Here is a 72,089-nt window from a genome sequence, read left to right as displayed (position 1 = left end):
AGGAAAAAGAAGAAGAAAGATAAAAATTATGAACAACAAATACATATCTATCAACAAGTGAATCTAAAAGTCAAGTGAATTAAAAATCTGAGGAACAGAATAAACTGGTGAACTTAATAGAATCAGGCATAGAATGGGAGTGGATTGATAATTCTCAGGGGGAAAGGGGTGTCTGTGTGGGGAGTATGGGAAGAGACTGGACAAAAATCATACACCTATGGATAAGGACAGCGGGGGGGGGAGGTAAGGGAAAAGGGGGGGTAGGAACTGGGTGGTGGGGAGATATGTGGGGAAAAAGGAGAAACAATTGTAATCTGAACAATAAAGATTCATTAAAAAAAAAAAAAAAAAAGAAATATTCTAAGTGATGAAAATCAAGGACCTACAACCATGATTATTCTACTCAGAAAAGCTATCACCTAGAATTGAAAGTCAGATAAAGAGTTTCATAGACAAGAAAAAGCTAAAGGAGTTCACCACCATATCAGTATTACATTAAATGTTGAAGGGTTTTCTTTAAGAAGAAGAAAGAAAAAGAAAAAAATATGAATAATAAAATGCCAATAAATACATATCTATCAATAATTGAATTTAAAAATCAAAATAAATGGACAAGGAATCTAATGAACAAAACAAACATGAATAAAACAGAGCCAGAGGCTCTGAACCAGGACAGGCCATTCATGTAGAAACATGTAACAAACTGATGAATCTCAGTGGGAAGATGGGCGGGGTTGGTGGAAAGAGATTAACCAAAGAACTTTTATGCATATATGCATTACCCGTGGACACAGAAAATAGGTTGGTGAATACCTGGGGCAGAGCAGGATCCAGGTGTAGGAGGACAGTGGGGTGGGGGGAGAATGGAGGAAGACATCTGTAATACTCTCAACAAAATTTTTTAAAAAAATTTAGCCAAGTCTATGGTTTTCAAATTGTTCAAGTCATAGACCCCTTTCAGGAAAATTACATGTTAGAATCCCAATAAGTCTAGGAGATAAATTCAGAGTTGTTCTGATTAATGTGAGTTTGGAGAGTTGAAACTAGTAGTATGTGGGTGAATATTTAAAAATAGAATAGTGTCGGGTAAGGAAAAAATGGCAGCCAAATAGGCAGATGTGTCATGCACCTTATCCCTGGGGCCAGACTGGAAATACAACTAAATCAGAGAACATCCACCCAGAATTAACATATTAGACACAGCTCATGAGACAATTTATAACAAGGAAGGGCAAAGGACAGCTGGAGATCCATAGGATCAGGAACATAGGCTTGAGAGGGGTGGCTGGCCAGCAGGCCAAGAGGGTGAGGAAGAAGCTGAGTTGCATCAAAGCCGCATCCCTTGGTAACAGGAGTAACACCCAATTGTGAATAGGAAAAGCCACAGGGATACTGGCTGTCAGGGAATCTGGACCCAAGACCACAGCCCAAAAGGCTGCACTGCAAAAGACGGCCAGAGCAGCATAGTGATGTGGGGAGAGAAACCAGCAGTTTCCTTGTTGCTTTGGTTTTGATTTTTCTTTGCTTTTGTTCACTAAACCCAGAGCACAGGACTTTTCAATTGCAAACACTCACCTGAGGCTTTGTTGCAGGGAGAAAATCAGAGACTTGAGGTGCCTGAGGAGAGGCTGGGGAGGGAAGCAGGGCAGGGAGACGTGGCCAGGAGTCCTGCATTGGGACATTCTTAAGCTTCCAAACCTAAGTGGCCATTTCTCCCTAGAAGAGCTAGCCCTTTCTAGTAGGCTCAAGGCAGGTGATACAGCCTGCCACACCCTGAATTTTGAGCTTTACAGAGGAAACAAAGGCAGAGGCCAAGATTACAGTTCTGAATAGTCCCAAGGAGCCCTTAGGGACTGAATTGGAAGAGGGGCCAGTCCATGCCACTATTCTGGGAACCAGACTGATAAAAACTCCAGATTGCCAGTCAACCCCATTGGTCCCCATACAAGGATCTCTAACCAACCAAGGCCAGAGTAATATATTGGTCCACTCACAGAGGAGTAGCTCTGGGTAAGGAAAAAAAATACCCATCTTATTCCCTGAAGAAACAGCACCAACCTCTGTCAGAAACAGACGTTTGAGTAATTAAGACTGCCAGCTGGCAGACAGGCAAAGAGGGCAGATTGGCCCCACCTGCATGCAGCCAAGGCCTGTGGAGACAGACAAAAGCAGAGGACCTGTGGATTGCTTGGAGCTTCAAGCAGGGTGCTAAAAGCCAAAAGACAGTGCCTGACAGTGGCCAGCACCAAAGTACCTAACAGGAAGCCTAGAATTAGCAGAGAACAGAAGAGTGGGGTACTAAACCAGTTCCCATGGGCTGAAGTGAACGACGCTTCACTTTTTTTTATTTTTTATTGTTTATTATTTTAAATTTTTAATTATTTTTTATTTTTATTTTCTTATTTTTACTTTCTTGCACCCTTTTCTTCCTCACTTCTCTTTTATTCCTCCCATTTTTATCCTTTCCCAGTTTTAGTTTTTCTCTTTCCTTTCTTTTCTCCCCTTTTCAAAAATGGTTCTTATTTATCTGCTTCTTTAATATGTTATTATTCTAGTCTCTGTTGGTTTATTCATATATCTAATTTCCTCTTCCCTGCTCCTACTTCATTTCCCCTTCTTTTTCTTCACTATTTGATAGTTTTCTCTCTTCTTTTTCTCTTTTCTTCTCCTAATTTTTAATTTGTTCCACTTCCTAAATTTAGGCCTATCTGCTCTCTCTTCTATTCTCCTTTTTTAAAATATTTTTTTTTATTTTTAAATTTTTTCTTCTTGTCTTCCCATTTCTTTTCTCCCTCCTCTATTCTAAAGCATGGTCCTTCCCTATTCATCCAAGTCCTTAACAAAAATTTCTCTATTTCAGCTCTGCATCTACAGATTCTGCCCTGCCTTTTTTTTCTGGGTGTTTGTTTTGTTTTGTTTTGGTTTGGTTTGGTTTTTTGTTTTTTGGGTTTTGTTTTTTTTGGTGTATTTTGGTTTATTTGTTTGTTTTGTTGTGTTTTCTCCCCATATTCTTTCTTTCTTTTTCTTGCTATAATTCTTGCTGTTTTCTCTTTCCTAATTCTCTTTTCTCTGTTGGGCATTTTTATTGGGGTTATAGGTATCTTGTGTACATTTGTGTTTTATTCCTTCTGTGTCGTGTCTTGCCATGTTTTATTTTGTGCTGTTCAGTCAGCGCCTCCACAACAGTTGGCACAACCTGGTAGGGAGTGAGCCACATAATCAATCACCCTGAGAAGAGACTCCATCCACAAATGAGACAATAATATTCAAGATCCAACAACATCAGAACCCAAATATCTCAAGTAGCGTGCCTCCTTAGAACACCCAGGCCTGGATATGTAAGAGACTGCACCACAGGGTCCTATAAAACATATACTACATAAGACCAATTAAAAAAAATGAGTCACATAAAAGTTCAATCTAATACATAGAAACAATTACAAAATAACAGCAAAAATAGGGAGACAAAGAAGAAAAAAAACAAATGAAAGAAAAGGAGGAATCACCAGAAGAGGAACTAAATTAAATGGAGGAAAGCAATTTGTCATGGAAAGAATTCAGAGTAATGGATATAAGGATGCACAAATGTTTGGATGAGAATTTCACCAACATGTGAAAGAATCAAGAGGAAATGAGGAATGACATAGCTATAATAAGGAACACAGTTGTAATAAAGAATATTGTTGAAGGTTTCAACAGTATATTAGAAGGAACTGAAGATTGAATCAGTGAGTTAGAAGACAAGGTAGAAAAAACATCCAAGTCGAGCAGCAACTGGAAAAAAAATTAAAAAGCAGAAGGAGAGTTTAAGGGATATTTAGGACATGAAATGAAACAGCATTCGCATAATAAGGGTGCCAGAAGTAGAGGAAGCTGAGCAAGGAATAACATATCTTTTTGAAGGAATAATGACAGAAAACTTCCCTGACTTTGGGGAGAAAAAGTCACACAAGTCCAAGAAGCACAGAGAATCCCAAACAAGATGAACCACAAAAGACCCACACCAAGACCATTCATAAATTGGAAAGTGTCAACGACAAAGTAAGAATCTTAAGGGCTGCCACAGAGAGAGAGAAAGTTACCTTCAAAAGATCTCCCATTAGACTATCAACTGATTTCTTAACAGAAACACATAAGGCCAGATGGGAATGGAATGAAGTATAAAAAGTGATACAAAGCAAGGGACTGAATTAAATAATACCCTATCCACAAGGCTATCATTAAAAATAGAAGGTGAGCTGAAACCAGTTTGGCTCAGTGGATAGAGCGTTGGTCTGCGGGCTGAAAGGTCCCAGGTTCGATTCCGGTCAAGGGCATGTACATAGTTTACGGGCACATCCCCAGTGGGGGGTGTGCAGGAGGCAGCTGGTCGATGTATCTCTCTCATCGATGTTTCTAGCTCTCTATCCCTCTCACTTTCTCTCTGTGAAAAATCAATAAAATATATTTTTAAAAAAATAGAAGGTGAAATCAGGAGCTTTGCACACACACAAAAAAAAGGCTAAGGGAGTTTATTACCACCAGGATAGCAATGCAAGAAATGCTAAATGGACTGTTGTAAAAAGAAGAAATAGAAAGAGAAGAAGGAACACAAGCATAAAGATTAAAAATGGCATCAAACAAGTACCTATCAATAATAACCTTAAACATAAATGGATTAAGTGCTCCAATCAAAAGACATAAGGTAGCTGAATGTATTAAAAAACATGACCTATATATATGCTGTCTACAAGAGACACGTCTTAGAACAAAGGACTCACACAGACTGAAAGTGAAGGGATGGAACCAATTTTCAGGCAAATGGAAAATGGAAAAAAAAAGCTAGGGGTAACAATACTTACATCTGACAAAATAGACCTCTAAGTGAAGGCCATAACAAGAGATAAAGAAAGCCACTTTACAATACTACAGGGATTGATACAACAAGGGGCTATAACTCTGATAAACATATATGGCCACAATCCAGGTATGTGCCCTTGACCAGGAATCGAAATGGTAACCTCCTGGTAATAAGGGATGATGCCCAACCAACTTAGCCACACTAGCCAGGGAAAATACTATAATTTTTTATTATAAAATTTTATTTTACTAAAAAAAGAGAATAAGAAACCGAGTAACAGCAACTTGAACAATGAGAGCACATCAGAAACACATATCCACAAAAATATATAAAACCCTATTTCAAGATGAGCTTAAATTCATTAAGAAAATATGACTCCCGAGAAAAAAATATGGCGACCGGCAGGAAGGTAGGGAGAGAGTGTGAGTGAGGAACCCATAGAGAAGAGTGTAGACGTGTGTGGTGTGTGTGTGTATGAGCTAGGGTCAGTTAGATTATGCACGTCTTCCAAGGGGCTGCCTAACCGGGCAGTCCTAGACGGCAGAGCCCCAAGCACAAAGCGGACACATCTCCGAGGCTTGTGCGGACGCGGAGACCACGCCATCTTGAGAAACAGAGCTGCCTGAGACTCGGATCCTGGCTTCTGACACAAACCAGGACCCTGCAGCCACTGGGGACAGAGAACTGCTATCACAGCTTCAGACCAACAAACAACAAGAATCCAGACTTCCCGGCAGAATTCCGTGAGTCAAAGAGCCTATCCCCCTTCCCGCAGGCGAGTAGACAGCCCCATTGTAACTGATAGATCCGCCCCTCGCCCAAGCCACAGAGTTTTGTGCAGGGGCTTGCTCCCCCTCAGGGAATTTGGCGCGCGCAGGACAGAATCAGCTCCCTGTTGGGGAAATCTGTCAGTGTGTACGGAGGGCTCCCCTTCGGAGAATTTGGGGGAATTTGGCTTGCTGGTCACAGTTCCCCCTTCGGGGAATCTTAGAGCGCGCACAGAGGGGCTTTCCCTTTGGGGAATTTGGCGCGCAGGACAGACTCCGTCCCACTTCCGGGACTCCGGTAGAGTGCACAGAGCCAGCTCACATTCAGGAAATTAAGAGTGTGCGCCCTAGCCAGTTTGGCTCACTAGAGAGAGCACACACAGGACGCAGCTCCACTTCAGGGAATTTGGCACGCCGGACACAGCTGCCTGGGATCCCTGACTCACAGCGCATTCACACTAAGAGCCAGCGACCCCAATTGTTGGTGCATGCACACACAGGGACCCTGATTCTCAACGAGAAACCGCACAAGGCAACAGAGACTCTGACACTCTAGTCTTGGTGCAGACACAGGGAAACTCTGACTCCTGGCACATGCTAAGGATCTCATTTTCGGCACATACCAACAGTGTGGTGCAGACAGGGCCCCTGATTCTAAGTGTCCACACAAGACCACACGGAACACTGGGGACACTGACCCTGGGCAAGTCTGGTTCCCACCAACCAAAGGCAGCCACACGTCCTAGTGTCAGAGCACTTCAGTGAAACTTGGGTGGAGCGAAGTCCCCACAGCACACGGCGCAGGTCCACGCAAACGGAAGCTTGAGATTTCTGGTGATAGCCAGAATGGGGAAATGAAATAACTCACAGAGGAAAGAAAATGTGGAGTCGCCAAGAAAGGAAATCAGTGAAACTGAAGCTTGCAACATGACCGAAAAGGAGTTTAGAGTAATGGTCGTGGAATTTATACATCGGATGGATGAGAAAATCAACAACTTATGCAAAAATCAGGAAAAAATGAAAAGTGATATAGCTACAATCAAAAACACCATGGAAAGTTTCAACAGTAGACTACAAGAAGCAGAGGACCGAATTAGTGAGTTACAAGATCAGGTACAGAAACAAGCTCAATCTGAACAGCAATTGGAGAAAAAAATTAAAAAGCAGGAGGAAAGCCTAAGGGAGCTTCGGGACAACATGAAACGAAGTAACATGCGTATAATAGGGCTGCCAGAAGGAAAGAAGAGCAGCAGGGATTAGAAAATCTATTTGAAGAAATAATGACAGAAAACTTCCCGGATATGGGAAAGATAAAAGTTACGCAAGTACAGAGAGTCCCAAGCAGGATCAACCCCAAAAGACCCACACCAAGACATGTCATAATTTCAATGGCAAATATAAATAATAAAGAGAGAATCTTAAAGGCGGCAAGAGAGAGACAGAGAGTTACCTACAAAGGAACACCCATCAGATTGTCAAATGATTACTCAACAGAAACACAACAAGCTAGAAGTGAATGGAAGGAGGTATACAAAGTGTTGCAAAGCAAAGGACTGAATTCAAGAATACTATATCCAGCAAGACTATCAATCAAAATTGAAGGGGGAATCAGGAGCTTTGCAGATAAAAAAAAGGCTCAGGAGTTTATCACCACCAAATCAGCAATGCAAGAATTGCTAAAGGGAATACTGTAAAAAGAAGAAATAAACAGGTAAGAAGGAATATAGACACAAAAATAGATATGACTACAAACAAATACCTTTCAGTAATATCTTTAAAGGTAAATGGACTAAATGCTCCAATCAAAAGATATCGAGTAGCTGAATGGATAAAAAAACACGACCCATATATATGCTGTCTACAAGAGACCCACCTCAGAACAAGAAACTCACACAGATTGAAAGTGAAGGGATGGAAAAATATCTTTCAGGCAAATGGAAATGAAAAAAAAAGCTGGGGTAGCAATACTTATATCTGACAAAATAGACCTCAAAGTAAATGCCATAACAAGAGATAAAGAAGGCCACTTCGTAATACTAAAGGGAGAAATCCAACAACAAGAAATAATTCTGGTAAACATATACGCTCCCAATATAGGAGCACCCAAATACATAAAAAAGAACTCCTGGAAGATTTCAAGGGAGAGATTAATAGCAATACAATCATAGTAGGAGACTTTAATACCCCACTATCACCACTGGACAAATCCTCTAAACAAAAAATCAGCAAAGAAACAGCAATCCTAAATGAATCACTAGACCAGATGGAATTAATTGACATCTTTAGAACATTTCACCCCAAAGCCACAGAATATACATTCTTCTCAAGTGCACATGGGTCATTTTCAAAGATAGACCATACGATGGGTCACAGGCAAAGTCTCTTCAAATTCAAGAAGATAGAAATTATATCAAGCGTCTTCTCAGATCACAGTGGCATAAAACTGGAAATCAACTACAATAAATACAATCCAAAGAAATCAAACACCTGGAGACTAAACAGCATGCTATTAAACCATGACTGGGTCACCACAGAGATCAAGAAGAAATAAAAAACATCATGGCAACAAATGATAATGAAAACACAACAATCCAAAATCTATGGGACACAGCGAAAGCAGTCTTGAGAGGGAAGTTTATAGCTCTACAAGCCTATTGCAAAAAACAAGAAGCAATGGTAATAAATTACTTAACCCTACAACTCAAAGAGCTAGAAAAAGAGCAGCAAGAAAATCCCAGTGTAACCAGAAGGAAGGAAATAACAAAGATCAGAGCGGAGATAAATGACATAGAGACCAAAGAAACAATACAAAAGATCAACAAAACCAAGAGCTGGGTCTTTGAAAGGATAAACAAGATTGATGGACCTCTAGCCAGGCTCACCAAGAAGCAAAGAGAGAGGACCCAAATAAACAAAATCAAAAATGAAAGAGGTGAAGTAACAACAGACCCCGCTGAGATACAAAGGATTGTTACAAAATACTACGAACAACTCTATTCCAACAAACTGGACAACCTGGAGGAAATGGACATATTCCTAGAAAAATATAACCTTCCAAAAATCAATCAAGAAGAATCTAAAGAGCTCAATAGGCCAATAACTATGGACAAAATTGAAGCAGTCATCAAAAAGCTTCCAGCAAACAAAAGCCCGGGGCCTGATGGCTTCACAAGAGAGTTTTATCAAACATTCAAGGAAGAACTAAAACCTATCCTCCTCAGACTATTCCAAAAAATTCAAGAAGAAGGAACACTTCCAAGCTCCTTCTGTGAAGCCAGCATCACCCTAATACCAAAACCAGATAAAGACAACACAATGAAAGAGAATTACAGACCAATATCCCTCATGAACATAGATGCCAAAATCCTCAACAAAATTCTAGCAAATCGGCTCCAGCAGTACATCAGAAAGATCATACACCATGACCAAGTAGGATTTATCCCAGGAATGCAAGGATGGTACAATATCCGCAAATCAATAAACGTGATACATCACATAAACAAATTGAGAGATAAAAATCACATAGTCATATCAATTGATGCAGAAAAAGCATTTGACAAAATCCAACACCCTTTCTTGATAAAAACTCTCAACAAGGTGGGAATAGAAGGCTCATACCTCAACATAATAAAAGCTATATATGATAAACCCACAGAAAACATCATACTCAATGGACAGAAACTAAAAACATTTCCCCTAAGAACAGGAACAAGACAGGGATGCCCACTCTCACCACTCCTGTTTGACATAGTACTGGAAGTATTAGCCGTTGCAATTAGACAAGAAGAAATAAAAGGCATCCAAATTGGAAAAGAACAAGTAAAGCTGTCTTTATTTGCAGACGACATGATATTGTACATAAAAAATCCGAAAGACTCTGTCAAAAAACTAATAGACTTAATAAATGAATTTGGCAATGTAGCAGGATACAAAATTAACGCCAAGAAATCTATGGCCTTTCTATACACCAATAGTGAACTTACAGACTGAGAGACTAAAAAGGCAATCCCATTTACCATCGCACCAAAAAAATTAAGATACCTAGGAATAAACTAAGGAGGTAAAAGACCTATACACGGAAAACTACAGGACACTGAATAAAGAGATAGAGGAAGACGTAAACAGATGGAAGAACATACCATGTTCATGGATTGGTAGAATCAACATCATTAAAATGTCCATACTACCCAAAGCAATCTATAGATTCAATGCACTCCCCATTAAAATACCAATTGCATATTTCACAGACCTTGAAAGAACTCTCCAAAAATTCATCTGGAATAAAAAAAGACCCCAAAAAGCCACAGCAGTCCTGAGATAGAAGAATAAAGTAGGAGGGATCTCAATACCAGATTTCAAGCTGTATTACAAAGCCACTGTTTTCAAAACAGCCTGGTACTGGCACAAGAACAGACATATAGATCAGTGGAACAGAATAGAGAATCCAGATATTGACCCAAACCACTATGCTCAATTAATATTTGACAAGGGAGGCATGAACATACAATGGAGTCAAGACAGTCTCTTCAATAAATGGTGTTGGGAAAATTGGACAGATACATGCAAAAAAATGAAGCTTGTTCACCAACTTACGCCATACACAAAAATAAACTCAAAATGGATACAGGACTTAAACATAAGACGGGAAACCATAAAAATACTAGAGCAATCCACAGGCAGCAAAATCTCAGACATATGCCAAAAGAAATTCTTCACTGACACTGCCCCTAGGGCAATGGAAGCTAAAGAGAAAATTAACAAATGGGACTACATCAAAATAAAAAGCTTTTTCACAGCAAAAGAAACCATCAACAAAACAACAAGAAGGCCTACTGCATGGGAGAACATATTTGCAAATGGCATCACTGATAAAGGTTTGATCTCCAACATCTACATGCAGCTTATACAACTTAATAAAAGGAAGATAAATGATCCAATAAAAAAATGGGCAACAGACCTAAATAGAAGCTTTTCAAAAGAAGACAGAAGGAAGGCCAAGAGACACATGAAAACATGCTCAACGTCACTAATTATCCGAGAGATGCAAATCAAAACAACAATGCGGTACCATCTCACACCTGTCAGAATGGCTATCATCAACAAATCAACAAACGACAAGTGTTGGCGAGGATGCGGAGAAAAAGGAACCCTCGTGCACTGCTGGTGGGAATGCAGACTGGTGCAGCCACTGTGGAGAACATTATGGAGCTTCCTCAAAAAACTGAAAATGGAACTCCCATTTGACCCAGTAATCCCACTCCTGGGAATATATCCGAAGAAACTAGAAACACCAATCAGAAAGGATATATGCACCCCTATGTTCATAGCAGCACAATTCACCATAGCTAAGATTTGGAAATAGCCTAGGTGCCCGTCAGCAGATGACTGGATCAGAAAACTGTGGTACATCTACACAATGGAATACTATGCTGCCATAAAAAAGAAGGAATTCTCATCATTTGCAGCAACCTGGATGGAATTGGAGAACATTATGTTAAGTGAAATAAGTCAGTCAATGAAAGAAAAATATCAGATGACCTCACTCATTTATGGGTAATAAAGAACATTATAAACTTGAACAAAAAGATAGATACAGAGACAGTAAAGCATCAAACAGACTGTCAAATTACAGGGGGAAAGTTAGGGAGAGGTGGGGGAGATAAGAGATCAATCAAAGGACTTGTATGCATGCATATAAGCATAACCAATGGATGCAAAACTCTGGGGGGTGAGGGCATATATGGGAGTGGGGTGGGGGGTGGCAATGGTAAAATATGTACACATATAATACCTTAATAAAAAAAAAATTGGAAAAAAAAAAAAAACAAAACAGACCTAAATAGAATCTTTTCAAAAGAAGACAGAAGGAAGGCCAAGAGACACATGAAAACATGCTCAACGTCACTAATTATCCGAGAGATGCAAATCAAAACAACAATGCCGTACCATCTCACACCTGTCAGAATGGCTATCATCAACAAATCAACAAACGACAAGTGTTGGCGAGGATGCGGAGAAAAAGGAGCCCTCGTGCACTGCTGGTGGGAATGCAGACTGGTGCAGCCACTGTGGAGAACAGTATGGAGTTTCCTCAAAAAACTGAAAATGGAACTCCCATTTGACCCAGTGATCCCACTCCTGGGAATATATCCGAAGAAACTAGAAACACCAATCAGAAAGGATATATGCACCCCTATGTTCATAGCAGCACAATTCACCATAGCTAAGATTTGGAAACAGCCTAGGTGCCCGTCAGCAGATGACTGGATCAGAAAACTGTGGTACATCTACACAATGGAATACTATGCTGCCATAAAAAAGAAGGAATTCTCATCATTTGCAGCAACCTGGATGGAATTGGAGAACATTATGTTAAGTGAAATAAGCCAGTCAATGAAAGAGAAATACCACATGATCTCACTAATTTATGGGTAATAAAGAACATTATAAACTTGAACAAAAAGAGAGATACAGAGACAGTAAAGCATCAAACAGACTGTCAAAGTACAGGGGGAAAGTTAGGGAGAGGTGAGGGAGATAAGAGATCAATCAAAGGACTTGTATGCATGCATATAAGCATAACCAACGGATCCAAAACTCTGGGGGGTGAGGGCATATATGGGAGTGGGGTGGGGGGTGGCAATGGTAAGATATGTACACATATAATACCTTAATAAAAAAAATAAAAAGAAAAAATAAAAAAAAGAAAAAGAAAATATGACTCCCGAAAGAACACGGAATTGTAAATATTGAGAAATGAGGTACCAATAAAGGAAAGAATTAGAAATATTTTAAAAACTAGGAGGAACACAAAAGTAAACAAACAACAAATCATGCTTTAAAGGAACTACAAGATAAAAAGTGGAAAAGTTTAAAAATAAATGAAGAGATAAAAAGGAATTTGAGGAAATTAACATTAAACTAGGCAGAGTCTATTTCAATACAGGAGCATCTAAATATAGAAAAAACCTTCTGCAGAATATCAAGGGAGAGTTCTATAGCAATACAATCATAACAGGAGACTTTAATACCCAACTAAAATCACTGGATAAATGTTCTAGACAAAAACTCAATACGGAAACAGCAATCCTAAATGAGACTCTAGAACAGATGGAACTAATTGACATCTTCAGAACAGTACACCACAAAGCTGCAGAATATACATTCTTCTCAAGTACACATGGATCATTTTCAAAGATAGACCACATGTTAGGATACAAGCTTAAGTCTCTACAAATTCAAGAAGATTGAAATCATATCAAGCATCTTCTCAGATCACAATCACATGAAATTAGAAATCAGCTATACTACAAAAGCTAAAAAATAATTAAATATATGGAGGCTAAATAGCATGCTATTAAGCAGTTAATGGGTTACCAAAGACATCAAAGAAGATATAAAAAAACATCCTGGAAACAAATGAAAATGAACACACAACAATCCAAAATGTTTGTTTTTGTGTGTCTATGTGCATGTCTATGTGTATTTGTTTGTCTCTGTACTCTTTTGTATGTCTCTATGTTGTGTTCTCTATCTCTGCATGCATATTTTGGGTTTTGTGTGTCAATATGTTAATACTAGTATTTTATGCCTATGGCCATTTTATGCACATATATATATATATATCTATATATATATTTATATGGGCCTATATGTACCTGTGCATCTTTATATGTGGTGTTTCTGGGTTTGTTTGTATGAATGTTCTAGAATAGGAACTGTGTGGATTTTCTCTGTACTATTGCTTTTCTCTAGCTTAGTCAAGCACAAGGTACACATGCAAAAAAAGGAGGGTCTCAGCTAATATTTGCACACTAATGCATTGCTCCAATATGCCCTTTTTCTAGGAAGGTGGGTTATGGGGGTGGAAGTAGGTACAGAGTCCGTAACCTCTGAATACTACCAGACCTCAAAACATGGTTCGTTTTCTCTGCTGTTCACCCACAATTAGTAAGCTTTTATTACATGCATACCATCATCCCAGGAAGCATTGAGTTTGAAGATAAACAAAAGGTGAACTCTCTGGATTAGAGCAGCTATTCATCTTCCTTTCCTCTACTCTTCAGCCACCTCATCTTTCTTGGTGTAGCTTATGTGTAGCCCTAAGGAGTGGAGGAGAAAGGTTCAGGCTTTGGAAACAAACCAACTTGAATCGGAAATCTCCCTTCTGATACTTATCAGCTGTATGACTGTGAACAGGTCCCTTGGTGTCTCTAGACCTCAATTTTCCTCAACCAAAATAAAGAGAAGAAGGATTCATGATGTCTTCTGTGCAAAGTAAAGACTAAGGGACTAAGGATAATGTGTCCAGCCCAAAGCAGGAGTTCTATAAATGTTAGTTTTCATTTACTTCCTCTAGGACAAGCATGTCAAACTGGTGACCTGTAACGAATATTCTTGTGGCCCAACCAATATGACGGTATGTAAGAAACATTTTAATACAAATTCGTATCTTAATTTTTATAATATTCTGTTGTATATAATTATGAATAACAAACTACAACATTCACTGATGACTGATTACCATATCATGTTGCATTCATTTCCCTTACCCACCTTACACACATGCGCACCATTTCTATCCACTAATACTAGCAGCGAATATTTTAGCAGCTGATTGCCACGCCATTACTCTTGTGCTGACTTGTTTTGTGTGTGCAACAGGAAATATTTCGCTTTCGAACAAGAAAAATAGGTTTATTTGCATTATGTTTATTAATTTGTGCAGTTATTCAGTGTCTGGTAAGTTAGTGTTCAAGAAAATATTAATTGTTATTAAAATGTTCTATTATTTTATGTTAACGATTACTCATTTATTTCAGCCCTTTGTATTCAGCATGTATCTATCAAAATAAACCTACATTTCTATGAAAATTGAAGCTTTTGTTTTTTTTTCAGCCCACATAAACTTAAACCTTGTTTATTTGGCCCATGTTAGCCTTTGAGTTTGACATGCTTGTTCTAGGAAGTCTTTTCACATCACAATGTTTAAAGTTCAATAATCCTCCTTGTATAAGTGTGTATATGTGTGTGTGTGTGTCCATTGGTGTGCCTATATATGTACATCTTAACTCCATATATATTAAAATATCACTAAGCCAGGGATCATATTTAACATTTCTTCTCTCTCCCTTACAACATCCAGAGAAGGTTTGGAAATGCTTTGTAAGTGGTCATTAAAGATGTACAGGAAGCAAAATAGTGTGGTGCTTAACAGTATCATTTGTAGAAAACACATGAATATGGGTTTAGATCTTGTCTAAACATCTTCTATATAGGTAAGTGATTTCACCATTCTGATATTTACCAGCCTCATTGGGCCTCATTCTCACTTGCAAAATGGTTATTTATTCAATTAATTCATTTTACAAGTTATTGAGTGCCTGTTATATGTCAGACACTGTTTTAGGCATGGAGGATATAGCGATTAACATGAAATACAAAGTTTTCTGCTTGCATGGGCTTACATTCTATAGTGGAAGACAAACAACAAACAAGTAAACAAGTAAATATACTCTATATCAAGTAGTGGTGAATTCTACAAAGAAAAAGTAAATCAGTGTAAGGGAGTAAAGAGTGACAGAAAAGACACAACAGTAAATAAATAATAGCCACCTGACGGGTCATAAATATCAAATGAAATAATCTACACAAAGTGCTCTGTAAGGTGCCTGGAAGACTAAAGGATTAAGAAATATTAAAGCACTGCACATGCAGGAAGATCATGGGAATGGTGTCTCCTGGAGGCTGTGTTATAACTCTCTGGGCTATGGTGCAATGGTGTGTTGGACCATTGCCCTGCCCAGCCAGGTGTACCTCTGAGCAAGCATTAGAGCCTAGTTATAGTTCATGTTTGGCTCCGGGAACCTGCGTGTTGGGGGTAGCATCTGACTCAACCAAGAGAAGGTGGGAGAGATCATGGGTGTGAGGCCCAGGGGCTGCCAGTTGGGTAGCATGAGTCAGCAGCAGCCGGCTAGAAAACTGACCAGCCTGCTGATGGACCAGCAGAGGAGATGGTACACCACCAGTGCTGAGACTCCATTAATGTGGAGTACCTACTGCCATAAAAAATAAGAATTAATTTTTATGTGTTTTTTTAAAGGATTAATGTAGAAGATACTGTGCAATATGTCACCATGAATAAAGCTCTAAAAGTGAAGAGACCTTGTTTTGATTTGTCACTGGTTTATTTAACTCAAAAATTTATGGATCTTGTCAGAAATGTTCCTGGGGGTATTTTTGATGTAAATAAGTTTGCAACAAAACTGGGAGTATGAAAATGAAGAGTGTATGAAATCACCAATGTCTTAAGTGGAATTGACCTGGGTGTTTTTTTTTAAATCTAAGAATCATATTTGATGGGATGGATAGGGTCTGATCTCAGCAATTCTGGAGCAATGCTCCAACAGAAAAAAACTGCTGGAGGAACTTTCCAACTTATCAGCAATGGAAGATGCTCTGGATAAGTTAATTAAATATTGTGCTCCACAGTTTTGTGTTAACAGATGACAAATAAAATAAAATACTAACATATATGACATATCAAGATATTCATAGCATTAAAGCCTTTCATGAACAGATTGTTATTGCAGTTAAAGTTCCAGCAGAAATCAGACTGGACATTCCCATTGCCAGAGAACACTCTATCACAGTATGAATAGGGAGCACCAAGGGGTCCATCGCTGCCTATCTGTGTGAAGTAGATCCAGATTGCTCAAGTAATAAGTGTATGAAGGTGTAGGAACTCTTCATCTAAAAAAAACACACCCAGAATACCCTGATAAAAAAGAAAATACTGGCTTTGGCTGGTTTTCATCAGTGCTTAGAGCCTCTGCACATACTGTAGGGTTGCAGGTTCTATTTCTGGTCAAGGGCACAAAAAAACTGGTTTGCAGGTTTAAACCCGTTCCCAATCAGAGTGCAAGTGGAAAGCAATCAATTAATGTGTCTCTCTCACATCAATGTCTTTCTCTCTCTCTCTCTCTCTCTCTCTCTCTCTCTCTCTCTCTCTCTCTCAAAAAAATCAATGGAAAAAATATCCTTGGGTGAGGATTAGCATAAAGAAAAAAGAAAATCTTCCACAGCAAAGCGAAGAATTGCTTGAAGTGAGCAACTGATAGGATTTGAGAATTTGTTTAGTCAGTATTTTTGGATCTTGTCAGAAATCCTTATCAATGACCTATACACCAAATTTGATTCTCAGAGCAATAAATGACCCATGAATTTCCCTGATTCTCAATAGCAGCATTAAGGTCAGTAGTTTTTTTAGCAATTCACTACTTACATTACTGGAGAGTTATGGTTTTCACATTAGAAAACAACTCTTTTTATAATTATTCACTGCTTTTTGTCAGTGAAATAGACATCATGCCTACTTAAATAACCTCATCACAAAGGGTATCATTAAAACAGATGGTCAATCAGTAGATGAATGGATAAAAAAGATGTGGGACATTTGCACAATGGAATACTAGAAGCTGAAAAAAAGAGGGATATCTTACCCTTTGGGACAGCATGCATGGACCTGGAGAATATCATGCTAAGTGAAATAAGCCAATCTGAGAAAGACAAATATCACATGATCTCCCTTATTTGTGGAATCTAATGAACATAATGAATTGACTAACAAAATAAGACCCGAAGCATGGAAGCATGGAACAGACTGACATACCTTGATGTGGAGATGGGGGAATTAGAATAGATAAACCAAAGAACTTGTGTACTTATATACATAGTCCATGGTATGTCCATGGGCAATAGGGTGGTGAAGACCTGGGGGTGGGGGCTGGGAATAGTGGGTTAAAGGAGGGGGAATGGGAGATATCTGTAATACCGTCATATCCTATATAATAAAAGCCTAGGTGGCGTCGCATGATGTTGTCGCAAGATGACCACCACAAGATGGCCGCTACAAGATGGCCACCACAAGATGGTCACCACAAGATAGCCGGCAGGGGAGAGCAGTTGGGGGTGAACAGGCCAGCAGGGGAGGGCAGTTGGGTGCCATCAGGCTGGCAGGGGAGGGCCTGAACCGGCAGTTGGATATCCCCCAAGGGGTCCCAGATTGGAGAGGGTGCAGGTCAGGCTGAGGGACAATCCCCACTCCCATACAGTCTGGGAGGCCTCAGGGGATGTCTGACTGTTGGTTTAGGCATGCTCCCTGTGGGCCTAAGATGTCAGTTGGACATTCTTAGCACTGCCATGGGGGTGGGAGAGGCTCTCACCACCGCTGCTGCTGCGCTCACCAGCCGTGAGATTGGCTCAGGACTTCTGGCGTTGAGCGCCTGCTCCCTGGTGGTCAGTGCACGTCATAGCAACCAGTCATTCCAACTTTGGGTCGATTTGCATATTACCCTTTTGTTATATAGGATATATATCAGGAACTAAAAAACAAACCAAAAAAAAAAAAAAAAAAACAACAGATGGACAGAGCTGAAATGGACAGTTCTTCATAGTCTCTGCTCCTTCCTTTAATGATCACAAAATAAATTGCCTTATTACAAAGTTCATGTCTGTAATTAGCTATTGTACATGGGATGGGAGTACACACGAATCTAAATGTGATGTATTTGTATATATCTGCATAACATTTAGATTACTTATAAAATATTTCTAAGGAAAATCTTCCCCATTGCATAATCCAAATAATGTATATATGAAAAGTAACAAATTCTCTAGTTTCTGTGATAATTATAACTTATTAGATTCCTCTAAATGAGGGTTAGAGGGGAATTATTTTCCAAACTTCTACATGTAGAAGTATCATAAATATGCTATACAATTAAAATTAATGGATTTAATTAAAGAATTTCGGTATGATTCTGAATGCTAGACCTGAATTTCAAACTACTTTCAGTTATTGTGTCTCAGCAGAAATGCCATCAAGTAGTGACTTAATTGATTGCAAGACAGTAATTTAATCATGGTAAAAAATGGAAACTATTTAAACCTTTTTTTAAAATTTCTTTATTGATTAAGGTATTACATATGTGTCCTCATCCCCCTATTTTAACCTTTTTGCCAGCAGATATTACAATATGTTTCTGTATGTAACCTTGCTCTTAAATCAAAGAAGTTTACTTATGATGAGTTAGTTGTACCCTGCCCCCTCTCCAGCTCTAGTCCCCCATTTCCAAGTCCCTAACTAATCCTATATCACTAGGAAAGTCATTTACCACTCTGAGCCTTGGTTTAATCAATATTTTAGTATTAGACAGTGAGCTCCTTGAAGGAATTTGTCTTAATCATTGTTGTGCTCATCGTCTTTGCCCCATGCCTGGCACATAAAAAGTGTTCAATATATGTTTAAATAAATAATACAAAAGTAGCTATCATTGCTATAGTTGTTATATGTATAGTTTGATTTTTAAAAATCTGAAGAGATACAAACATCAAGTCTAATAGTGCTCATGTTAAAATTAGGGAAGCTGAGGTTCAGGGAGACTTAACTTGGCCAACGTCTCAGATGAAGTAAATGCAGAACCAGGTCTGTCTCTGTGCTTCCTGACTTCCTCTTCAGTGCTCTTCTTGCTCAACAGGGAGCACACTGCAGGACTGGATGTCTTTGCCAGAAGAATGCTATATATGTTCCCCTGTATACTTATTTATCTTCAGATCTAAGAGGTTCTAACAAGAGGCACGAGGGTAGTTTTAAACATACAAATCCACCAGGCCAGTGGGAAACTGAGATCAATCTAATGGGGCATGGGCCTTCAGATCTTCATGATGTAGAGCAGGGATGTGGAACTTTTTTTATGCCAAGGGCCATTTAGGTATTTATAACATCATTCATAGGCCATACAAAATTATCAACTTAAAAATTAGCCTGCTATATTTGGTCAAACATTTAATTAATTCACCCATAATGCCTTTGCAGGGCCAGACCAAATAATTTTCTGGGTCTTATATGGCCCATGGGCCAGATGTTCCTTATCCCTGATGTAGAGGAAAAAGTGTGTGTGTGTGTGTGTGTGTGTGTGTGTGTGTGTGTGTGTGTAGATATATGGTGGTAGTGGTGTAGGGTATTGGTTGGAAATTACAAAGTTCAGAGTTCCTTGAGTGAGGACTCAAGAAGAAAGAATGACTAGAAGATCCAGAGAGGTGGACTGAAAGACGTAACCAAAAAGCAAGGGACAACTAGGCAAAGGTGATTGAATCTGGGAATCAGAGTGGTTTGACAGAATTCCATGTGATAATGTCAAGGCTTAAAATTCTGGAGCCTCCTCTTAGCCCTTGCAGATCCCTCAATCATCCTACCTAATAATAGACAAATATGCAAATTGACCTGCCTTTGCTATGCCCAAGCCACACCCACCAGCCAAGCCAAGCCTACCAACCAATCAGGATGAGTATGCAAATTACCCCAACAAAGATGGCGGATAATTTGCATATCAAGACAGCATAGAAAGAAGCCAGGAGCTGCAGAAGGGAGCAAAGCTTTGGAGAAGCAAGCAAGCCAGGGGGAGGAGAAGGGAGGAGCAGAGGCGGGGCTGGGGGAGAAGGGAAAAGCAGGCGGGCTGGCAGAGAAGGCTGGCCAGGGGACAAGGGAGGAGAGCAGGCAGGGCGGGGTAGAGTGCAGCAGGAAACCCTATTGCAGGATTTTTCCTGCAACGGGAACGCTAGTGTGTATATAATCACCTCTTGGCAAGCATATGGAGGAGATAATGTTTCCTTGTGGAGTCTTATTCCACCATGTTGCAAAGCTCACCCATCCTCCAATCAAGATGTCTGTTATTCCTCTAATTAAAAAGAAAGGTGAGATTATATGTTACTTAGAAGTCAGTATGAATTTGTTGAATGAATTTCTCCTTTGGAAATGTTTTATTTCCGAAGTTTAGTAGACTGTGGGCAGTGCCAAACCTAGATGTAGAGTGCTGGTGGACTTATAGTAACCCTGGAGCCTATAGAGAAGCAATTAAGCTTCCTGGGAGGCTTAATGTCATTCTCTTGCAGTCAGGGATCTGTATCAATGGAAAGTCATTGAAAAATTCAACCTAATAGACTTAATTTTTCCTTAAAAATAAATAAAAGATCCCTTATGAGCACTAATAGGAACCCTTCCCGCCAAAGAGATGGAGCTGTAAGAGAAAGTGGTTCATAAAGGTTATTATGCTAAGTGAAATAATTTAGTCAGGGAAAGACAAATATGATTTCACTTATTTGTGGAATCTAAAGAACAAAGTAATCAAACAAAATAGACTCATAGTTATAGAGAACAAACTAACAAACTGATGGCTGCCAGAAGAGAGGAAGGTTGAGGGATTGGGTGAAAAAAGGGATTTAAAAGCAAAAATATGCTAACTGAAGGCCCCGCCCTCAAAGATTGAGGCACCCAGCCAAAACCGGTTTGGCTCAGTGGATAGAGCATCGGCCTGCGGACTGAAAGGTACCAGGATCGATTCTGGTCAAGGGCATGTACCTTGGTTGTGGGCACATCCCCAGTGGGGGTTGTGCAAGAGGCAGCTGATCGATGTTTCTCTATCATCGATGTTTCTAACTCTCTATCCCTCTCTCTTCCTCTCTGTGAAAAATCAATAAAATATATTTAAAAAAAAAAGATGGAGGCACCCACAGCCAATAAGGAGAGAATATGCTAATTGACTGCCCTGTCCTCAAAGATGGCGGCAGCCAATAAGAAGGGAATATGCTAATTGATTGCCCCGCCCTCAAAGATGGTGGCACCCACAGCCACAAGATGGTGGCGCCCAGTCCCTTCAGCCCCACTGGGGCAGCAGAAGCTCAGCAAAGCCAGGCCCGCCCCAGGCAGGCCTGGCCGCTCCACACACCTGCCTCCAGAGTCCCCAGTCCCCTCAAGAACCCAGGGTTGGCCCGAGGCACAGGCAAGCCTTGATGGTGACTGCCCAACTGTCCAGGGCCACCCGAGGCTCAGGTAACCAGGGCCAGCCAAGGCTTGTGCTGCCAGCAGTGGCAGCAGCAGAGGTGTGATGGGGCATTGCCTTCCCCTGATTGCGGGTTGCCTCCCACCCTTGAAGGCTCCCGGACTGTGAGAAGGGGCAGACTGGGCTGAGGAACGCCCCCTCCAGTGCATGAATTTTCATGCACTGGGCCTCTACTAATGTAATAACTACATATGGTGTGAAGTGGGTACTGGGAATATCAGGGGAGCACTTTTAAAACATATGACTGTCTAATTATTATGCTGTACACCTGAAAATAATACAAAATAATATTGAATATAAACTGTACACTGAGTGACCAGATTATTATTATCTCTGAACATGTAATAATCTGGCCACTCAGTGTATATCCTATATAATAAAAGGCTAATATGCAAATTGTCCCCTTGACCAGGAGTTTGACCAGCATGCAGGCCGGTCAACTGCCCATGTCCCCTCCCCCTGGCCAAGCTGGCCCGACCCCACCCATGTACGAATTCATGCACTGGGCCTCTAATATATATATATATGCACACACACACTCTGAGTGGCCAGATTATTATGCGTTCAGAGATCATAATAATCTGGCCACTCAGTGTATTAGGTATGGGGGGGTATGTTTCTCCATAATATTCTTATCTAGCTGAGCAAGCAGGAGTTAACAGCATGATGCTGAATATTACACCAGCCAGCAAAGTTGATCTCTTTTCCTTAGGCCCACCAGAAAGGTAAATACCCCCAAGCTAGAGGAAGCAAACTCATCCCAAAGGTCACCCCCAATATCTAAGTTTTGTGGAGGAAACCCAGAATAAACACATCATGTGAGCTTTAAGATCAGAGAGCCCTATTGGCTCCAGAGAAGTCAAGTCACTAACCTAGCAGGGAGAGAAATTGCTTCACTCACCATCAAACCTCCAACCCCAGGCAAGGAAGGGAGGGGAATGCTCATATGACTTGTGCTGAAATAGGGAAGGAAGGGAAATGTGAGATGGGACTGGGAGTCAAGTGAGAGATATAAGGAAGGAAGGGAAGTGAGCAGGCACAGACACTGGCAGCCATCAGGAGTTCGAGCCTCTTTGACAGCAGGAGGCAGGAAGAAAGGACAGAAGTGGCTCTGGCTGTGATGTGGCTCTTGCTGGGCCTGCTGTTCCTGGGCCACCTAATGATGGTCACCTACGGTAAGGCAGAAAATTGTGGCCTGGATATCACTAGTGGTACGGGCAAAAGACTGGGGTATGGAGGGTGGGGTTGAATGCCTACTGAGGAAAGCCTATTTCTGCTGAGCAGGAGTTTCTCAGCCAGTACTGCAGACTCTCTCAGCTCTGGTCAGAAGAGAGGGAGGTAGTTGAAGGCTGGTGAAGGATCCAGGAGGTAAGTTTTCATAGAAATGGAAAAGGATCCTCTCTTGGAAAGTATCCAAATTCTTTCATGGTTCTTGTTTTTATCTCTGGGGCATTCAAAAGGTACCCAATGCTTCTTCCCAAATCCCTCCACCATCTGCTGTCTTTCAACTGAAATTCTACCATTATAACTTCAGGCTTTGATCCCTGTTAATACACATACCCCCCAAAGAAGGAATGTTGTTGAAGAGCTAGATAGGACCTTAAAAGTAACCTCGATTCATCCTTCACTGTTATCTGATTACATACTTCCAGTGACTGCTAGTTCACTGCTCTTCCAGGCCATCTAGTTTATTCAGAGTAATCTCCAACTGTTTGAAAGTTATTCCTGATATTGAACTAAATCCACTTTCCAGTTACTTCTCTCCAATGTCCTAGCACTGTTTCTTGGATACACACAGGTCATATCTGCTTCCTCTATACCATGACAGCCCTTAACATTTCTGAGAACAGACATCATGTCCCCTTGACCCATCTCTTATTCAAGCTAAACAGCCCACATCCTTCAACTTGTCTTCACATAACTTACTTTCTTACCACCTTCTTGGGTAACTCACTTCCCTGTCAACATGGCCGAGATTGTCTGGGGTAATAGTGGGAAATTAATGTTGGACACATATTCCAAAAGAGGTCTGACCATAGCATAGTAACATTATTTCCTTGGGTCTTCTTCCATCTTTATATCCATGAGAATTGAGATAGTCTGTTAAGAAAATAAGACTGAGTAATAACTAAATGCAACCTATGGTAGGTCAAAGGGGTTCTTGCTGCAACCCTGCTTCTTTCATATTCTTAGATATAGAGGTTGGATGCTATTAGCTTTGTGTCCTTTGTATGGTCAGAAAGAATCCAGCTTACCATAGCTGACTCAATTAAGGCTATCCTATCCTGGGTCTCTATGATCCATCAAATTCTAGAACTTCAAGCTAGAATTAAGTCACCTAAAAGGGTAAAGCATTGGTAGCAGAATCAATGCTCCTAAAAATAGTGTTCTTTCTAGAGCTACAGTATTTTCATTTTCTAACACCTTTTACAGCACTTCCCTACCTTTCTTCAAATGTGTTGGTTTGAGGTGGGACTTATAAAGGCAGGGCTGGGGCTCATAGAAACATTTTGTAAATGTTAAATTTAAATCATGTGTGGGCATGCACGTGAGAGCTCATATGTTTACTGTATCATCTCCAGACTCTGAGGTCCTCCAAACCTGAAAGCAGGGCTTTTGTTTGAGTGTAGGGTTTTATACTATAAGACCTGAAAATCAGGACATACTGAATGACCAATAATGCCTTCCTCTCCCTGGATCTTAGTGTACCCAGCTCATTTGTACAGTGAGGGGATCATATTAGCTGGCTTCAAAGGGCCCTGCCAACTGGACAGCTCTTTAAGACTATTTGGCTTCACTTCTGAAAAGCCTCTAGGGGCCCAAATAAGCTATTAAGCTTAGGGCACATATTGAAATAAACATAATAAAAATAAATAATAATATTTGCATTTTATGAACATTATGAAATTTTATAAACATCTATTATATAAGTTAATACTCTATCTAGGAAGCAGCACAAAAGAGGAAGAGTGGCCAGACACAGGAATGTGGTGTCATGGGAAGATCTCACCCTCTGTGTAATGGTAGGAGGAAAAAGATTCAAAAAGGGATCTAGACCTAGTTCTGTAAAGGGGTCCACACCCAGAAAACTAAGTCTTTTCTTTATTTAGTACCATTACACAGGCCCCAGACTTTTTGTTTCTAAGTCCAAGTTCTGGACTAGAATGGGCCCCCATATTCTTTCCTCTTTCTAAAGTTAAACCCTTTTCCAACAAAGCCTTTTGAGTCAATGCTCATCCCTGGTATTTCTCTTGAATGGAGCTAATATTTGAATAAAATTAAATTCTTTCCTGAGGGAAAAGAGCAAGGCTCTAAAGTTCTTGGAAAAGATTTTAGAAAGTAGCCAACAGATGGGAGAATTCTTTTTCAGGCAGTCAGGGAATATTATCCAACCATAGGATAACATCCCTTTAAGCCATGCCAAGTAGGCCCAGATAAGGGGGTTGCTGGCTTTAGCCACAACTGAAGCCAGAAAACCCTTAATAAGTTTAATAAGTTAGTAAAAAGGTAAGAAGGCAGTAGCTTCTGAAAGCCTTTATTCTATGCCTAGAGGCCAAGATCTGTTCCTGCTATGTGTGTCTCTTTGGATAATGATCTTTCTCTCTCTGAGCCTCAGCCTTGCCCATATGTACCATAAGGGAATGTGACTAAGAGGTTTCTAAAAGCCTGTAAATCTATGCAATTCTAGAAATCTCCAAAATACTATCTGGCCTGGTCCTCCAATGCTGCAGTCTTTTCGCTGCAAGGGTTCAGGAATCTGGAGAAGGGCTGCACATAAATGAATAGAGACTAGACAAGAAATATAAATTTGGAAGGCATTTTGGGGGAGCCAGATGGAAACTTAGCTCTAGTGACTAAGATCCCCGAATCTCTGGACCCACAGCTTTTTATTTACTGGAAAACACATTGGCCCTTTAGGAAAGCAGATATACATATCAAAGGTAAGGTTTGATAAACAGGAAAAGATTATCAGGTTAGGGGAAATGCCTACAGCTGTTCAGCAGCAGGTAATAATATGCAGATTTTCAGCCCTGCCGAAGCCTCAAGGTCCATCAGCCTTCTTATGAACTTCTTGCATAATTATGACCTGATGGAATTTGCCTTCAGCACCCCAAGACCTGTTGTACTAAGTACCTAACCATTTTGTGGTTTTCATGGCTCCATAATGTGTAGAGCATCCACTCAAGTGTTGATGCTTTCATGAAATAGATTTTCCCTAACCAATCTTCCAGGAAAGTGAGGAGTATTGCTTAACCCTACCAGACCGCTGTACCGATTTTTCGGTAATTTCCAAATCTGCCGCTATACCGCTGTACCTAATTTTCGGTACTTTGTGGTCTGGTAGGGTTAATTTGACCAACATTTCACATTGACTTCCATGACAGCCTTGTTTTTGGAGGTAGTGGCTACTGTGTACTTTTTGGCTACCCTACAAACTAGGGATGGCCTATTACCTGCCCATAATTTGGTGGGTTCCATCAGGCTGTGAAGGGTGACTTCCTTGCCTGCTCATGCCTTAACTTCTCTTTTAGGTCATTATTTAAAGCTTACTATGATCCAATCTAATTGATCTATCCACCTTAGGGAAAACATAGTGAAGACTTCTATAGGATAAGAAGAATAATACAAATATGAGAAGTTCCCTTGAAGCATGGGACAGGACTGGCATTTATCCAACACCTACTGAATGCCAACCACTATGCTAGGTGATTTAACACCTATGAGCTATTTTTATCTTCATAGTAACCCTCTGTTTATTATCACCTCCATTTTATTGATAAAGCTCAGACAGCTTTAGCAATTTACCCATGGTCACACAGAGAAATATATGGTAGAGCAGACCTTGGATTTATATTGGTGTTATTATTCTTACTCACCATGCAGCCTTTCACTCTCCTCCTGAATTTACTAGGTACTCCTACTCAATGTTTTTTAGCTTTTTTGAGTATTACAGGGATTGTTGGAAGTATAAGTCAATGCTATTGAGGTGACCTTCACTCTGTAAATAAAAGAACAAGAGGAATAGTATAATGTTACTTTTCCTGTGATGCCCTGTGCTTACCATATACTTTCTCTTTATTCTACTACTGAACAAGTAGGAAGAAAAGGAGAAAAGAACATGAAAAAGAAGGAGGACAAAGAGGAGAAAGATGAAAGGATGGGTAGAAGAAAGGAGAGGGGAAGAAAAATAGTAAAATTGAATAACGTGATATTATTAGAAGTCTGGTTACTAACTCTGTCCCATAACCCTATTCTGAGATGGAAAAGTCATGTTTGACTTCCAGGATTGGGAAATTGGGACTGGCTGTCCATGTTCTTGACAGAACAGAGTGATCTATGTGAGAATCCCCAGCAAGTTTCCAAAGATGATAACATGAGCCAGGCCTTGCAGTTCCCCCAAGGTTAGAAGGAAAACATACATACATGTAGACAAAGGACAGATGTCCTCAGAGCAGAATTATGCTCTGTTCCACAAGAGGGGAGTATGAGAATGATTTTAGGAAAAGGGAAGGGAAATTTGGGAGAGCTGGAGGAAGACTAGTGGAGAAGAGCCACCCTAGCTCCCATGTGGGTGTGCCATCTATGTCTGTATTCTTCCTCTGTTGCCCATCTTCAGGTCATCCCATCCTTGAAGCGCCTGAGAGTGTGACAGGGACTTGGAAAGGGGATGTGAATATTCCTTGCACCTTTGCTCCTCTGAAAGGCTACACCCAAGTCTTGGTAAAGTGGCTAGTACGACGTGACTCAGACCCAATCACCATCTTCCTACGTGACTCCTCTGGAGATCATATCCAGCAAGCAAAGTACCGGGGCCGCCTGCACATTAACCGTGAGGTTCTAGGAGATGTGTCCCTCCAACTGAAGACCCTGGAGATGGATGACCGGAGCCACTACACTTGTGAAGTCACTTGGCAGACTCCTAATGGCAACCAAGTGGTGAGAGATAAGATCATTGAGCTTCGCGTCCAGAAACGTGAGTCACTGTGGGGGTAGAAAAGTACTGATTGGCAAAGACTCAATAAAGGACTATAATCCTAGAAAACCTTGAGAAACCCAGAGACATTTGTGCTCATCAGAGTAAGTGTATAGGCAAAGTATCCTTAGGGACACTATCATGGCATAATTTTAAAAATCTTGGGAAGGGTCCTTGGCCTTCAAATCTCTACCCCTTGAGTGTCATAGAAATTCTTGCATCCACAGTTTTGTTGTCTTCTTTGGGTTCTGGGTCTTAAAACTCATAAAAATGAGGATATCTTATCAGGATATTGGATATTGAATTGATGGTGACATAGAAGCTCTGGGGACAGGGATGCAAGCGTCAGCTAAGATGAGTTTTGTTGACTTGACAATTATACAGATATCTCCTGTAATTCAAAAGCTAAATAATCCCAAAACTACTCGAGCTTAAAAAAGCTATATTATCTTTTTTACAGTCAGTTGATTTTTAACTCCAGGTAGTCCAAAACCCAGATAATACAAAACAGTACCTAATCTTCTAAAGGAAGGTATTTTTAGTTACATTGTCCTCTTTGCTTTTTCTTCCAAAGTCAGGAGCCCCTTTTAGTTCTCTTTGTAGATATGTGCATATCCCTATACCCGGAAAATATGATTCAGCTTTGTGTTCCCATATTCTTGTAACTTACCATAGCCTCTTCTCTTGTCTTCCCTTTGCAGTCCCTGTTTCCAAGCCCACAGTGACAACTGGCAATGGCTATGGCTTCACAGTGCTCCAGGGAATGAGGATTAGCCTTCAATGCCAGGCTCAGGGTTCTCCTCCCATCAGTTATGTTTGGTACAAGGAACAGACTAACAACTCAGAACCTATCAAAGTAGCAACCTTGAGTACCTTACTTTTCAAGCCTGCAGTGTTGGTTAATTCAGGATCCTATTTCTGTACTGCTAAGGGCCGGGTAGGCTCTGAGCAACGCAGCAACATTGTGAAGTTTGTGGTCAAAGGTGAGCAACCTTCTCTCCTGGTGAGCATATCCATGGACAACCTGATTCTAGATATAACTCAGTAGAATGTCTTTATTCCAGAGAAGAGAGATTGATGTGTGTGAGGGGGGAGGGGTATTGGGTTGTCAAATCACAAAGAAAGAAAAATTTTGGACTTGGGAAAATAGGGCAGGAGATAATACTTGTCCTGCTGTAGGTTAAGTAGATCAAGATGGTAAAGGGAAAAGTGACATTTGCTAGATATGTAGTTTCTTTCAATTTTCCTCCCTTTTTCCTAAAGCCAACTATAAGTTCTAGTTCAGGTGTCAATGAAGACTAACTCTGGTTAATCAAGGTTATTTCTTACAGCATTATCTTGGGAGTACTACAAACTGTGTACATAAAGACTGTAGGGCCCTAGTTGGTTTGGCTCAGTGGATAGAGCATTGACCTACAGACTGAAGGGTCCCGGGTTCGATTACAGTCAAGGGTACATGCCAGGATGTGGGCTCTATCCCCAGTAGAGGGCATGCAGGAGGCAGCCAGTCAATGATTCTCTTTCATCATTGATGTTTCTATCTCTCTCTCCCTCTTCCTTCCTCTCTGAAATATATACATACATATATATTTATGGGGCAGGAGTTTAAATGAACAGCCCAGGAATGATATATCTAAGTGAGTATTGCTTCCTTTCAAGAGATTCTTTGGAAGTAAAGATGTGTTTCCCCACAAGCCTGCCATTGCTCAAAACATTTTAGGAACAAACTGCTTTTAGGGAATTTTCCTCAGAACCTCCTAAAAATCACTATCCTCTGAGGATATCTCTATATAAGGAATGTCATCAAATTGGATCTCACCAATTGTGTTAGCAGACTGATGTTAGTTTGAGACTCCTGCATTTGGCTGAAAGGATTTGTTTTCCAAGTTGAGTTGTAATGACAATGTGCATGCTGTAGCTTTTGGTCTGTTAATTTTGGGGGAAACAAGGTTTGTCTCACTCTGAGATTATTGTATGAATACTGGCCCAGTTCTCTGAGAGTTTACAATCTGGTCAAGCAGAGAAAGCAGGAAATGTCCAGAAAGTCCAATAATGTGTACTTTAAAGAGAAACAAGTTGTAATTTTCACCTTTCTGTAAGTTAGTTCCTAGCCCATCTGGTCAGGAACTTGATCACAACCAATCAATCTGTATATTTCTTACATGCAATAAAGCAATGCTCATGATTTCCCTTACTTACAGATAAGGAAACTGAGGCTCAGAGAAATTACTCTGAACCTTCCACCTTTTCTGCTCGCTGAGCCAAGCTTCTTTCACTTCAATTTTTTTTAGCTGCTTCCTTCTCTACTTAAACCTTGTCCCATGAATCTGGTCCCCTGTTTTATATCTGCCTAATATATTTCTCAGACCATTCATCCCTCTCCCTCAACCACCATGCTGTTTCTTAGTTCTGGGATAGCCATACAGACCGTGTCTTTGCTCATGCTCTCGGACTGTTGAGCTCTACTCACAAAAAAAATACAGATGTGCATTAGCCCATGTTAGTTTTATGCTCTGTGACATCCACTTCTTGTACCCATGCTGTATGCCAATAAATTTGCTCAATTTTGTCCTATTCCTAATATCAGTTATTCATCTTCTCCTTATCTGAGAAGATCAAGGTGAATTCTATCAACCACCTTCTCTGCCTTAACTTTTCTCTAACCATTACCTCTTGGATTAAAGTAAGATGTGTCATTCTCTCCACAGCAGACCCTCTACTTGAGGTCTTCACCACAGCTACTCCAACCCCCTGTTCCATCCATTATCCTCTACCAAAGCCTAGTATGTGTGTATATATATGCCTAACATATGTATGTAAGCCCAGTATATATATGTAAATAACATATATGATTTTTACATTCAATATTATTTTGTATTAATTAAAACAGCACAGTGGTTAAATAATCATATACTTTAAAAAGTGACCCCACAAATGTTTCAAGTGCCCACCTAGCACCATACATAGTTATTATAATATATCTAGTGGCCCAGTGCACGAAGTCCGTGCACGGGCGGTGTGGTGGTCCCTCAGCCTGGCCTGCATCCTCTCCAATCTGGGACCCCTGTGGAATCAGGCCTAAACTTGCAGTTGGACAAACCCCTCGCAATGTGGGACTACTGGCTCCTAACTGCTCACCTGCCTGACTGACTGCTTGATCTCCCCTAACCACTCTGCCTGCTGGCCTGCTTGTCTCCAACTACACCCCCCCCCCCCCGCCAGCCTGATCACCCCCAACTGCCCTCCCCTCCTGGCCTGATCACCCATAACCGCTTCTGCCTCAGCCCCGCCACCATGGCTTTGTCCAGAAGGACATCTGGAAGGTCTCATGGTCTAATTAAAATATTACCCTTTTATTAATATAGATAGGCTATAACATACTGCCATAACTATAACATATTTACCAGTATTACTCTATGAGAATACATACTTCATCCAATAGGAAGGAATCTAATACATTACATTGTATATGTTGTAAGTAGTAGGAAATACTGTATTTGTAGCAATAATATATACCCTGTGACTTACCTTCCTGATCTGGGAATGGTTCCCCAGTTCTTTTGACGTTTCCTGGCCCCTAATGTATTTTTTTGTCATTCAGTGTAACTTTATTTACTGTTTATTGCACATGATTTGAGGTCTTTAATTTCTAACCACCAAAGATTCAAAGGACTATTTTTTCCATGAAGTTTAACATTAACATTAGTGAATTCGTGTATTCATGTGTTTTTATTGTAAATATCTGAATTATTCACAATGTCATAGATCCTGAACTCATAAGCGTGGACCATGCACAGACTGGCAGTAAGCCAGGAAGCCACTCTGCAAGCAAACAGATACTCTGTATAAGGAGAAAAGTCATAGCATAACATTTAATGTCCAACCTGAGTCACCTCAGAATGTTAAATACATTGACTTCTTAATTCATATAGTACTGGGAACTCAACTGCTTGGTTGGTGGTGGGGTTGACCTGGTTTTGGGAGGATTATTCCTGAAACAATTAAGAAAAGGAGGGCTCAATCTTTCTTCTTGGTTGCTTGCTCCTCCCTAGCACCTTCATCTTTCTTCTCGTCCTCAGCTTCTTGGGCATCTTCTCCTTCACCTTCACCTCCTTCTTCCTCCTTTGCATCCTCAAATTCTTCCTTGGCACCTTCTTCCTCTTCCTCAGCCTCTTCCTTCTCCTTTTCCTCCTCCTCAGCTTCTCCTTCAGAAGGGGTTCATCCTTAGCTTCCTCGGCTTTTGCAGCCTCAATGGTCTCCTCCACCTCGATCTGCTCCTCATGGATGGGGCTGGTGTATTAAGAAGGGAAGGAGTGAGCAGACATCAAGTAGGAGCTATTCTGTAAACCACTGTAGGCAGATCATCAAAGACCTGGGAACTCTGGTAGTAGAGCTGGCTATGCTTCCCACGCTGGTGAAACTGAGCCGGGTCTCCTCACCTTCCAAGAGTTTCCTGTAAGCTGCAATGTCGATATCCAAAACTATCTTCACATTGAAGAGGTCCTGGTATTCTTTTAAATATCCTGCCATTTCACTCTTTGTGGTTCTCAACTCATTTTCTAATTTGTTGATTGTGTCCTGCATAGCACTAACGTCGGAGTTCTGCTTATCCTCCAGCTCTTGCAGCTGCTTTCCCAGAGCTTTGTTCATGCCCCAGCTTGTTTCAGTCTCCAGGGTCTTGGCCTTGAGCAGTCGCTGGCCCGCACCACGTAGGTGTTCTTGACAGCGCTCTCTGTCAGCATGGTGAAGTGGCTCTTGTAATTCTTTGGCATTCTGCATGTTCTTGGCAGCCAGCTTCTCATACTGGGTGCGGATGTCCTTGATCATAGTGGAGAGGTCGGACTTGGAGAACATGTCCATTTCCACAGAGATCTGAGCATACTGGACATGCACCTTCTTCAGAATTTTGTCCATCAGGCTTTTGATGCACTTTTCCAGCTCAGTGCTGGCAAGAGCTGCCTCATCTGCACCTTTGCTCACTTCCATTAGCCAGCCCTCTGCATCCTCACGGTTCAGCACCTCTTCCTGGTAGCTTGCCTGCAGGTTGTTCCCAGCCACTTCAGAGCCCCAATGCCTCCTAACTGCCCACTTCCCTCTCCTCTCCAGGGACAGGGCGTGGTGGGGCAGGGCACAGGCATTGCATTTTCATTAAAATGTTCAACCCTGGCCTGCTCCACCAGTGTCCTCAGGTGGCCCAGGGGCAGACAGTGATCCCAGAGACCCTGGCCACCCTAGCCTACAGAGCCTGCAGGCAAAGTCAGGCACTGACCACACTACCTGCCCAGTCCTGATTGCACCCTGGACCCCTCGGGTGACATCAGGTGCTATCCATGCCACCTGCCTGGTCCCGATGGCTGCCTGGACCCCGCGGGCAGTGTCAGGCACTGTCCATGCCACCTGCCCGGTCCCGATAGCTGCCTGGACCCCGCGGGCAGTGTCAGGCGCTGCCTGCTAGAACTGCCCAGTCCGGATCTCCCCCTGGACCCCGCGGGTAGCATCAGGTGCTGTCCATGCTGCCTGCCTGGTCCCGATAGCACCTTGGACCCCACAGGCAGTGTCAGGTGCTGTCCATGCCACTTGCCAGGTCCTGATCTCCCCCTGGACCCTGCGAGCAGCGTCAGGCGCTGCCTGCTGGAACTGCCTGGTCCCGATGGAAGCCTGGACTCCACCGGGCAATGTCAAGCGCTATCTGCCAGGCCAGCCCAGTCCCGATGGCCACCTGGACCCTGCAGGTGACATCAGGCGCTGTCCATGCCACCTGCCCGGTCCCGATCGCCTCCTGGACCCTGCGGGTGACATAAGACGTTGCCTGCCGGGCCTGCCCAGTCCTGATTGCCGCCTGGACCCTGCGGGTGACATCAGACGCTGTCCATGCCACCTGCCTAGTCCCGATTGCCCCCTGGACCCCATGGGCAGTGTCAGGCACTGTCTATGCCACTTGCCAGATCCCGATCGCCCCCTGGACCCCCTGAGCAGCATCAGGCGATGCCTGCTGGAACTGCCCAGTCCCGATCGCCACCTGGACTCCACCGGATGATGTCAGGCACTATTTGCCAGGCTAGCCCAGTCCCAATTGCCACCTGGACACCACGGGTGACATCAGACGCTGTCCATGCCGTCTGCCCATCCCGATTGCCCCCTGGACCCCGCCAGCAGCGTCAGGTGCTGTCCATGCCGCTATGCTTGGTACCGATGGCTTCCCGGTCCCGCGGGTGACATCAGGCGCTGTCCGCTGGGCCTGCCCGGTCCCGATTACCGCCTGGACCCCACGGACAGCGTCAGGTGCTGCCTGCCCAGCCTGCCCGGTCACTATCATGGCCTGGACCTTGTGGGTGACATCAGGCACTGCCCACCAGGTCTGCCGGGTCCATGGCGGCCTGGACAGTGCGGGCTAAGTCAGGCAGTGCCAGCTTGCCTCCCTTCTCCGAAGGTCCCACCTGCTTGCTTCTCCACAGCTTCACTCCCTTCTGCAGCCCTTGGCTTCTTTCTACGCTGTCTTGATATGCAAATTAACCGCCATCTTGGTTGGGTTAATTTGCATACTTGCCCTGATTGGCTGGTGGGCGTGGCTTGGGCATAGCAAAGGTGAGGTCAATCTGCATATTACTATTTTATTAGGTAGGATTGATTATATTCCCCATTCTGTACTTCACATCCCCATGACTATTTTGTATCTACAATTAGTACTTCTTAATCTATTACTGAGCCCACCAAACTTCCCCCTCCTCTGACAACTATCAGTCTGTTCTCTGTACCTATAAGACTATTTCTATATTATTTGTTCATTTATTTAGTTATTTAAATTCCACATATAAGTGAAATCATATGGCATTTGTCTTTGTCTGACTGGTTTACATTGGCTATTTCAAATAATGCTGCAGTGAATATAGGGGTGCATGTATACTTTCAAATTAGTGTTTTGGGTTTCTTTGGCTATATAGCCAGAGATGGAATTTCTGGGTCATAAGGCAGTTCTATTTTTAATTTTTTGAGGAATCTCCATATTCTCCATAGCCCTAAACAAATCTGCATTCCCACCAACAGTGCATGAGGGTTCCCATTTCTCCACATCCTTAACAACATTTGCCGGAAGCCAATTCCAGCACGTCAGCAGGGCTGAATCATCTGGAAATGGCTGAGGGCATTTCCCCAAACCTGAAAAGGATGCATAAATTATTGCTTGCTGCCAAACAGCTGAGGGAATTTCAACCTACATGTTATTGCCTCCTACTGGCCAAACACCTGAACAGCTTTAGGCAGTTCCTCCAATCTGACAACGGATTCTGTATACCAAACCTTAACCTTTGATGTGTTTATATACCTTGCCTTAGGACAATTTGTGTTAATAAAAAGCAAGGAGTCTGGAGAGACAGGAGAACTTGGTTTCTTTAGCCAAGCTCCTCTGGCCCCCCAAATGCCTTCCCAAATTATGTTTCATCTCTGGACTCTTGATTAATTTACACACAGTGCCTTCTCCAGATTCCTGAACCCCTTGCAGATGCCAAGAAAGACCACAGGCAAACACTTCTTGTTTGTTGATTTATGGATGATTGCCATTCTGACAGGAGTGATGTAATATCTCATTGAATATTTTTAAATTTTATTTTTGTAAAAAGAGAGGACGAGAGAGAAACATTGATTTGTTGTCCCACTTATTTATGCATTCATTGGTGATTCTTGTATGTTCCCTGGCCAGATTCATAGGTTGATGACCTCTAGCTTCATAGGTTGATGCTCAAACACTGAGCAACACTGGCTGGTCAAGGGCCTTCATTTTAATTTGCATTATCTGGTGATTATTGATGTCAAGCATATTTTCATTTATCTACTCGCCATCTGTATATGTCTATTCAGATCCTTTGCCCATTTCTTAATTGGATTACTGTGGACTTTTTGGCATTGAGTTGTATATGTTTTTAATAAATTTAGTTATTAACCAGTTATCAGATGCATCATGGTGCATATGTTCTCCTATTCAGTAGATTGTCTTTTCCTTTTTCTGATGGCTTCTTTTGCTGTAAAACTTTTTACTTTGATATAGTCCCATTTGTTTATTTGTCCTTTGTTTCTTTGACCAAGGAGATATATAAGAAAAAAAAATGCTACTTATGTTTTTTTTCTAAAAGTTTTATGGTTTCAAGTCTTACATTTTAACTAATACATTTTGAGTTTATTTTTGTATATGGTGTCAGATGGTGGATATGGTTTTTTTTTTTGCATTTATTTGTTCAATTTTCCCAGCACCACTTATTGAATAGACTATTTACCCCCATTGTATGTTCTTGCTTCTTTTCTGTTGTTCTTTTGTTTGTTTGTTTCATTTTTTTATTAAGGTATTATATGTGTACATATCTTACCATTGCCGCCCCCCACCCCACTCCCATATATGCCCTCACCCCCAGAGTTTTGCGTCCATTGTTTATGCTTATATGCATGCATACAAGTCCTTTGGTTGATCTCTTATCTCCCCCACCTTTCCCTAACCTTCCCGCTGTAATTTGACAGTCTGTTTGATGCTTTACTGTCTCTGTATCTATCTTTTTGTTCATCAGTTTATAATGTTCTTTATTATCCATAAATGATTGAGATCATGTGGTATTTTTCTTTCATTGACTGACTTATTTCACTTAGCATAATGTTCTCCAATTCCATCCAGGTTGCTGCAAATGGTAAGAATCCCTTCTTTTTTATGGCAGCATAGTATTCCATTGTGAAGATGTACCATAGTTTTCTGATCCAGTCATCTGCTGATGGACACCTAAGCTGTTTCCAAATCTTAGCTATTGTAAATTGTGCTGCTATGAACATAGGGGTGCATATATCCTTTCTGATTGGTGTTTCTAGTTTCTTAGGATATATTCCTAGGAGTGGGATTACTGGGTCAAATGGGAGTTCCATTTTTAGTTTTTTGAGGAAACTCCATACTGTTCTTCACAGTGGCTGCACCAGTCTGCATTCCCACCAGCAGTGCACGAGGGTTCCTTATTCACCAACACTTGTCATTTGTTGATTTGTTGATGATAGCCATTCTGACAGGTTTGAGATGGTACCTCATTGTTGTTTTGATTTGCATCTCTCTGATGATTAGTGACTTTGAACATGTTTTCATATGTCTCTTGGCCTTCCTTCTATCTTTAGAAAATTATCTATTTAGGTCCGCTGACCATTTGTTGATTGGGTTGTTTATCTTCCTTTTGTTAAGTTGTCTGAGTTCCCTGTAAATGTTGGAGATTAAACCCTTATCAGTGATAACATTGGCAAATATGTTCTCCCATGCAGTGGGCTTTCTTGTTGTTTTGTTGATGGTTTCTTTTGCTGTGCAAAAGCTTTATATTTTGTTGTAATCCCATTTGTTTATTTTCTCTTTAGTTTCCATTGCCCTAGGAGCAATATCAGTGAAGAAATTGCTTTGGCATATGTCTGAGATTTTGCTGCCTGTGGATTCCTCTAGTATTTTTATGGTTTCCCATCATATGTTTAAGTCCTTTATCCATTTTGAGTTTATTTTTGTGTATGGTGTAAGTTGGTGGTCTCGTTTCTTTTCTTTTTTTTTTTTTTTGCATGTATCTGCCCAATTTTCCCAATACCATTTATTAAAGAGACTGTTTTGACTCCATTGTATGTTCATACCTCTTTTGTTGAATATTGAGCATAGTGGTTTGGGTCAATTTCTGGGTTCTCTATTCTATTCCATTGATCTATATGTCTGTTCTTGTGCCAGTACCAGGCTGTTTTGAGAACAGTGGCTTTGTAATAGAGCTTGATATCTGGTATTGAGATCCCACCTATTTTGTTCTTCTTTCTCAGGATTGCTGCAGTTATTCAGTGTCTTTATTTATTTCAGATGAATTTTTGGAAAGTTAGTTCTAGGTCTGTGCAATATGCTGTTGGTATTTTAATGGGGAGTGCATTGAATCTATAGATTGCTTTGGGTAGTATGGACATTTTGATGATGTTGATTCTACCAATCCATGAACACGGTATGTTCTTCCATCTGTTTGTGTCTTCCTTTATCTCTTTTTTCAGTGTCCTGTAGTTTTCCACATATAGGTCTTTCACTTCCTTAGTTAAGTTTATTACTAGGTATCTTAATTTTTTTGGTGTGATGATAAATGGGATTGCTTTTTTATTCTCTCTTTCTGTAAGTTCATTGTAGGTGTATAGAAATGCCATAGATTTCTTGGCATTAATTTTGTATCCTGCTACATTGCTGAATTCATTTTTTTAAGTCTAATAATTTTTTGATGGAGTCTTTAGGGTTTTCTATGTACAGTATCATGTCATCTGCAAATAAGGACAGTTTTATTTCTTCTTTTCCAATTTGGATGCCTTTTATTTCTTATTCTTGTCTGATTGCAATGGCTAGTACTTCCAGTACTATGTCAAACAGGAGTGGTGAGAGTGTGCATCCCTGTCTTGTTCCTATTCTTAGGGGAAATGGTTTTAATTTTTGCCCATTGAATATGATGTTGGCTGTGGGTTTGTCATATATGGCTTTTATTATGTTGAGTTATGATCAAGGTAAGCCTTTTGAATCAGGTCTTTCAGGAAAGTGAAACACAAGTCAAATAACGACAATTTTATTTGGAATTAAATGTTATGCTTACTTCAGCACCTGAAATTGGGTTTAGTTTCAAGGCTAGTACTGGATTGTTGTGAGGTATTGTGGCTGGAGTAAGTTAGAATACCATGAACTGTGCAAGTTTTTATAAAGACTGAGGTATTTTTCTTCCATAAATGCTCCCTAGGTTGATGCAAATCATTGGTTAATTTCTCAAATTCTGGAAAATAAGATGATTATAAAAATGTGTGTTATTTTATTGTTTTTGTGAATAGGTGAATAGTCCAAAGTCATCACTCTACTATTTCCACTGATATCACCCAGAGCTACCTTCTTTGTGATACTTCCTAAATTTCTCTCAAGAGAATGAACAGCAAAATGTTTGTTCAAAGTTAGTAAAAATTGTTTTTCCCATACAAGTTGAAAGACACTATGGACTCTAGCTATACATTTCTTGTGTGTCTATGAACTTGGGGTTAATAATTCTGCCTTAGAATGATTTTAAGTGTAAACAGGTAACATACAACTTTCCATCATCAGGAGAGAAGTATTGAGACAGGTCCAAGTATAAACATAACTGACCTTTACTTAATTCTCAATTTTCCTAGGTCATTAAACTGTTAACTCAAGGGTATCAGGAACATTGACTGAGCTCTTTTTTTTTTCAGACTCCTCAAAGCCACACAAAACCAAGACTGAGGCACCTACAACCATGCAATTCTCTTTAGAAAGTAAGTTTTAATAGGGTCATTTTGCACTAATAGAGATCTGAAATGGTGTCATGATAGCCAAGGGAGAAGGCTCCGTGCCATTAGATGGGATAATAAGAGGTCACTGGGTTCCTTAGAGAGAACAAGGTAATAATGTAATTGAAATAAAAGAAATATAGGAAGAATTTAAGGATTATAAAGAAGTGGAACTATGGATATATATATTTCTCTTTGTGAAAACTTTTGAAGCAAAAAGAAGAGAGTTAGAATAATCTCACGGGAAAAGAGAAAACTGATTACTTCTATTCTGCTCCTAATATCACTTGCTGTGGGACTTTGAATAAGTTGCCTTCCCTCTTTGGGCCTTCTTCCCACTACCAACAGTAATAAACTAAGGTAATTCACCTCATAGTACTAGTGGTCAATGATATGGCCAGAAATTCTGGGAAGTTCAGCACTGATGTCCAGAGAAGAATCCCAAACTTGGCAGTTGGTCTCTACATCCAAGCTCCTGACCAGAAGAAGGCCCTCTTATTCTAATGCCCTGTTGTCATAGTAATGCCCACAGTGAACTCATCCTGGAGCTGGACCACTGAAGTGCATCACCACCTTGGGGAGAGCAATGCTGGACCAGGTAAGAGCAATGTCACAACTTTTATCCTTCCTTTTTGGCTTTAAACTTTGAAACTAACATTTTTCACAATATACATTATTCTATGTCATTCAACTCTGCTACCAATGCTTTGGTCCAGATAATGATTGAAGACCCTAGGGATGAGGAAGGTAGGTTGGATGAAGAGGGTGAGAGTTATATCCAGGGATGAACAGTCAGATGGGGTTAAGGAAATTGGTAGATGAGTTATTAGCTGATTCATTGTTACTATACTTTACAAACATTTTAAGCAAGAATAGAAATGGGTCCATAACCTCAGCCAGCTCTCTTAGAGATGAACATTGAGCCAGATAAAGGTAATGGGAGCTCTTCACCAGGGTTCGTTAAGCAGCTTACAACTGACTTGTGATTCCTCCAAAGTGTCAAGAATCTCTGAATCATGATTTCAGAGATCCAAATCCCAATGAGAAGCTCTTTTATGTTTCACCAGGAGCTTATAGTGAGTTATTGTGCACTAGTATGACTTAATTGACTGTTAAAATAATAAAATAATTTTATACTAGTTGATAATTTGTTCCTTCCCTTAATACTGAGCTCCCCATTATCACCTGGGCTGTCCTACTCTGTTTCTCAGAACTCTCCAGACCACCTCAGAGTCCTTCAACAAAAATGTCAATGCCTAGTATTTCAGGGGACTTCTAAGACTCCAGTTCTATAATAAGCATCTGTTTTGATTGATTGGTGCTAAATAGTTTGATGATTATTACTCCTGATATCATCCTCTGGCTGCCTATAATTGATGATGGACTTTTAAATACTCCTGTACTTCTTCACTCCTGGTTGCAGAGCTTCTTGGATGTCTCTGGACATAGCCCAAACCTGTTTGGTTTGCCAACTTTGCATTGCCACCACTAACTTGAAGTCTTTCATAACTTCATGCCTCTCCCAGGGCATCATGCAATTGGGAAAGGGAGGTTAGAAGACACATCTTAGAGAGTTAGTTTGGGAAAATGAGACAATAGCCCTGGGAAGAAGACACATTCTCAGATGTTGGGTCTGTGCCTTATATCCTTTATCAAATTTTTCATTGCTTAAATCCTTCCAAGGGGGAATCCTCCTTTTATATGTATCAGTTTATAGCTTGAGATCTCTCAGCTCCAACAAGAGTTGTGAGGCCAACAAATACACAGTTTCTAAGACAGAATATTTTGGGGTTTTGTAAAAAAACAAAGTCTGTTTCAGCATCAAATTCTAAGGACACTGAGATTTCTTTACCTATTCTTCTTAACCCTTTGATCATGCCCCTAGATTCAGAATATTGTAGCTGCAGTATATTAGACATCATCCAATCTTTTCATTGAAATTATAGGGAAATTAAGACCTAGTCAATAATTTTACTAAACTCACTATATTTACTTTTCTATAACTGCTATAAAAATTACCCCAAAATTGGTGCTTTAAAATAATACAAATATATTATCCTACAATTATTGAGATCAGAAGTTTGATACAGTTAGCTAAACTCAAGGTGTCAGCAGGGCTGTGTTCATTCTGGAGACTTTGGGGGAGAATCAGTTTCTTTGCCTTGTCCAGCTTCTAAAGGCTACCCATATTCCTTGGCTTTTGGTTCCCTCACACCATTTTCAAAACCAGAAATGTTGCATCCTTAAATTTCTCTGACTCTTATTTTACTTGCACTTTTACAAAACCCTTGTGATTACATTTAGTCCACACAGATAATTCAAGATTATATTTTCATCTTAATAACAACTAATTATCAACTTTAAATCAATCTGCAACCTTAACTCCCCTTACAACGTAAACTAACATATCGATTCTGGTGATTTGGATGTGAACATCTTTGGGGGATCAATATTCTTACTACCACATCAATACAGCAAATAAATAACAGATCCAGAACCTGAAGCCCAATCTATTTGTTTCCTTCAGCTAGTGGACATGATTGGAATAGGTAACCCAGGGGACTCAATGGAAATATGTGTGAGGAAAAAGAAACCTGAATTCTTGGCCAGAGAATGTGAAGAAAAGATTTTTGTGGTCAGAAGTAATTGACAAGAATCTCAATAAGGTAGCATTTTTGTGAAGCTGGTAAGTCAGGGTATTACTTTCTCCTCTTTAAGAGAAGGTGAAAACCTCATGTCTTGACCCCATGGAAAGCATGGAGGATGAGTTAAATGCTCAGGCCTATCAAACCATCAACCAGTGGGTTTTGAAGAACTTGTTTATACCTGGGTTATCTAGCCTCTCTCAAGTCTTTGTCATGGCCTGAGATTTTGTTTATCTTTATGACTAGCTAAGAAATTTAGAAGATGGAAAATAAATAGGTGTGCACTAGTCTGGGCTGATTATTTTGGTCTCTGTTTCTGTATAAATTTTTAACCAGATCCCACTTGGTCTTATTTTGCCTTCTAGGAGAGGGCCTGCCTATCTTTGCCATAATTCTCATCATTGTCCTGTGCTGTATGGTGGTCTTCATCATGACTTATATCATGCTCTCCCGGAAGACATCCCAGCAAGGTGAGTGATGAGTATGACTGGGTGACTCTTCGTCATTCATTCATTTTGGCAGTATAGTTGAGTTTAAATTCTGGCACTATGTTAGGCACCTCAAAGAGTTCCCAGCCCAGTTTAAGAGTGAGGGTAGAAGTAAATAAAGTCAGACATGCAAGCTAACAATAATAATAAAACTTACAAAAATTAATTTACAAATCTTTGATATCCCGGCTAATATAGCCATCTCTGAAATGGGTTGTCTAATGATGATACAAGAGAAGGAGAAGTCACAATCTTTGGCCTCAGCTTGATTACAATTTATCGAAGGGATTTAATATAGAAGCATGGAGTTTATCAATAATGATACATAGCAATAAAAGTCATGGAGTCAAAGCTTGGAGTTCAATACAATAAAAGAGCTTACTTAGAAGCGACAAGGAATTATTTTATCCCTTTTGTCTTTATTTCATTAAAGTTCTTTGTTTTAGAACATAAATTCAAGGTTACAATTACCTTGAGAAATCATCAATATTACAGTTAGGTTGAGTTTTACACAGTACCATAACAACCAATTGAAATGTAAAGAGATGAAGTCTAATCATTTGGCAAAATATTTCACTGGATTTACTATATTAATTTGGTCTGGAAGATTGCATAAAATATTTTATATTATCACTTTAATAGCATCAAGGCAGCATGTTTTTAAAAGATCCAAGTCAACACAAAGTGCACAAATAAAGAAAAAAGCTAAAGATTATAATTAATTGATAATCATGTCACCCCTTTGCTTTCAAATATTTGGTGTCTTTTAGTGCATTTGCAAGGCCTAGAGAATAAAGTCCAAATTCCTTAACCTGTCATTAACTTTCCCTTTTCCCTGTATTTTCCCATTGCTTAGCTACATACATTTTCTTTATTGATAACCTCACTAAGTTATTTTTTAAACCTTTATACCTTTACTCATATAGTTCCTTCTTCCTGAAATACTACCCCTTTCCAAATTGTTTACATTCTGCAAGGCCTGGTTCCTTCTTCTGAAAGTCCCTGCTAATTAGCCATAACTGGTCACAAATCCCAGGTGGCATGATTAAGGTGCAGTTGTCAGGGGAATTTTACAACTGAGAGCGAATAGAGAAGGAAAAAGATTATTTAGATGTTAATTTATAAGTATAATCTAGCTACACCTCAATACCTGCTGCACTAGTGGTTTTACCTACCATTAGTGTGTCTATTCCACTGTAGCAGTTCCAAATCCCAAATAGCCTGGTTTCCACCTGGGTCTCTCCAATCAAAGAAGGGAAGGGAGCTTTGAATATCTCCATTTTCTGAATCTTAAGTATCAGCTTTGGTCTTGGCCAGTTAGCACGGCTATGAACCATGAGACTAAATTTGGAAGTGGAGATATCTCAAGTGGCCACAAATCCCAGTAGCACTAAAAGTAAAATATTCATTCATAGTCTCAATGAGACTGGTTTAAAATTATAACCATATCAGATAGTTTCCCTTACAAAATCCTTCCAGGTCTCCTTGTGGCCCAGGGAATAGAAGTCAAAATGTAGCATTTCATTAAAAGGCCCTCCGTAATGTAACTCTAGCTCACCTTCTCTATTCCCACCACTCCCTTACACCAAGATTAATTTCCAGTCATTGAATTCAATGACTGTACACTTCACACCTTTATGCATTTTCCCTTCCTGGATTGCCTTCCCCAAATTCCTGATTTTTACCTCTTTATAAGGGAGATGATCTTGGGGTATCCATTAGATTCAACATGTAGTTACTGGGTACCTAATATGTGCCAGGTGCTGAGCATATAAAAATGCAATAGACACAATTCCTGAAGTAAGGGAAGCTATCTGGCCAATGGAGGAGGTAAGGCATGGAAATACAAGGCTCTATCACATGATAAAAGGTCGGCTTCAGCATGCCACTTTAAATTTGTTGTGATGTAATACATGCATTCCAGGTTGCATCCCTGAAAGATTATAAGCCCCTAGAGGACAGTACCAAGAGACATTCATCTTTGTACCAGGCTATAGCCTTTAAACTGGCATGGAATATAGATGTTCCTCCTAGGGGGCAATAGTGACCTATCTCAGGACCCTTCCTGGGTGCAGGGTAAGGGTGAGTGCCTTTGAGAATGACTTAAGCCATGGTTCTTGACAACAGACTAATTCAGCCCCTTTTGTCTAGGCTCTGGTCAGGCTGACAAGTTTCCCACAAGGACTCCCTAGGGATCTTCAGCAAGATTCCTGAGTGTGAAGTGAATTCAGTTCCAGTGTCCTTCTCCCCATCACACTAAATAACTGATCCAGCCCAATGTCCTGTGTCAGAGTATGCCAAAGAGGACAGTTACCAACTGTGCTTCCTCTTCCTTTCCCTAAGAATTCTACATTCTTGTGTGTGTTTTTTTAATTAAATTTATTAAGATGACATTGGTCAATATGAACACATAGGTTTCAGATGTGGGTTTCTTTGTTACAAGATCTGTATATCACACCATGTGCCCACCACCCAAAGTCAAATCTTCTCCTGTCACCGTATATTAGGACCCCCTTCTCTTTGGCAACCACCACACTGCTGTTTGTATTCACAAGTTTAAGTTTTATATACCACATATGAGTGAAATAATATGGTTCTTAGCTTTTTCTGACTTATTTAACTTAACATAATGTTCTCAAGGTCCATCCATGTTGCTGCAAATGGTGCTATTTCATCCTTTCTATGGCTGAGTAGTATTCCATTGTGTATATGTACCACATCTTCTTTATCCACTCCTCTATTGTAGGACAGTGGTTGTTTCTATATGAACAGCCAATAGATATATGAAAAGATGTTCAACCTCACTGGCAATTAGGGAAATGGAAATCAAAACTACAATGATATACCACTTCACAACTGCTAGAGTGGCCATTTTCAACCAAATAAGCAATAACAAGTATTGGAGAGGTTGTAGATAAAAGGAAACCCTCATCCACTGCTGGTGGGAATTAAACTGGTATAACCACTATGGAAACCAGTCTGGTGATGACTCAAAAAATTGAGAATAGAGCTACCATACAACCCAGCAATTCCTCTCCTGGGTATATTCCCTAAAAACTCAAAATCATGTATTCACAAAGATATATGCACCTCTATGTTCATTGCAGCATTATCATAGTGGCCAAGACATACATCCCTGTGTTACAACTCACCTTCCCCATACCTCCCAGTTATTGGAAAGCTGAACTTATTGAGATCCTCCTCTATGTCTCCTCTTCCTTCACCTTTTAACTGGTACTCAAGGTCCATACTTGGCCCTTGTTTATATCCCCTGGAGAATTCTGACCTGATTTATCCTTCTTTTCTAGAGCACGTCTATGAAGTGGCCAGGTAAGATAGCCTCTCCTCTTCTATCTTCTAACTCTTTCCTTCCCCTCAATTATGTAGGTCACTGGTATAGCAGAAAGGGGGTTTTTCAAAGACACAATCCTAAGCCCAAAAGTCTTCAGAGTCAAGGCACAGAGTTTTCCCTTTCTGAAGCACCTCCTGATGCTCTGCTGTGACCCACCAAACACAGAGGATGATTCAGGTCCACCAGCACTCTGTTCCTAGAATCTCTTGATGACAAGGATTAGGGCAGAAGGGTTGGAAACCAGGGTCCCAGCCTCAAGTCCTTTCTCATGGGTAGTGGGCTCTTGGGCCACAGGGTGCATGCCAGGGAGACCAGCAACTCTGGCGAAACCATGAGGTTGGCCATCTGCGAAAGTGGCTGCTCCAGCGAAGAGCCAGCTACCCGGACTCCAGGCAATGACTACTCTGATGAACCCTGTCTGGACCAGGAGTACCAGATCATCGCCCAGATAAATGATGACTACACTCAGCTGCTGCGCACAGTTCCCCGGGATTATGAGCTCCTGACCATCGAGGGCAAGAGTGTCTGCTAAAACTGCCCTACTAGTTTGCTGACATGATTATCTTTTAGCCTCTGCCTTCTGCATGGTCCGCTTATCTTCCTGGCTATTCCAACGTGTCTTATCTGCCAACATTCAGATTCCTAAGTATGACTGGCTTTGCCTAAGCCCTAAGAAGTTGTCATGTGCACACATGCAATCCTGTTACTGGGTTAGGCTCTGAGCCCTTCCAGTATTTCTGTCTGGGACTTTTGCTGCTTCTCTCCAAGCAGCAGAGGGAAGTTCCCATAGCACTAAGACACCAATTAACTTTGGCCTCTTGTCACTGTAAGACCAGAGGGAGGCTCAGCTCTGCCAGCTCGGGAGATCAGTCATGTCCATAATCACTTATTTTTTTCCAAGGCCAGATTGTTTTTAATTGAGATTGTCACATAACAGGCCAGGGCTCTGTTTTGCTCTTACGCTGTGAGTCTATTACTCTGATATTCTTTTGGTGCTTAATAAATACATAATCATAATAGCAACCTTAGTTGTATTGGTCTTTTCTCAAGGACCTACTGAAAATGATTAAAATGAGACCAGTTGAGATGGTTGGGGCTCTGGGAGCATAAATAGCACTTTTGGTTTTTGTTTTCCTCCTTCCCACCCATGCCACCCTTACCTCACTTCAGAGGTGGGCCCAGCTAGAACACAATGATTCTTTGGTAAAATAGTACTCATCTGCCTTCCATTATTTCCTTCCCAATTGTCCTGCCAGTTTCATCTGGATGACTCTTCCTAGGGCAATTAAAAACCTGAAAAAAGGAGTCCCCCTCCCCCTTTTTTGCATACAGCAGACTTTTTTTAATGCTACATGGAAAGTGTAGATAGGTTGAGGGAGGGATATTTCAGTCCTATTTGAGTAACCCAGTTAGTTAAAAGAGAAGATTAGATACTCCTGCTTTTAAATCACTCAGCCAGGTTGGTTTTTGGAAAAATCCCATTGGCCACCATTCTCCATAGTCTCCAAGCTTCTCACCATGTTGCATAGTCTTGTCCATCTTCTCCTCAGGGTGGTCCCTCCCCATCTCTTCAGTTCTCATTCAGAGAACAGGCTAGCCTGCAGTTTTGGTTTTTGTGCTGCCTCCTCAAAGATGGTGTTCTCAAAGCAATTCTTAACTTACCCTTTCCTTACTCCTTGATCTAACAAGTAACATGTTCTGCCAAGATGTTTCAAAAGGAACTTTATTCTATGGACATAGAGATAAAGGGTTATCCTTCTTTCCAAAGTATGGATGCACTGCCCTCAAGGTTTCTCATCTCCTATAATCCTAAAAATTTTGAAATAGTTGTGTTCTTCAACCCTAGCTCCTGGTCCCTTCTTACAATGTGGAGTGGGGCTCAGCAAAGAAGTATTTCTCCTCAAATAGGAATGGGGAATAAGAATGTGTGTGTGTGTGTGTGTGTGTGTGTGTGTGTGTGTGTGTGTGTGTGTGTATACTTGTGCACACATGCATACCTTTAAATCAGTCTCCTCTGGACAGCATGGGGGGATCTGGAGAATATTATGCTAAGCAAAATAAGCCAATCAGAGAAGACAAGTATCACATGATCTCACTTATATGTGGAATCTAATGAACAAAATAAACTGATGAACAAAATAGATTCTGAGATATGGAAGCCTGCAATAGTCTGAGGATCCTCAGAGGAAAAGGGTGGGAGAGGGGGAGATCAATGAAAGAACTTATATGCATATATGCATAACCAATGGACACAGACAATAGTGGGGTGAAGGCCTGGGAGGGGCTGGAGTAGGGTGGGAAGGGCCAAAATGAGGAAAAGAGGGGACATCTGTAAAACTTTCAACAATAAAGATAATTTTTTTTAAAAAAATCAGTCTCCTCTGTGAGGACCTGCTCTGGGACAAGTCAATACTGCTTTCCCTCCCTCATGTAATTCATGTTAAATCAACTTATTCATTCTTCATGGAACCTGACATGTTACCACTTGTTTCCAATGCAACGTCAAGGTCAGGTCAGGTTTCAACAGGAGTTCTTCTCCTTTGGGATGAGTATAGAAGTCAAAATAGTACACAAAAGTGAACAAGGAGAAATCCTCCACTTCACCACCACTAACCTGCCAAGTCCATGGTAAAAACTTGAGTGTTTTCCTCATCTCCAGATGCTCATGAAAGGAGCAACATTTTCTTCCCCATCTTGTTTACAATCCTCTGAAACACGCCCCCCCCAGTGGAAACCTCAGCTTCCTTCATTAAACATCTCTGTGTCCAGACCCCCACAGCCTTTGAAAACAGCCATTATTTATTCCTACTATCTTTAGAGAAAGGAATTACTGAGGTTGAGAAGAGAATCCTTGTTGCATGTGCTTGGTAAAAGGAGCCCCAGATCCAGGCACTACTCCCTCCATGGACCCCCAAGGATATCTCAAAGTCTCTTGTCTTGGAGAGCTTAGGGATTATTGATTCTAAGTTTCCCATAACACAGACAAGAAAATGAAGTCCCAAAAGAAAGAGTGACTTGTCTAAAGTCAAACACATCAAGTCAGTGGTAGAACAGACACCAGATTCAGGTTATTCATTGTAGTAGAGAAACTTCTGGAGATCATCTGTGTTCCCAAACTGAACATTCTTCCCCACACATGATAAGCCAGTAAAAGAGTCCTTGGTATAGGGCTACCCCAAAGCTGCAAGATAAGGCTAAACAAAAATGGGATGATAACATAGGATCTATCTTAGGTAGATGGCTGGTCATGGGGAAGCAGAGGAGTAAAAAGAGATCCACAGAAGAGAGGGAAAGTACAAAGTTACTCTAGGGCAGCTTCCCAGGTTTTGTTCCATGGAATAGTAGACCCAGGAGATGGTCCACAGGCAAAAAAAAAAATCACAATCAGATAGGTATGGGAAATGATTCATTCTATAGCTCCCTCTTAGAAATTTCCAGTGCAATATTAGAATATTAAAGGCTTTATAATATCCTGAAACAAGTCACCTGTATAACTTTGTGTACCAAGTAATTCCAAGACATGTTTGCCCTCTAAACCTACTTTTAAAAAATATCCTCCTGTAGCCCTTGACCCAATATATCAGGAAGAAAACCCATTCATGTTAGCTATACCTTGCATGCCCTATAGCATTGTGGTGACAACACTTGAATTTTTCTCTTCACAAAATGCCTAGGTGGCATGTGTTCCAAAGGCCAAAAGATAACAAACTAGTGGAAAGTCAATCAATCAGTAAAACTTTATTGAGTATTTTCTGTAACCAGAGTCCTGTGTGGTAGAAATGGAATGGAAATACAGCAATCAAGGAAACACAGTCTTGTCATAAACCAAGTAGGGGATTAAAAATATATTCTAAAAAAGATCATTAATGATTTAAGCAGTGTTATTGGGCAGTAGGAGATAAAGAGGTACATAGGACTCAGGCAAGAAGTGATTTGAGAATGAAGGAAAAAAAGTATAGGTTAATTTTTCAAAAGTCCCTGCAGAAACTTGATTTTGCTTGGGCAAGGAAATACGGGAAGAAATTAAATAGCCAGAAAGAAATGGGGATCGTGTTCTCAGAAGGAGAAAAGCCGTGAGGAAAAGGAGAGAGATAGGTAAGGTCAAAGTGCATTTAGAGCTAAGACTGAGTATCAGAAAAATGGGCTTCTAAGCCCTGCCATGATGATTGTGTGAGACTTCTGGTGTTCTTGCTGGGATGTGAAGGAAAAAAAATAATGAATCAAGTAGTACTTTCATCCTTATGCCCTGGACACCTTTTCAAGGCTACCCTGCCCCCCTCAGGCTCCCACAATGTATGTAGACACCATCCAGGGCTGTGGCTCTCAGAGCTGTCTGGCTTTTCCACTGGTAACCTCACATACAATGCTTACATTCTCTCAAAGTTACCTAAAATAAGTTGTGAGAGCTTAGTTGGTATTTGTTGTGTGTTCTTTATCCCCCTGATCATCTATTTGTTGTACCCCAACTTCCCTGGCTTGGAGCTGCTAGGCACATGCCGCACTTGGGGTATTTGACAAACTGACACTCTACCACATGGAGTGTCCAACTCAGCTTGTCAAATACACGGAGCGTGGCACTGCAGGAAGCCGGGCCAGGGACTTCAGTGGGGAGGCGAGATCTTCTTTAGAGATGTAGCCCTAGAGGGAAAGAGAAAGAAGAGTCACACCCTGGCCTCCAGGGAAACTGCACAGGCTCTATGGACTAGCCAAAGCACCAGAATAAGGGAAGTGAACAAAATAGTCATAAGGCTCCTAATCAAAAGAGGGTTCCTGAGGGTAGGTAGGCAACTCCCAATTGAGACTGCAGGTGAGGCCCCAGTGCTCAGCTGGGGATTCCTCAGGCCTGAGTCTTATAACTACGGCATTTTAAGGGTCCCAAGCTTTAGTGGGATTCTCTATGTAGCATAGAGAGAACAATTTCATTATCATCCTGCCTTCCTAACCTAACTAAGGGACCAGGACCCTTACCTTCCCAAACCTCCCAGATAATGTTTTACAGTATTGTGGATATAAACTTAAGCATTGAGGCTGAACATGGGCTTAAATCCTGGCTCTGCCATTAATTAGCTGGAAAACTTTGGTAAATTATTTCATCTCTTTTTGATCCATTTTTTTCACATCCCAAAAATATATAAATATAGTATGTACCTAATAAATTATAGTGAGAATAAAATGAGATAATGTACATAAAGTTCTTAGCTCATTATTTGATACACAATAAATGCTCAAAGACAATGGTGGTTGTGCTGCCAGAAGGAAATCAAGGGCTAGTGACAATTGATTTAATAGGGTCAAGACAAATGAAACAGACATTTCTGATAACCTCAGCCTTACCTAACAATGTGCCCTTGTACCATCGGGACTCAAGAATGGCAGCTATAAAAGAACTAGCATCTAGTCTCAGCTACTCATCTTATAAATGAGGAAAGGAAGGCTCATGTTGAGGAAGAAAGTTGCTAAAGGTCATACAAGTTGCTCACAGTTTGGAGTTGTGTCATATATTAACCCATTGTGCCTTCCAACATTCCTCATCAATCCTCTTACTTCTTTGCTATACTTATCTCTCTGGGAAAAGGGAGACACATCATCAAGGAAGCCAAATGACAGGCAGTGGTCTTGGCAGTAAGGCATTGGAATCTTTCAACCCACAGCCATCAGGGGAACAAGGAAGCTGCCAGGAGCATTGTCAGGCCTGAAATTTCTGAGAGAATTCCCTTGGCAACACTTAATCCTGTTGTTAAATATTCCAAGATGTTTGTGTCAAATTTATCCCCTTCCTAGCAGTGGCAGTTTATCTGTTAGAAAGTAGTTGGCCTATATTGAATATTGACATGAAAAATGGCATAATAGAAAACTGCCCCATGAGGCCGAGGCAGAAGACTTGTCTTTTGGACCGGGGGTGGGGGGGGGGAATTAATGTTTTTATTATTGTAACTCTTAATTGAATGTATGTTGGTAAGGGGGTGACATGTCCCTCTAATTTAAGATCTTGGAGTGATTTCCAACCTCAAATTTAAAATATATTTCTCATTCCTTCATTTTTCTCTCTACCAGCCCAATCCATCCCAAGCCACCCAGAAATGTGGCTCTTTTAGCCAAAGCAAAAATCATTGTCAACAGATATGGCAGAGTGAAAAGAGTCAGGCAATTTTGGATTCTAATGCTGCTTTGGGCACCAACTAGCCAGTTATGGTATTGAGAAAGTCTTTCTTTGGGCCTCAGATTTCTTCTCAGGAAATGGGGATAAGAAGACTTACCTGGTAGAGTTGTTAGGAAAATGTTCAGTGAGCTTTCCAGAGTCTCCCAAAAATTAGTCCACTTGGCTCAGTCCTTAGACCTGTGAGTGGAGGTCAGCCAAGGAAGCTGATTAATAAAATTTGCATTCAGGGTGGCAAAGGAGACACAGCTGGTGATTACATCTATCATCACCCTCATTGGCTATAGCCCCAGTGAGAAGACCTGGATAAACTGGAGGTGTCCACAGCCTCCTGAACAGCTTTTCTGACTTCATCAAAAAGGAAAAGAGATATAAGGGTGGTAAAGATTCCTTCTTAGTACACTAGAAGTTGAAGAGCATTAAAAACCATATTGCCCCCATATTAATGGAAGGGGTTGGTGGCTGAGCTGAAATTAGTATTATTTCTACTCTTGATGTTCTAGTGCATGCCTTTCCAATAGAGTGTATATAAGAAAAGCAGGTTCAGTTGAGAAAGGCTGGCCAGACTCATAGGGAGAAGAGGTGGAGATTTACATGAAGCAATATTGAGGAATTTCAAAGGTCTTCTCTTGATCCGTCATGCTACATAAAATGTCATCATTTGTCCACTGCTCTACTCTGGAAGGGCTAACACACCAAGCAACAGGATCTTCTATGAAACTGACTGATATGGGCCTTCTCATACTAGGAGCAGTCTGGATTTCTTTCAGACACAGTTCAGCCTCACCCAGAGATATTTACTCAGCATCACTTTCTTGACCTTTCTCAACAGAGGGCATCAAAATAAGAGATATAAAAACTAAAAGTGTCTCTAGACAAAATCCATCTCATCCTTCCCTCTCCTCTTCTTTGCAGAAGAAGCAAAAAAAAAATGAATCTTATAATGGAGAAAGGACTTGCTTAAAACAACACAATGGGTAAATGGCACAACCAGGACTGTTACTCAAATATATTGACTCCTGATTCCAGAGAACATTCCACTTCCATGTGTTTATCTCCTAAATAGCATATATGGGGAGGACATATTATTCTCCCTTCTCAAATTAGAAGCTCCAGGATAGAAGGCCAATGGTAACCTTCTTCTCCCCCACCCTTAACTCAAGATCCCTGAGGAAGGTTTAAGGAGAATGTGATGGGCAGGTCTAAGCAATCTTTGGTAGCCTTGGACACTGCTCTAGCTTGGGAATCCAAACAAAGAGAAAAAATGAATACTATACCTGTTACTGGAGTGGTGCTTTAGTCTCAGAGGAGGCACAGGTTCCCTGGTGATGAACCAACCTGCAACGGTCAAAGAGAACTGGGCTTTATGCTGTGAGCAGGAACATCATGTGTTTTGAAGGGCTCTTGGTGTCTTCAAGAGGAAACAGAAATGAGGAAGATAAGGCTGAGGTTAGCCAACGGAAATCTGGGTGCAAAATGACAAAACAGTGCTGTTGTGAAAGGGTCCGCTAGTGCAGCAACAATCCCCACTACCATGCCCCCACCCACTCCCAGACAACCTCCAAAAGATACTAGCTCTCTGAGCTGCAGAGAGTCAGAACAAAAAGCCCCTGGCTGCCCTACCTCTGCCTATGGGCCAAAGACGTTCCCCAGAGCTACTGAGGGAATCCTGAAATTGAGAAATTGAGCCTCTGAAGGATGAGAGAAAATGTCTGATAACAAAAAGAAAATTAGTGGCATAACTAGAATTTGAATCCACTTCTATCAACTCCAAATTGTGTGTTCTTTCACTCTCAGAATGCCTCCTAAACCCAAAATACCCTTTTTACTTCCCCTGGCATAGCTACTACCCTGGCACAGCTGCATAATTGACAAAGTTCAGTCCAAAATGAAAATGAGGGCTCCTTATTTTAAAAAAAAGAATTTCAAAATGGCAACAGCAGAACATTAATCCAAATGTGGGGTCTTTCTAAGCATGGGGCTCTATGACAAAGCTCCCATGCTTATGAAAGTGGCCCTACTGGCACAGCTCTGACCACAGGTCACATTCTGGCATCCAAGAGCCTTACAACAGGAAATAAAAAAGGAAATTTATATGTATTAAAGAACTTTGTATATGCTTTACATGTGTTATCCCATTTAATCAACAATTCTGTAGTATGATATTTTCATTATCCTTATTTATAGGTGAGAAAGCTGAGGCACATAGAAGTAAAGAGACTTCCCTAAGGATAAAAAACTAGGAAATAATGTAGAAAAAAAGATCCACATGCAGGTCTTTCTGGCTCCAAATGTTCGGCTTTTTCTACTCTCCCACAATGGCTACAAGGAGAGGGGAGAAAAGTAGTTGACCTTAAGAAGAAAGAGATGGTGCCAAACCCTTAATTGTCAGACTTTATAAGAGACATGAAAGATATGATAAGGAAACAAATTGCTTCCTAGCATCTTATTTTTCAATATTTTAGCAGTACCCATTCATGGTAAGGAAGGTGCTTGATTCCCATTATGCAGTGCTCTATGTCATGAATCCTGATGGCATGGCAGATTGGAAAGGCAATTACTGAAATGCTTTCAGGATATACTTGGGATCACCTTTAATGATTGCAGTGTCCAAGTCCCAGTCATTAGTTTATATAACCAAAGTAGGATCCAGAGAAGTACTCAAGCCCCAATGAATAATCTATCCAAGCTACATATAGTCTTATAAATCCAGGCTCAAGAGAAAAGACCATATTCCATGAAATAGGAGTTCTGTGCCCCAGCTGCAGATCTGCTAACTGTGTTCCCTCTCTTAGCCATGGTTTTCCAGTTAACCATCAGAAGTTGGACTAGATGATCTTGCTGACCTCTCCAACTCAAACATTCCCTGGTTTCTTTATAAAGTGCTCCATCCTTACCCCCCCACCCCCCCACCCCCCGCTCACAGTAAGCTTTCCTGTGAGGGCCTAGGGACTCTAAGGACAGCCTGGGATATGCATTTACTTGCACTCACACTACTTGGCAGTAACTTCCTTCTTTCAGAATAATGTAGTGGCTTAGTCCTCATGACCTGTTTCCACAGATCTTGCATCTAGAAAGATTCAGTTCCTTTTCCTTTTTGGTTTCTGACTAAAGCTTGGGGTGGAAGCAGGATTGCCCTGTGGGCACTTTCTTACAGAGGGACCCCTACTCCTTACACATAACATAGTGATTAAGTTTATCTACACACTTTTTCTTATTTTCTCATCTATTAATTAAGGTACTTTATTGTGTGTGTTTTTAATAGGAGCCTCTGGAGACATTGTCTTCACCTAAAATAGTAATTAACAGTGGCCACTTTGGACCCCACAGTAGGACAATAAAAAAGAGCATTAGGAGCAAGGAGGACCTACAAATCATGCCACCTATGCAGAAAACCTGAATTAGTGCAAAGGGCATTGAGTTTCTTGGAGTTCTTCTTTACCTTACAACACAAAGCATGCTAGGAAGGGACATGTGTACAGCAATAACAAAAAGGATTTTCTTTTAGGTCTGTTGTCCATCCAAATTACAAAAAGTCGTCCCATTTTGGATGTTCTCTGAATTGGCTATGCTTATAATGGGGGATGAGTGAGAAAAAATTGGATGGGGGGCTCAGGAAAGCAGTGATGAGATCCCATACTGTAGATACATTCATTTATTAACTCATTGCTAGAATGGAAAGAATGCTAAATTTTGAGTCAGAGACCCTATGTCTTAAGACCTAGGTTATAGTCTGTGGTTTTTAGACCCAGTTCTGTAACTCACTAAATTCTCTTTAAAAATCATGCACAGCCTGTCTGAACCTTAGCCATCACATCATATTGAGGGATCCTTGGGCTGGAGGGAAGGAGAGACACAAGTATGCGCCCAAGGGAACTATGACTGTCTACAGTATGAGGCAAGTTATCTGACACAGGTATGAAGTGTTATAAAAAAAATGTTGGTAAAGAAGGTGTGACTCTTCCAGGGTAGAGGGCAGAAAGGTAGTGGTATTTAGAAAAGTTCTTAGAGAAGTGGATTTTAGCTAGATCTTTAAAAATGGAGAGAGAAAATAACAATGCTCACTATCTCTGGAAAGCCTTCTCTGACCGTCCCTTTCTCAGCAAAATTAGTTACTCCCTGCTTTGCCCACCTCGAGTACTAAAAATATTTCATCTCTGCAAACTTATGTGTCTGTTTCTCACAGGAGACCAAAAACTTCCCAAAGTAAGGACTGTGTCTGATCCCTTTCTTTTTTCACAGGGCCAGGAAAAAATAGTTGCCCCAGACTCTGAGTTGAATAAATGAATGTGTCAGTGCATAATCAAATGAAGGAGAACTCCTTAGCCCAAGGTCTCCATATTCCTTAGCTTACCTCACCTCTGTGAAGGAACTTAGAAGGCCTCCCTTCAACTCATGGTTCATCTTCCTGCTCACCTATCCCTACCTCCTATCAGAAGTTGGTAAAGAAAAGGCCCCAGGGACAATTGCAAAGCTGAGACCACTTCCTGTGCAAGAGGCTGGTGTCCACATAGTCCTCCTCAACTCTGGTTATTGCTGTTCATATGATTGCACTGGGGCTTCCTTTGAAATGAAACCCAAAGGCTGATGCAATGTATAGGGCACTCCCAGGCCCAGGTTGAAGAACTTCATGTACATCTGGGCCTGGGTACAAAGGGTTCACTGTGAGGTTCCCCACAAACCCAGTGATATCGCCAAAGTAGTTAGCAGCAATTAACCTACCAGCTACAGCTCAACTTTATTCAACAAGAGATTTAACAAGAGTGTGTTGAGTACCTACTATCTATAAAACTTTATGCTTGGCACCAATGGGAAAAATAAGTATACAAAAGAATAGTAATATACATCTAATAGAAATGTAATATGAGCAACATTAAATTTTTAAAAAACAAATAGATGAAAGTAATTTTGAGAACATATTTTGTTTAACACAATGCATCTAAAATGTTATCTTAACCTCTTAGCAATGTAAACATTTTTAATAAGATATTTTACATGCTTTGAAGTGTGGTGTGTATTTTATACTTACAGTAAATCAAAATTTGGACTAGCCATGTTTCCAGTGTTCAATTGCCACATGTAGCTAATAGCTACGATATTGGACAGCACAGGTATAAGATGTGATCTCTACCCTGGCCAGGTGACTCAGTTGGTTGGAGCATCATCCCATACATCAAAAGGTTTCAGGTTCAATTCCTGTTCAGAGTACATACCCAGGTTGCAGGTTCGATCCCAAGTCAGGGTGTGTATGGGAAGCAACTGATCAATGTTTCTCTCTCACATCAATGTTTTCTCTCTCTCTCTCTCTCTCTCTCTCTCTCTCTCTCTCTCTCTCTCTCTTCCTGTCTCTCTAAAATCAGTAAACACATATCCTCAGGTGAGGATAAAAAAAAAATGTGATCTCTGCCCTCAAGGAATTTACAGCCTAGACCAGAAGGCAGACTAATACAAATGTATGTACAAGAAATAAGTACTATAGTGGAACTGCATGTATGGAAAAGAGCACTGTATCACAATCTGGAGACCTGGGCTACAGTCTTTTCTCTTCCACTGATTCTCTGTGTGACCTTGAATAAATTCTTTTATCTCTATGGGACTCCATATTTCTTTTTTAAAATTTATCTTTACTTTTGAAAGTATTACAGATGTCTCCCCTTATTTCCCCCCATTGACTCCCTCTACCCTGCACCTGCCCCCCTCCCCAGGCCTTCACCGCATCATTGTCTATGTCCATGTGTTATGCATATATATACAAATAAGTTCTTTGGTTGATCTCTTCATGGCCCCTACCTTCCCTCTGAGGTCTGTAAGTCTATTCCATGCTTCCATGTCTCCGCATCTATTTTGTTCATCAATTTATTTTGTTCACTAGATTCCATGTGAGTGAGATTATGTGATACTTGCTAAATTAAATAAGCCAGTCAGGGACTCCATATTTCTATCTCTACAGTGAGGTTGGACTAGATTTATTTGCTCAAAAATACATAAATACATGTTAAATGTTTTCTAAGTATTAAGCATGGTAGGAAGCACTCAGAATACTGAGATGAACAAGACACATAAGATGCCTGCCTTCTTGACACTTACAGTATGGTGAGAAATAGGTATTAATTCCAGGTAAACATGCCAAAAAATAGAGAAGCATGTAGACCTGGGAGAACACATAACAAGGAAACCTAATCTACCAGGCCTGAATATGGGCAAGAAAACCTCTCAGAAGAAGTAATATTTGAAGTAAGATTAAATAATGAGAAGGAGTGAACCAAGCAAATAATTGGTGAAAAGCCATTCTAGTCAGAAGAAACAGCAGGTGTCAGGCTCCAAGATGAGAAGGAATGAGGCCTAGTTCAGGAAGATAAGGAGGTTAGTGTGGCTTGTAACAGACTAAGCTAAGGAAAGAATAGCTCAAAGCAAGGTGGGAGAGGTAAACATTGGGGCTTAACTGAGGGAGGCCTTGTATGCTATATTGAGGTTTGATACTTATCTAATGAGACATGAGAAGCCAGAGAAGGTATAATTATGCAGTGCCCTTTCATCTCTAAGACAAAGAATTTTGGAGTCTATGCCATGGAAAGAAAAGTTAATTCCAACTGTTTGGACTAGAAACGTCACCGAAGTGGTAACATTTTAAAAGATCCTTGAAGGATTTATTATCATATCAGATAATGGCATTCCAGGCAGAGGGATGAATATTAATAAAAGTACAGAGGTAGGAAAGGACATATTAATTCGTGTGAATGGAGATACCACTGATGCAACAGGGTAAATATAAGCTTAAGAATATCTTTGATATCTGTAGATATCCAAGCACACCAAGTGTGTTATTAGAGAAACCAGACAAAGACCTTGGACCTACCAAAAGATTCATTTTGTACTATAATGATAATAATAAACACATACTGTGAACTTACTAAGTGCCAGGCATTGTCTCAAGCCCTTTACATGTACTAGTTTATATAATATCTTCATGACAACCTTATGAGGGAGATATTATAATTAGCCCCATTTGACAAATGGGGAACTGATGTTCAAGGAAGTCATGTTATTTGCCTGAAGTTAAACAGATAGTAAATGACAGAGGCAGGAGTCAAATGTCATGGAACAATTTATGAAAGGTAGGGCTTATGAAGCAATCTACAAAAATATATAATATGGCTCTAGCTAAAAAATACCAAATTCAAGTCAGTTATCATCTCAGTCTATAAGGGCAGTTGTATCCAGAAAAACCTCAATTAATTTCCAGTTTATTGCCATTAGAGAGGCTAAGCTGAAGTGAACTTTTGCTTAGCTTCTTCTAGTAAACAATGTAAATAAGGTAGGAGTTCCAGAGAGTTGTTAAAGACTAAGAAAAACAAACTGGTTCCACTCTTCACTCCCTATACCTTATTCCCAGTCAGAGTCTTTCAGAAGCTTTCATCTATGACAAAAATAACTGGAGCCACCCTAACCAATCATTCTTATCTATTTCCTACAATGGTCCACCTAATCCCCTAGGCAACAGTTTTGAATGTAAAGGAAAGGCAGGAAGAAGGAACCAACTTATGATAGTTCATTGCCTATATTTGGAAGAAACAAAACTGCATTTCTTTAAAATATATATTCTCTAATTCAGGAGGGAGAGGGTGTCCCTGGAATCATTGATTTGTCATAGCAGATCATTTTCATCTTCCTAGTATTTTCTCTGACTAAAGCAAGGACAAGGATGGTGCATATTGTGGGGACAAAATATAAGTTAGGCCAAACCCTTGAGTTTGCACCACAACTAAACATCTAGAACTAGGATGCTAAAACTTTATTTAGCATTGAATTAGGAGGCAATTGATTCCTACATACTTCTCTCTAGGGTTAGTCACCAGGACACCTCCTTAATATTTCTGTCCTATATTTGCATGTATCAGTTTCCACAAGCTCATCTAAAAATTGTCAACCATCACAATTTGTGTGGCAATAGGTAGTTCAGAATTTCTAACCTCAACTTTTCTAACCTCCAAACAGATGCTATGATGTAGATGACCAAAAGTTTCTTACTGTTCAAGAGTGTTATGACTAGAATAAGTGGAAAATAGAAATATCAAAGATGCTTATAGTGGGTTCTTGACTGATGACAGGTATTGGTGGTTGTCATGTGAGGCCTGTGCTATAGTGACAAGAGCACTAGCATGAAATTTAAAAACCTGGATTTGAATTTCAGTTTGCCACTTTCTAGCCATGGGGACTTGAGTAAATTACTAATATTTCTCACTATCCATTTCCCCATCTCACAATTAAGCTAATAAATAAGTATTGTATGAGATTTCAGGAAAGTAGTATACTTGAGAGCTCCTGTATTTTACCTAATACAAGGCAAAAAGTTTTTTAAAAGCTACATATTGGCACAAGAAGGGTTTCTGCTCCTCTACTCCTCTGCTCCTCTACTCAGTTCTGGCAGAATGAGAAGTGGGAAATGGAATAAAAAAGCTTTGTTGAGTGCTTGTTATGTACCACATACTCTCAGGTCTATTATATCACTTATTCCTCTCAACACCCTATAGAATAAGAATCAGTCTTATTTCACAAATGAGGACACTGAAGCTCAAAGATATTAAACAATTCCCTTCAAAGTCATATATTTAGTAAGTAGCAGAGCTGAGATTCAGACATTTATTAGTTGTTCCCCTAATAAGGTATGAGAGCAAAGATATGTTTCAGAACCTGAGAGTGTCTCTAACTACATATTAGGCCCACTTATCTGACCCACTGATGTTATCAGACATCCTGGAAGCTCCCTAGCTTGTCTCAATGCTTTGGCAATGGAGGTAGTAGAAGGGGTACATTACAAGCCTCTCTGGTCAGCTTGACTTTCTCCAGAAGATGGTCAGCTCTTGGATACTGTGACTTGAATTCCTAGAATCTACAGGTTTTCCCATCTTATTATCTATTAAGAATCAATAGGGGAAAGAAAGAGGTGAATCTGAGACCTCTGCACACTGTGTTGATAGGACTAAAAAAATTGAAGTGGGAAAAAGAGCCAAGAGTTGACTAATGGCTACTATGTCGCAGGCACTGTGCTGGATGCTTTAGGCACATCATCTCATGTAATCTTCACAACCATTCTAGGAGGTAGAAGTTGTTCTCTTCTTTCAAAAGATGAAAACAATGAAGTCCAGAAGGCTCAAATGACTTACTTCAAGTCACTCAGTAAGTAGCTGTGCTGAAGTACAAACCAACTTTCCTACTCTTTTCTGTACTACATGCCACTAGGAAGAGTCATTTTAGTACCTTCCACTGCATCCAGGCTCTACCATACCAATTTTTATTCCAAAGCAGAGCTATACTTGTTTATAATTTTGAAGGAATTGCAAATATAGAGATTATCTCACTTTTCTTACCATGAGTTATGCTCCTCTGGCAGTAAATTGATCCTTTCATCTAATCTGACCCATGCCTGTTGTGGTTTAAGTCAACTTCCTCTCCCCTTATCCTACTTATCCTCCAAGCATTCTTCCCTGAGTTGTAATCTGTAGCCTCCAAAATCTAGTACATATTTTGAACCTCCCACTTTGACCCCTAAGCCAAGCAAAGGGGTTTCAGAACTGAGGCTAAGGCCATTCCCATCTCACCTGCTTCTATTAATCCACTGGCTCTGCTCTCACAAAGTCCATTAATCCAAAGGCTTCTTCTCAGATGTCATCCTATTTATTCCTTCATCTGTTGATATCTCAGCTTGCAGGCATAGTCAAGTCACAACCAAATATCTTTCCAATGCCCACTCAATACAACCTATTGAAAAAGTAGTTTCTAAAGGTTACCTGACTGTTTCATCTCTTAATCCACTATAATTTAGCTTTTTGTTTGTCCTCTATCTCAATTTCTTCATTGGCTCTGCTATCTGGTGCCACCAAATTACCATGAATTCCTAATCAACAAAGCCAAAGCCTCTCTACTAGCTCTCATCTCCCTCAAAGTCTGCCAAAGATGACTGTCAGCAATTTGTTTCTTAAAGCCCTGGTTTAGAGGATATCCTTCACTCTTCAGGCTGAATTCTATCATTAGAAGCCAAACAAGCATGGTTCACATGAGATATAAAGATCAACTATCTGCCAGACCATCCTAGCTCATAGCAGGGACCATCTTTGTCATTTGTTTCCTTACTGTCTAAACAGCACCTGATCCAAAGTAGTGATCAGTGAAAATTGTTGAATTTGTTCACCTACAGTCCTCTGATTCACCTATCTTCCTGATCATTCTCTTTGGTGTTCTCTATAAGCTTCTCTTTCTTTTTCTGCTTCTTATTACATGTTATTGTTTTCCAGAGCTCTCTATGTTTCTTTGTGGGTCTGTGTATATGTCTGCATGCTTATTCAGTCTATCTCCCACCACCAGATCAGTAGATTCAATTGAATACTGAAAATATACCCCTGAATGTCTAAGTCTTCACATCCTTGACCCTATACCTCAAATAAACCTGCTCATCATCCTAGAGATAATCCATATTTCCATGGAGGGAGTAAGATTAGTCATCTTTGACCACATTATACGTTTATTAATATGATTATTACTATAGTAATTAATGCTACTAATAATAATATTGAGTCAAACACTTACTACCTTATAACATGATATTTTATGTCCCTGCCTTTGCCTTATCATAGCCTGGAATTGCCTAAAAGACAAGAGTCCCTATCTAAATTATTTTCTGTATCTCCAGTTTTTGACACAGAGTAAGTTACTGTTTAGAAAATGTTAGCTAAATGAGTGAAGAGTAATAAGGTCAGTTCCCATAATGCCTTTATTAAGGGAGTCAATAATGGTATTACTAATGATTAAAATAATTTTTGAATGAACATGATGTTTAATTTTCAGTCAATAATATCTTTCTCTTTAAACTTTGGTATTTATTGTCAAGAAGATCTTTTAACAACACAGCTCTGATGGTGTTACTCCACTGCTAAAAAAGGATCATTGGTTCTCCATTTCACAAAGCTAAAAGTCAAAGTTTCACAGCAAAATGGTCAGTACCCTTTACAACCTGTCCACAACCTACATTTTTATCCTTCACCCATATTATATTACAACTACAACATACGCTATATTCTAGTACACTTCTGATCTTTCCACATGCCTCTATGTGGACCTGAAAATTTTATTGGTCCCATCACATCTATCTTGCCAGAAGATCCTGTGTTTGTTCTTCAGGCCCAGCTCAGTTATCACCTCCTCGAGGAAACCTTTCCTGAACAAAGTGTCCCATACTTTGTGTGTACCTAAATTATGACCTGATCACATTGAATTTAGGTTATATCTGTTTATATGGCTAGAAAGTGAGTTATTATCAGGCAGGGGCCTTGATTTACTTGCATTTGGATTCCTAGAGCCTAATAAAAGTTTTAGCAAGAAGCAGTCTTTCTTCGAATTCTTGCTAAATCAAATTAAAATACCTATTGAAAGATTATTTTCACACATGTTCAGTCATTAACTCCAATCTTACCCCAGTCCAAATCTTTTTACATGGCAGAGTCTCTATTTTCTTAGGCTTCATACCTAGCATGCAGTAGGCTCTTAGTGAAAGAGCTAGAATCAGAATCTGGCTAGAGGTGAAGATAAAATGGCACAGCAACTGAGTTATTTTCAAAACCTCTACTTCCTTCCCATGGACATACACAGACAAAAGTAGAAAAGAAGCAAACACAGTTTCAATCAACTTTACCCTCCTGTCACTTTAGGTAAGGAAAAGGAGGCAATGAAAATCAGAGAAGGAGAAAAGGGTTAGGGTGCTGGAAGGAAGAAGTATGTCATCTTAAGTCAAAAGGCAAAGCTATGAATAAACCTCCGTCCCTTGGGCAGTTACTGGACAAATAACTAGGTTCAGTTGATCTAATAACTGTGTGTCTGAGAGTTTACAGAACTCCTCTTCATGAATTAGGAGGTAATAGGCAGATTGCAGAATGCAGACACAGAATGTTGTAGGATAAAAGGTAAGGTCAGACAAGGCTATGACATAGTCCTAAATCCTGGCTTTGTCACTGACCCTCTTTGGGCTTCAGTGTCCCCTTCTGTAAAATAATGAGATTGGCACTATAACTTCACAAAGTGAGACAGAAATACCTTTTAAGGATATGGGCTTACTTTTTAAGCAGAGATCTCTCACCCTGGGACACATTCCATTTTTGACAAGACACTTGAAGTCTACCTGATCATATTCCATGAATTAACAGGAAACAGATATAATTAGAGGGTTTGTTTTATTTCATTTGTTTTTGTTTAATTCCAGAGAAAATATAACCCCCAAACAGCTGGAAATGTTCATGTTGGCTGAACAACAAATTCTGTCTTACTCAGAAAAATCTACTCTGAGAGCCAAATTAATCAGAAAGTTGCTTGATGAGCACAGACAGAACAAAAGAGATTAGATGAGCTTAATTAGTTCTTCCCTTCCCCATATTTCCTCAACCAAGATGAAATTAAAAGGAGGTTCAGGGTCACCTATTTTTTGTCTGTGTCCCCTAGACACTACCATGGATACAATGACCACATTCAGCTTTTGGTGCTCTTTTTTTTCCCATTGTTCATGCAGAACACCCACCCACCCTTCTGCATCATTTTTGCAGATAAATTTATCCTGTTGATGAGACTTCTGTAACTTCTTTAACATTCAGTCAAATTGCTTGAGATTCCACCTTAATTAGATTTATGATTTCTGTGAGGACTCCTTCTTTCCAACTATGATTAATGTGAGTTATTGTTCCTTTAAGGACTTTTCCAGGTGGCTAATCTGTTATATGCTATTTGGTGGGGGTGTGAAAATTTAGAGGAACCTATTACTTTAGGTGGAGAGAAAGGAGCAGGGAGGTCTCACTTTACTCCTACTACTATGTACAAAGAGCTCTGCCCTCTCTTCTGATAGAAATAAGAATAGGCTCGAGGAACTCTGGAAGATTCAGTGGATTTGCAGATACACTTTATTTCTGTTGACATTATTGATTTGAGGAACTTGGTAACTACAGTGCTTGGTTCTTATCAAGGTCAAATACTATTTCATGGGAAAAGACCGAAGTTGCTTCCATGGTTAGGCAGGAAAATAAAGTTGTCTTTTCCTTTCCGCCCCTACTCTTCTCTCCTCACCTTCCCCTCTTCTACTCATCTCTCTTACCTGATCTTCTTTCTTTATCTTTTCTTTCTCCTCGCCTCCTTTACCTTCTCTTATTCTCTAGTTCAAGTTGGGATAGATATTAGAACAAGTGTTGGAATAAGCCTGAGCCTGGGCTTATAACTGGATGTAGCCACTATGAGCTCTTTGAGTTGCAGAGAAAAAGGAGGAAGAGGAAAAAAGAAGGTTATTGGAAGCAAATGGAAATGCATATAACGCCCCAGGTTCCCTCCAAGGAAAGCACATAGACTTGGGGCCTTATAGCTAACCCCACTTCAAGGCCTCTGCCCCAACCAGGGTGAGTCTTATCCACCAAAGACACTGTACTGCAGTGTCTGCTCTTCCTGGAAATATGTGTTGCTAAGAAAAGCTTTGCTAGCATCCAATGGCACAACCATACTGTCAAAGGTTCATAAGATTATTTCCCTTCCCCCATCCAAGATGTAGTACTCCATCCACAACTTCTTCCTAGGCAGTTTCAAGAGTCTGGTGCATCCATTTAGTTTTTAGTTCAGATGAGACTGTTTCAGTCCTACCCAAGTAGATTAGGCCTCAAGTTGATGAGAGATGTACTTATCTATAGGACAGCCTGAGGCAAAATCACTTCATCTTCCAGAGCTTCAGCTTTGTAACTGAAAAAACGGGGTCATAGTTTGAACTAGTTTATCTTTCCAAGCCATAAGAGCCCTCAGGGACGAAATAGTCTCAACTCTTGGTTTTACAAATAAAAATCCTGAGACTGAAGAAATTTTTTTTAAAAATGTGTGGGCAAGGGACAAGCTCGCTCCTGGCACATAGTATACACTTAGTAGACGTTAGTTCCTTTCTGCTCCATTTAAAGAACTCTTAATAGGAATAGATATAAAAGCAAGGGGATTCCTAAGGTTTCATCCAGTGCTATTCTTGCATACTACACTGCTTCCGGATGGCTATCAACCCTCGTCAGCTAGACTATACAGGCAGTCCTCGGGTTACATCGGACTCAACATATGTCCTTTTGTGGTTACGTCACCATCTCCCATTTATTTATAAAAAAAAGTTTCATCATTTTTACACATGTACATATGAGCCTTATGTTTTTTATTATTTACTGTATTTACCACAAGTAAAGGCCAGGAATTGTTACCTTTCTTTTAATTTTTTTTTTTTTTTTTTTTTTTTTTTTACTGTTTCACTTCATTACTGCTGTGTATGTGCTCCATGTGAATGATGTAGGTGCTTATGTAGGTGGGTTCTGACTTATGGTGAAAAACACATTACATTGTGCCATAGGAATGGATCTCTGATGTAACCCAAGGACCTACTGTATACACATCTGATTCTTATCTCTGGCCTTTGGACTTACCTTGGCTGACTCCTTCTCATCCTTTAGTTCTTAAAATATCCTCTTAATGGAATGACCTCTCTATGTTTGGAATCCTAGCTCAAGTAGTTCTCCTTACCCCTTTTCCTTCACATACTCAGCACCCTACTGATTTCCTTCATAGTACTTCCTATCACTTGGGATAATTTATTGTTTGCTCAATGTACATGTTTATTTCTAGCCATCTTACTGGTTTTGAACACTGCATTTTGTGATTGGAAACTGTGAAATAAATGGAAACTGTGTTCTATTCATTGATGTATGAGCTAGTGCTTAGCCTAGTATCTGGCACATGGTAGGATACATTACATAACATTTAGTGGATAAATGACTAATGCCCCTGATACAACATAAATCAGGATGAAAGAAGTTTACAATGCTTGAGTCAATGTTATGATTAGGTTGAAATGGAGAATTTGAAGGCATGGAAAGATTAAAGAACTGTTAAGTTGGATGGACATGAGACTCCAGTAAGAGCAGAGCTCAGGCTCTGGCCATGGGGAGATCATTAGGTGAGGGGAGTTGAACAGTTGAGTATGGGAAAAGTTGCCTTATGACCCACTTCTCTGGGGCTTGATACCTTTAAGTGTAAAACAGGTCATAACTGTTGCCCTACCTACCTTATAGGACTGCTGTGAGGTCTGTTGTAATAATAGATGTGAAGGAGAAAAGTTGGATGGGGATAGAACTCAAGAGTGAGTGGCTTATCTGTCACCCCTTCTAGCCCAGGCTTGTCCTGAGATGGCCTCTGTAACTGCCTCCCCAGCCTCTAGACTGCAGAGTCATTGTGAAAGAGAAGTCCCTGCAGCAACAGTCTGGACTTCTAGCCCTTACCTCCTCAGTTGCTTAAGAATGACAGTTAGCTTTTGCATCAGTCTGTCTTCTTATCCTGTCCCCCACCTCCCATACTATCTCCCTAAAGCTTATGTGTGGCAATTTCCAGGTTAGCATTTCACCATCACTATGGTAATGTTTTGGTCTCCCAGTCTCAGGGACCCCAGGGTGGTGATGGTAGGGGGAGAAACCAGGTTTCCCGGACCCCTTAACATGGCACCTGGTCTTCCTAAGAACATGTCTATCAGGCTATCCTGCCCTCCTTTCTGCTACTTATAACTTTGGGGGGGGGGTAGGTTAATTTGACAACTTGGGCTGATTTGCTTAGGGCCCAGCATTGGAAAGTCACTTTAGATCAGGTCAGATCTAATAACTGGTAAACATGCTAGAAACCTAGACTGAGCTGTACCTAGTTCTACCTCATTGTCATATCATCAACTTAATCACAAAAATCGTGTTGATCATGTTAAAAGGTAGGAAATGGGAAGATGCTCATCCTTGGGAATGTCCTTTTCCCATTATTTCATTTATTTGAAAAACACATGAGTATTTACCTTAAGTCAGGTCCCTGTGCAATGAGAAATATAGCCAAATAAACAGTGTTCCAATTAGCCCAATGTGCTCATCACTATGATATGTCTAAGTATAATATATAATATAGAATGTATAAGCTACAGTGGCAAAACAGAAGTGCTCAACTTTCTGGAGCAGGCAGGAAACAAAAATTCACACAGATCTGAACTGAGACTTTAAGGATAAATCAGATGACAGTGGTCAGTTTACAGGTATAGGCAGGAAGAAGAGCATCATAGACATTCTAGAAGAGTATCCTAAAATAATATGTGCAAATATGTGGATATATTAAGCATACAGGTAAGTCTAGGTGACTAAAATTCTGTGTAGTTTGAGTGCAAGATTTATGTAGAGGAGTAGCAGAAGGTGAAACTGAACAGATGTACAGGTCCACATCACTGAGGAACTTGAATGTCAGGCTGAATTTAGAATTTGTGCCCAAGACAATGAAAAGTTATTGAAAGGAATACTAAACTCCATTTAACATCTCCCCAAAGTATTTCTTTAGATACACTTTGTATACAAAGTATATGTTCAAAGTATACTCAGATTTAAACAATCAGTCTAACAAATATGCATGTAGTTATGAGAGCAACAGGACCAAATTTTTGGAACTGAAGCTATGCTAGGAAATATAAAATCTATTTCAACCATACTTATGATTACCAATGCCTAAAAATATAATTGTATATTTCTGGAACAAAATATATAAATATAGACCAGCTTTATTTTGCATATGTGTTTCTAAAAAGTCAAGAGCCCAAACTTTTTTCAAAGGATTGAATATCAAGGAAAAAGGAGAAAGAAGACAGTTCAGCAGAAAAAAAAAACAAGATTAAGCTAGTAAGGTAGCCAAGCAACCCTGAAATTCTAGGTTTGCTTGGTGTAAAGGAACTGGAACGTGGGGAGAAGAGGTGCAGATACTAGATGGGAATTAATATCTTGATGTTTACCACCCTACATTCTTCACCTCAAAAATATCTCCTTTATATGTCTCTTTATGCAGCTTTTCTCTAGTTATTTAAACCTAAAAAGTGGATTTGTTCCAACCCAAGACCTGAGGAAGAGAGGGCAATGTTCTGAGCTGAATTGTGCCCCCACCATTCATATATTGAAGACCCTTACAATGTGACTGTATTTGGAGACAGCTTTTAAAGACGTGATTGTGTTAAAATGTGACCAACAGAATTGGCCTGGTGTCCTTATAAAAAGAGGAAATTTGTACACAAAAACAGATACCAGGGATGTATGCACCTAGAGGAAAGGCCATGTGAGGACACAGTGGAAAGATGACCATCTACAAGCCCGTAGAGAGACCTTAGGAGACCAAACCTTCAGATACTTTAATCTTGAAGTTCTAGTATCCAGAACTGTAAGAAAATAAATGTATTTTTAGAACCACTTAGTTTGTGATATTTTCTTATATCCCAAAATAACTAATATAGGCAGAGACCATTTTTCAGTCCACTGTTCACTGATCCCTCTCTCAAGATACCAAGAGTCCCTGGCAAAAGGAGGCCTTCTTAGTAGTCTGGAAAGGTCTCTCTCTTCTTCCTTAACTACTATGACCAGGTTACCTCGTGGGCAGCAGAGTCTAAAAAATAGGCCAGATTTCTGTACCCTCTACTTTAGGTATGGACCAGGTGCCAAGTGATTTTTCACTGGCATATTTTGTCCCTTTTCTGAGGTCCCCAGAAATGGTTAAAGACAGGATAGCTCCTGGCAGGAGCACAATAGGTAGGCGTTCCCAGGAACTTTTAGGTAAAGCCGAAGGAAAGGCAGAAAATTCCCGGATTTTGAGTCTAGAGACCTTCTGTGTTCTGTTCTGCTAGTAACTAGTTGTGTAACTCTTCAAAAATTGTTTAGTCACTCTAAACCTCGGCTTTCACATAAAGAGGTGACAATGTGTATCTCACTGGTCTATTATAATGACTTAATGGAATGATGTGCAAACCTGACTTATAAATTCTGGAGGAGTTGAACCTGGGATAGTTATTATGAAGGTGTGCCAAATCACACAAGAGGCACACCCTTTATCCAATCCTAGGTCCTCTACTTGCTCATGAAGAGGCCAAGTTAGAACAAACTTGATTCTTTTTGGAAATTGACCCAAACAGAATCAACAAGAAACATATGAGCTTAGCCCTTTGGAGAAAAAGTTGAGCCTGAAAAACGAATTTGGACACATATTACTGATGTGACAGGAATCAGATGTGTCCCAAGTCTCCATCAAGGAACGAGGTCATGTTCCAACTCCAATCCTTAGGAAGACATAGCAGGAATGGAGTTTGGTATACAGGAAAGAGTAACCCACTCAATTATGTCATAACTTGGCTGACGTTACTGTTATGTTGTCATAACAGAGAAGGTTTGAGATGGGGAGTGATGATCTCCATGGAGGCTAAAGAAAGAGGAGACAAAAACAAAAGAATGTGTCAGTATGGCACTGACACTGTCCAAGGAGAGGGGCCACTGAGTCTATGGTTCAAACTGTGCCACGGAGACAGAAATCTCCCCAAATCTGGAGATATCAATTTATCCAGCTACCCTGGCTCTAGGGGTGTGTTCCAGAAGGGTGTCCAAGCCCATTTGTCTTAATCCTCTGTTCATCAAAACCCTCTTTTGCACTCTAGTCTGCTGTCCTGATTAGATTCACCATAGATCAGAGAAACTCAGATAAATAGCATGTTAGGGCAATTCAGCTTTGTTTATGAATAATGGAAATTAATTCCCCTGTGCTTGATCAACTCTGGATGAAGTTTCTAATTTTGCCAAGCTAAATTCAGACCCTGAACCCATGATGATCCCTCTCTGAGGCCCACTCTCTGCCAGGAGTCTCTATTGGTAGTAGCACTTGATTGATGGGGCCTTCTTTGGGGATCAGTTCATATCCAGTTCTGAATTCTGTCTTCTCTTCCTCCCAAACTTGGTTAGGGTGCATGCACACGTCCAGGATGGAGGACATGTGGGTTTAGAAACAGTATGTGTTGTATAGTTTAAGAATTTGGGTGGACAGTGAGTTCAGTGTGTTAGTTTGAGATGTGGCAGCCAAAAACTAATGCCATTTTTTACTGCATTGAAAAATATGCAGTGTCTACAACAAGCATGTCAAATTCAAAGGCTAACACAGGCCAAATAAACAAGGTTTAAGTTTATGTGGGCTGCAAAAAAAAATAAAACAACCCACAAAAGCTTCAATTTTTATAGAAACGTAGGTTTATTTTGATAGAGACATGCTGAGTACAAAGGGCTGAAATAAATGAGTCATCGTTAACATAAAATAATAGAACATTTTAATAAAATTAAATTTTTATTGAACATTAACTTACCAGACACTGAATAACTGCACAAATTAATAAGCGTAATGCAAATAAACTTATTTTTCTTGTTCTCCAAAAGCAAAATATTTCCGTTGTGCACACCAAACAAGTCAGTCCAAGACTAATGATGTGGCAATTGGCTGCTAAAATATTCCCTGCTAGTATTAGTGGAGAGAAATGGTGCACCTGCACAGAAGGCGCGTAAAGAAAATGAATGCAACACAATTATAGTAATCAGTCATTAGCAAACATTGTAGTTAGTTATTAATAATTATGTACAACAGGATAATGTAAAAATTAAGTTACAAGATTTTTATTAAAATGTTTCTTACATACCGTTATATTGGCTGGGCCGCAAAAATATTCATTGTGGGCCCCATGCGGCCCACAGGCCATGAGTTTGACATGCTTGGTCTAGAACTAGGGAGGTGACAGTCTTGTTCTGCTTAACACTGTTCAAACCAAGGTATGTTTCCCTTATGGGCACCACACTCTGAGAAGAATGTTGATAAACCAGGACAGAGTCAAACCCCACATTTCCCTAGAGATGGCTGTGGGGTCAAGTTTCCCCCTGGAGCAGCCCTAGCCTCCAAGCTCACCATAGCTCAGTCCTGCCCACAGCCTAGGCTCAAGTCATATTGGGATGCTCTCATCATCCAGAGAGCCATGAGTCTTGGAGAATTTGGAGTTTCATATTCTGCTTTAGGATCTTAAAATCATTAATCAATTCAAGTGAAAGTCATTCTATTTTCTTATAAAGCATCATAAATAACAACCATTTAAGCCACTGACACATACCACAGACTAAACTGTCTTCTGTCTTTGGAAGACTTTTTTTATATCAAAATATAGCAAGGTCTCTCACATTCAAGCATAGAAAGGATGGAAATGTGCGTAACAGGGGTTATAGAGGTTCAAATGGATCATTCCCAAAATTCTTTGGAATCATCCTCATATAATTGTTTGGGGCAGTTATTGCTTGGCATTATGATTTCCCTCGTTGTTGGTGTCTCTCCAGTGGATCATTGAAGTTTGATGGATCATTCTCTGGGCCACAGTTTACTTTCCTTTTCATGTCTGAGGTTGGAGGTGGCTTCTCACTGTAGAGCATGACAGAGATTTCAAGCATCCTAGAACATGATGTTATTGTCTTTGAAAGGTACTAGTGTGGCTCAGTGGTTGAGCATCGACCCATGAACCAGGAGGTCACGGTTCAATTCCTGGTCAGGGCACATGCCCAGGTTGCAGGCTTGATCCCCAGTGTGAGGCATGCAGAAGACAGCTGATCAATGATTCTCTCTCATCATTGATGTTTCTATCTCTCCCTTTCCCTCTACCTTCTTCTCTCTAAAATCAATAAAAAATAGAAAAAATTTTAAAAGAGTAAGTATAAAAACGTCTGAGGTGCTCCTGTCATTCCTGTCCTTATATTGCCTGTTGATGT

The 72,089-nt window shown here is 40.4% G+C and overlaps 1 protein-coding gene, 1 long non-coding RNA gene, 1 other non-coding gene and 1 pseudogene across 6 annotated transcripts; 2 read left to right on the top strand and 2 right to left on the bottom strand.

The window, feature by feature from the left end:
• The first annotated feature begins 15,561 nt into the window (after positions 1–15,561).
• On the top strand, positions 15,562–16,724 carry LOC103302447 (transcription factor E2F6-like; annotated as a pseudogene).
• Positions 16,725–22,466: 5,742 nt separating this feature from the next.
• On the top strand, positions 22,467–46,295 carry VSIG4 (V-set and immunoglobulin domain containing 4). 4 transcript variants are annotated; one of them, XM_054716271.1, is made up of 8 exons: positions 22,472–22,681; positions 27,124–27,480; positions 28,182–28,463; positions 38,710–38,772; positions 39,308–39,385; positions 41,798–41,902; positions 45,229–45,250; positions 45,549–46,295. In XM_054716271.1, exons 1-8 carry the CDS (start codon positions 22,627–22,629, stop codon positions 45,802–45,804), a joined length of 1,218 nt encoding a protein of 405 aa, XP_054572246.1. In that variant the 5' UTR covers positions 22,472–22,626; the 3' UTR covers positions 45,805–46,295. The 4 variants fall into 4 exon arrangements, with proteins under 4 accessions (XP_054572236.1, XP_054572246.1, XP_054572242.1 ...); XM_008159489.3 differs by having other exon boundaries at positions 22,473–22,681; positions 45,567–46,295; XM_054716261.1 differs by lacking the exons at positions 45,229–45,250; positions 45,549–46,295 and adding an exon at positions 44,072–44,322 and having other exon boundaries at positions 22,467–22,681.
• A 2,695-nt stretch (positions 46,296–48,990) lies between these two features.
• On the bottom strand, positions 48,991–52,864 carry LOC129149153 (uncharacterized). Its single transcript, XR_008556129.1, has 3 exons — positions 52,707–52,864; positions 51,530–51,609; positions 48,991–49,910 (listed from the first exon to the last, which is right to left on the bottom strand). It is a non-coding gene; the product is annotated as an uncharacterized LOC129149153 (long non-coding RNA).
• Positions 49,765–49,849, bottom strand: MIR223 (microRNA mir-223). Its single transcript, NR_129289.2, has one exon. It is a non-coding gene; the product is annotated as a microRNA mir-223 (primary transcript).
• Positions 52,865–72,089: the final 19,225 nt, after the last annotated feature.

This window comes from Eptesicus fuscus, chromosome 1 (assembly GCF_027574615.1).
Source record: "Eptesicus fuscus isolate TK198812 chromosome 1, DD_ASM_mEF_20220401, whole genome shotgun sequence".
Classification (NCBI taxonomy): domain Eukaryota; kingdom Metazoa; phylum Chordata; class Mammalia; order Chiroptera; family Vespertilionidae; genus Eptesicus; species Eptesicus fuscus.
The sequence above is the reverse complement of the archived record's forward strand: the minus strand, read 5'-3'. Positions and strand labels throughout refer to the sequence as shown.

Excerpts from the sequence above, each read along its gene's own strand:
- VSIG4 (XM_054716271.1), top strand. The coding sequence starts at position 22,627 with ATGTGGCTCTTGCTGGGCCTGCTGTTCCTGGGCCACCTAATGATGGTC. Across the intron at positions 38,773-39,307 it reads CATGCAATTCTCTTTAGAAA|TAATGCCCACAGTGAACTCA; the intron begins GTAAGTTTTAAT and ends CTGTTGTCATAG. Across the intron at positions 45,251-45,548 it reads CACGTCTATGAAGTGGCCAG|TGGGCTCTTGGGCCACAGGG; the intron begins GTAAGATAGCCT and ends TCTCATGGGTAG.